Source organism: Lygodium microphyllum, chromosome 3 (assembly GCF_053477565.2).
Source record: "Lygodium microphyllum isolate KBCC chromosome 3, Lygodium_microphyllum_v1.1.10, whole genome shotgun sequence".
In the NCBI taxonomy this organism is placed as follows: domain Eukaryota; kingdom Viridiplantae; phylum Streptophyta; class Polypodiopsida; order Schizaeales; family Lygodiaceae; genus Lygodium; species Lygodium microphyllum.
Genome location: NC_141137.1, coordinates 94,131,514 through 94,203,602, shown reverse-complemented (window position 1 = coordinate 94,203,602; position 72,089 = coordinate 94,131,514). Strand labels below are relative to the sequence as shown.

At 38.9% G+C, this 72,089-nt stretch overlaps 1 protein-coding gene across 5 annotated transcripts; it reads right to left on the bottom strand.

Moving 5' to 3' along the window:
- Positions 1 to 34,834: 34,834 nt before the first annotated feature.
- On the bottom strand, positions 34,835 to 59,473 carry LOC148038626 (zinc finger protein CONSTANS-LIKE 10-like). 5 transcript variants are annotated; one of them, XR_015689877.1, is made up of 7 exons: positions 58,360 to 59,473; positions 53,879 to 53,953; positions 47,379 to 47,741; positions 46,974 to 47,207; positions 45,896 to 46,221; positions 45,587 to 45,814; positions 34,835 to 35,250 (listed from the first exon to the last, which is right to left on the bottom strand). XR_015689877.1 is itself a non-coding variant. In XM_087673854.1 (6 exons), the coding sequence occupies exons 1-6, from the start codon at positions 58,897 to 58,899 to the stop codon at positions 45,685 to 45,687; spliced, it is 1,668 nt and encodes a 555-aa protein (XP_087529980.1). In that variant the 5' UTR covers positions 58,900 to 59,473; the 3' UTR covers positions 45,318 to 45,684. The 5 variants fall into 5 exon arrangements, 3 of the variants coding, with proteins under 3 accessions (XP_087529980.1, XP_087529981.1, XP_087529982.1); XR_015689878.1 differs by having other exon boundaries at positions 34,835 to 35,246; XM_087673854.1 differs by lacking the exon at positions 34,835 to 35,250 and having other exon boundaries at positions 45,318 to 45,814.
- Between the last annotated feature and the right edge of the window lie 12,616 nt (positions 59,474 to 72,089).

Below are 72,089 nucleotides of genomic sequence, written 5' to 3'. Positions count from 1 at the left end.
TATGTATACATGCCCTTTAAATTTTGAGATAAGATGCTGATCCGGGTTTTTTACAACCCGGATTACTACCACAAAATTTTGGCCAAAGCCCCTATCAAGAGCCTACCATATCACTCTGGGTTTACTCTTCAAGCACTAGGTATGCTACATTGCTTCTCGATTATGATAACTCTAGCAAATGGGAGGAACAAGTTCTTAGAAGGCATGTCAATGTAAAGGGTCAAAGGGATGGTTATCTTAGTGAAGATGAAAATGGATTACACCTAGGAGTTGAGTGAATGCATAGATTTTTTCAAAGGACTAGCCTCCAACTACACATGGGCCCCGTCTGCATCACTAAGATTTGGAATCTATCACCATCATTAGAGGACACCTCACCCTTGCACACAAGTCAATATCCACATCATGGTGTCATTTGGATCTTGCACAAAAGCTTACAAGCATGGACCCCTTTTGTCACATGCTTATATGTATTTATATACATATGGGATACTAAAGTCAAAGCAGCTTTTGGAAGCCTTTTTTATAATCTCAATAACTCCCAAGAAAAAGCTAATTTCAAGAAAATTCCTGCGAAGGCCGATCGGTTTCGACCTGGTCTACAAAGTTGCAGAAGAAACTCTTTTCAAATTCCTCACGGATTTGAAGTTACGAAGGCGCAGACTGCTGGCTACATGCAATTTTCTTCTCTCTTTCACCACACCAACTTTCCACTCTATCCTTCTTGTAAATATATTATAATAATGTGCTTTGGCCACCCACCTCTTGTAATCTAGCTCCATTTATCTATTTTGTCTACCACCACCCTTGGCTTCTTGCATGATGACCAAGGTGGGGACTTGTCCCATCCACTATGCTCCATATTTTCAAAGATGCCATACATCATCTAGGATTATGTTAATCAAGAAGATTAGCTTAATCTAATCCCTCATGGAGGCTATATAAAGAGCCCATGGAGGGAGGGGAAGGGGGAGAATGACAAGTCCATGAGAGCATTCTAGAATACCCTCATCTCTTTGAGGGAAGCTATGAGTGAGTTCTTTTATTATGTAGCATAATGGTAAGCTTCTTCTACCTCTTCTCCTATTATCTCCATCTCTTCTCATCTTCTCATTCCATGTAGCATAATGGCAAGCTTCCTCTACCTCTTCTCCTATTATCTCCCTCTCTTCTCATCTTCTCATTCCATGTAGCATAATGACGAGCTTCTTCTACCTCTTCTCCTCTTGTCTCCCTCTCCTCTCATCTCTCTCTCTTATATTCCAATATGGTGTCTAGTACATGTATTCTCTCTTGTAAATTTGTGTCTTGGTTCTCTTGATTCTCTTTCAGAAAAGAGAAGAAGGGGAGAATGACAAGTCCATGAGAGCATTTTAGAATACCCTCATCTCTTTGAGGGAAGCTATGAGTGAGTTCTTTTATTATGTAGCATAATGGTAAGCTTCTTCTACCTCTTCTCCTATTATCTCCCTCTCTTCTCATCTTCTCATTCCATGTAGCATAATGGAAAGCTTCTTCTACCTCTTCTCCTCGTGTCTCCCTCTCCTCTCATCTCTCTCTCTTATATTTCAATATGGTGTCTAGTACATATATTCTCTCTTGTAAATTTGTGTCTTGGTTCTCTTGATTCTCTTTGAGAAAATGGATGTCCTAGCCCATCCTCCCTTTGGCTAGGTGGTGCCCCTCTTTAGTTCTCTTAGTGAGGATTGGAGGTTGGATGGGTAAGAGGCAACCCGTTCATCATTTCAGCCCTCATTTTTTTGGTGCCCCCGCTGAGGATTTCTCAAGCTATGCTCTACAACTTCCATGAAGAAAGAAACATCTAAGGAGTTGTCCTCTTCTTCAACGAGTGTTTGTCAAGAAATCACTAAGGATGAATCTTTATCAAACCCTATTCAAGGGATTCGCCGCTCAAGAGTACCGCAATGGTCTCCAAAAGAAGCTCATGAGAAGAAGGATCTTTATCGACAAACGGCACGTATGCGGGTAAAGCAAGTTAATTACACCCATCCTTCTTTGCTTCATGAGAAATCTTGCTCTCATCAAGTCTCTACGTCAAGGCATTGTATTGAGTGCTTGGTGTCTAGTGTAAAGACACTCCCTACGGAGCTTCGTCTTCAAGTGGTGAAGGCGCTTTCAAATTCGGGGATTAACAAGTTTTTGGAGGGTGAGTTACACATCAATGGTGTGCGGTATTGGCGAGAGGCTACATATGGTGATGCGCTTCAACTACTACTAGCAAGAAGACTCAAAGTAATTGAAAAGATAGCTATCGAAGCCTATGAACTTTACAAGGCTGATGATGGTCACACAAAAGCTACGCTAATTAGTGGTAAGCAAGTCCTTCGCATCTCTCGAATGGTGGGATCTAAGAGGCCATAGCTTCAACGACACGCTTCATAAAAGTTTGTAGTGTAAATTTGTAGTTAATGCATAAATGACTACTCCTACTTTCTACAACTTTCAATCGGTTCAAAACATTCGGGTGGATGTGTGCATTAGTAGAAAGATACATTTTCAGCAAAGGTTGGTCTTCTATTTTGGAGCTGAGAGGTTGAGAGAGATCTTGTTGTCACCTGATCCCATAATACTCCCTATTTTGGATTATAACATCTCCTTTAATGTGCACATATTCATTCTACTCTAAGTGTATCCCATGAACCATAGGGACTTGTATGGACCTATCCGTCCACTTACTAGGCAAACCGTGCATATAATCGTTAGCACAAAGCTCAGGTTTCAAAATGTTATAAGGTCTTATTGGGCCCTCGTCGTCTTGCTGAGATTAATGCATCTGTAAATCCATTTATTCTACCCTTAATAAGATATGACTTGGGCCTAGACGTGTTCATCTTTATTTTGTATTGAGCTAGATCAACATCTTCCTATCATGGCTTTTCCAAGTTTTTTTGGGCACAAAGGGGAGAAATCTCTGGACTTTTTGGATGACTTAGAAATGGCCTTTCTAGTCACAGGCCGGGATGATGAAGCAACCAAAGTACGGGCCTTCCCTTTAGTTCTAAAGGGTGATGCTCGAGTGTGGTATCAAGCTCTCCCAGAGGCTACAAGGGGTAATTGGGAGAATCTCAAGACCGCATTCATGCACAAGTACCAAGATACAGAGCCACCTGAAGATATTTGGAGACAACTCTTAGATCTTCGCCAAACCATAGCAGGGGAGTACCAAACCTATGAAGGCATGTTTATAAAATTGTGGGATAAATGGACAACATCTTTAGCCGAGGGAGAAAGAGTACCTGATTGCCTTAAGAAAGATTGTTTTCTAGCCGGACTCCATCCTCTACTAAGGGAGAAAGTCAAAGGAAAGTTTCCCACATCATATGAAGAATCAGTCACTTATGCGAGAGAGAAAGATAGAAAATTGAAGTATCAAGCCCAAGTGAAGGGGGGAGTTGAGCCCATACAGGTTTTACCAACCATGCAAAGGCCTAGAGAAATAGCAGAGGCCCCACCTGAACCAGAGATACCACAGCAAGAGCTCCTACAACGCATTACTAATCAACTCGAAAGCCTTTCATTAAATTTGGTGCAAGGAGTGCGGCCCCCTCCCCTCATAAATGAAGGCAATCGAGGTCCAAGAAGACAAGAAAGAGAGTATGTTTGCTATAATTGTGGGGAGACTGGCCATGGTATGTACTTTTGCCCTCATCCTAGGCGTTTTCCAGGAAATGGGTTCCAACCAAGAAGGAGGGGACAACAAGTGACACCACCTAGGGAAAGGTTTGTTCCACCGAATCCAAGGCCTCCACCACCGGTTCAAGTTCTCCAGCATCCTCGACCACTTGCAGAGGTGCCGCCCTTGCCTGTCCAACTGCCAGAGAATCATGATGTTAGGATAATTAGTTTAGATGAGAGTGATGTCAAAGGGAAGGCCAAAGTAGTAGAGGTTGAAGCAATGCCGGTGAAGAAAGCCCGGAGAATTGAGAAGATGGAGCCTACACCACCAAAGGAGGTTGAAACTATGGAAGAGGAGGCAGAGTCATCAGTGGCTGCAAAGACACGCAACAGTAAAAAGAGGAGGGCTCGCTCACGCCGACACATTGAGCCAGATGATTTTCCCTTGGGTAAAGATACTAGAGCTTATGATTTGCTTGCTGATGTGAGGAATCAAGGGCCAAAAATTTCATGGCCACAATTACTACATCTATCTCCAACAGTGCGGCAACAATGGTCAAAGATGGTAAGCATTAGACCCATGAAGAATAGACATGTGAATGCAATCCAGGCTAGAAAGATGAAAGATATTGTACCTCTAGTGGAAGCCGAAATCAATGGGCAGAGAGTGTCAAAAACATATGTGGATGGAGGTGCAGAGATTTGTGTCATGACGGAAAAGTTGATGCATCGTTTGGGATTAGAGGTAAATGAAACTACTAAATTTGGGGCCAAAATGGCTAACAATGTGGTAGTAAATTGTTTGGGAGTTATAAAGAAAGTCAAGGTAAAGGTGTGTGGAGTGCAACTGGAGCTTGACATGTATGTGATGCCAGTGAAGGGGGATGGCTATCCGCTCATTCTTGGGCGACCATGGCTAATGGGAATGAAAGCCAGACAAGATTGGGAGACAGGGGCTTTAGAGCTCAGGCCACAAAAGGGGCTGCATAAAAAATGGAAGAGCACTATCTACAACATGAAGGAGGGCCGACAGGAGGATCTTGTGTTAGAAACCACCGCTGATGAATGGAGTTCCAGCGAGGGTTGGTCATCTATGACAGAGGGAGAGTCTTCTAATGAGGAGGAAGAAAGCTCTCTAGAAGTGATGGGGATTACATTAAAAGGGCCTTCTAGTAGTGAAATTCCGCAGCAGCTTCCAAAGGTCGAGAAGGAGGGGTTAGAAAAAATGTTGGCTAAGGATCTATCAGTTGAGGAGAAGGCAGCCTACATGGAAGTGGTGATAAAACATTCTGCACTTTTTATTTCTGATTATGAACACATCACAGGTGTGACAGCAGTACAACATCACATTAATCTAAAAGAGGGAGCACGGCCAGTGGTGCAGCGACTACGACGATTGGGAGTAGTTCAACAAAACGCTCTACTCACTGAGGTGCAACGACTTTTAAAGGCAGGCTTTATCTATCCAATAGGGGATTCAGAGTGGGTTTCACCTGTGGTGGTGATACCCAAGAAGAATGGAAAATGGAGGATTTGTGTGGATTACAAGCCGCTAAATGCCGCAACTAAGAGATATCACTTTCCTCTTCCCTTTCAGGATGAAATACTCAACGAGGTGGCCAGGCATGAGAGATACACTGTTTGTGATGGGTATTCAGGTTATTTCCAGATTCGAATAGCTGAGGAGGATCAACAGAAGACCACCTTCATTACACCTTGGGGTTGTTTTGCTTACAAAGTAATGCCATTTGGATTAACAAATGCCCCAGCTACCTTCCAGCGATTCATGAATTATGTCTTCCAGCCATATTTTGGGAAATCCATCAGGGTCTTTATTGATGATTTTTGTATTTATAGTTCTAAGGCTCTACATCTAGGGAAGGTGGATGAAGCTTTCAACCGACTCGCACAAATGGGGGGGCAGTTAAACCATGAGAAGTGTCGCATTGGCGAAAGCAGTGTAACTTTGTTAGGGCATGTCGTAAGTGAGAGGGGCATTGAAGCTGATCCAAACAAAGTTAAGGCCCTATTGGCGGTGCCATCACCATCTTCTGTGAAGCAACTAACCTCTTTCATTCAGAAGGTGCGATATATGGGGCGGTTCATTCATCTCCTCTCCCAATTAATATTTCCACTGCAACAGTTAACCCACTCTGAGGAGCTCCTGTGGAGTGACGAAAGCGAAAGGTGCTTTCACGAGGTGAAGAAGGCTCTTAGCACCCTTCCTATAATTTTACAGCCTTGTTGGGATCAAGAGTTTTTTGTCAACCCGAGTTTTGGGGACAATGCTCTAGGGGCAGCACTAATACAAAAGGATGCTAAAACTGGACTAATGAGACCGGTTTACTTTTCTAGTAGAGTAATGACAGCATCAGAACGAGGGTACAAGATGGTCGAGGTAATGGTTTTGTCTCTAATGTTTGCTATAAGAAAGTTTCGTCATTATCTTCTCCCTAGGCCATCCACAGTGATCACGACAGAAGAGCATTTTCCCTATGCCTTACAGCACATGGATGTTTCAGCTAGAATCGCTAAGTGGGTGATACAACTCCAAGAGTTTGACTACACCTTCAAGGTGGAGGATTCTACTCGAGCTTGCCTAGCTGATTTGTTGACCCATAGATGCCATCAAAAGAAGGAAAATGAGAAGGGAAAGGTAAAAGAGGAGACACCTCCTCTTGAGGAGCCGCCACGGGTGGAGAATGCCCATGCCCTCTACTTTGATGGAGTCTACAAGCGTATTAAAGACAGAGCGGCAGCAGGAATAGTGGTGTTCAGTCCCATAGGTGACAAACTTTATGGAGAAGGTATCAGCTTGGAGGATGTCCATTCTAACAATGAGGCAGAATATCAAGCCTTGCTTTTAGGTTTGAAGTGGTGTCTCTCACATGGTATCACTCGGCTTAATGTTTTTGGGGATTCTATGCTCATTGTTAAGCAAATGAAAGGAATCTGGGCTTGTAAAAATGATAACTTAGCAGTGAAAATGAGGGAAGCTAAAACTCTCATGAGAAAGCTACAGAAAGCCCAAATCTATTTTGTGCCAAGGCGCACAAATGGCGACGCAGATGCTCTAGCAGCTGAAAAATTGAAAGAGGCAATGGTGGGCATCATTGCCGTAAAGCTTCCCTTGTTTCAAGGAAAGTTTCAACTACAAGATGTGCTTTATTTTCTCGAGCAAGGTGAGGCACCTACACATATGAGTAAAAGTGAGAAAAGGTGGCTAGCTACTAAGGCCACTAAATACCGCTTGATAAATGATGTGTTGTATTGCAAAGGAAAGGATGCAGTGCTTAGAAGGGTGCCAACAGCAAAGGAGATTATAGATGTGATTAAGAGCTGCCATGAAGGGGTTTGTGGCGGACATTTTGCTCAAGAAATAACCAGCAGAAAGATTCTCCAAGCCGGTTTTGTGTGGCCTAGTCTACATCGAGATGTGCAACATTGGTGCCGCACTTGTGACGATTGCCAAAAGGCCGGACCAAGGAAGCTAGTGCATGAGGAACAAAATCCCATAACTACATATGGCCCATTTGAGAAATGGGGGATTGATGCAATAGGGCCACTCCCACGAACTCAATCTGGCAAGGAATACATCATAATGGGAGTGGACTACATGACGAGGTGGGCAGAGGCTTCAGCAACTAGTAGGATCACAGCCCAAGAAGTGGGAAAATTTGTGTTTGAAAATATTTGTTGCAGGTTTGGCACACCTTTGGAAATTATCTCTGATCGGGGTCCTGGTTTTAGGGCGAACCTAGTAGGGGAGCTAATGGAAAGGCTAAAAATCAAGCACAGGCATTCTACTCCCTACTATCCACAGTGTAATGGTTTGGTCGAAAAAGTAAATGGACTAATTTGTAAGATAATTACCAAGCAGGTACACATGCACCCCAAGCACTGGGATAAAAAATTGAGTGCAGCTCTTTGGGCCTACAGGACTTCATTTAGAACCTCGCTTAGCTATACTCCATTTCACCTCGTCTATGGCCAAGAAGCTTTGCTTCCTATAGAGGTGGAACTGGCCAGTTGGCGTGTTTTAGTAGCCAGTCAAGAGAAGAATCAAGATAAGAAGTTAGAGGAAAGGATATTGGATCTAGAGAGGCTGGAGTTAGATAGAGAAGCAGCAGTCCAACACTATTCCATGCAGGCTGAAGAGAGGAGGAAGACCTTTAATAAGAAGCTGGCTAGCAAACACATAAGGGAAGGATCACTTGTGCTACGCTATGATAACCGCTTCGATAACAGAAAGGATGCTAAACTTGTGTTCAAGTGGGAAGGGCCATTCATGGTCATAAGGAGATATCCAAATGGCAGTTATAAGCTAGGTGACATGGATGGGAAGGTTCACAAGACAAGGGTAAATGGATGGCGACTGAAGCCTTATTTTCAAAGAAATATGAACACTGTGGAGCAGTCATTCAATGAAGAGCCACCAATGAGGGGGTGCAGTCCTCCTTGCTCTATTGGACCATCATTATCAAGCTAGAGGCATGAATACCTCTAGCCTAAGGGGAGGGCTAATGATCCGGGTTTTTTACAACCCGGATTACTACCACAAAATTTTGGCCAAAGCCCCTATCAAGAGCCTACCATATCACTCTGGGTTTACTCTTCAAGCACTAGGTATGCTACATTGCTTCTCGATTATGATAACTCTAGCAAATGGGAGGAACAAGTTCTTAGAAGGCATGTCAATGTAAAGGGTCAAAGGGATGGTTATCTTAGTGAAGATGAAAATGGATTACACCTAGGAGTTGAGTGAATGCATAGATTTTTTCAAAGGACTAGCCTCCAACTACACATGGGCCCCGTCTGCATCACTAAGATTTGGAATCTATCACCATCATTAGAGGACACCTCACCCTTGCACACAAGTCAATATCCACATCATGGTGTCATTTGGATCTTGCACAAAAGCTTACAAGCATGGACCCCTTTTGTCACATGCTTATATGTATTTATATACATATGGGATACTAAAGTCAAAGCAGCTTTTGGAAGCCTTTTTTATAATCTCAATAACTCCCAAGAAAAAGCTAATTTCAAGAAAATTCCCGCGAAGGCCGATCGGTTTCGACCTGGTCTACAAAGTTGCAGAAGAAACTCTTTTCAAATTCCTCACGGATTTGAAGTTACGAAGGCGCAGACTGCTGGCTACATGCAATTTTCTTCTCTCTTTCACCACACCAACTTTCCACTCTATCCTTCTTGTAAATATATTATAATAATGTGCTTTGGCCACCCACCTCTTGTAATCTAGCTCCATTTATCTATTTTGTCTACCACCACCCTTGGCTTCTTGCATGATGACCAAGGTGGGGACTTGTCCCATCCACTATGCTCCATATTTTCAAAGATACCATACATCATCTAGGATTATGTTAATCAAGAAGATTAGCTTAATCTAATCCCTCATGGAGGCTATATAAAGAGCCCATGGAGGGAGGGGAAGGGGGAGAATGACAAGTCCATGAGAGCATTCTAGAATACCCTCATCTCTTTGAGGGAAGCTATGAGTGAGTTCTTTTATTATGTAGCATAATGGTAAGCTTCTTCTACCTCTTCTCCTATTATCTCCATCTCTTCTCATCTTCTCATTCCATGTAGCATAATGGCAAGCTTCCTCTACCTCTTCTCCTATTATCTCCCTCTCTTCTCATCTTCTCATTCCATGTAGCATAATGACGAGCTTCTTCTACCTCTTCTCCTCTTGTCTCCCTCTCCTCTCATCTCTCTCTCTTATATTCCAATATGGTGTCTAGTACATGTATTCTCTCTTGTAAATTTGTGTCTTGGTTCTCTTGATTCTCTTTCAGAAAAGAGAAGAAGGGGAGAATGACAAGTCCATGAGAGCATTTTAGAATACCCTCATCTCTTTGAGGGAAGCTATGAGTGAGTTCTTTTATTATGTAGCATAATGGTAAGCTTCTTCTACCTCTTCTCCTATTATCTCCCTCTCTTCTCATCTTCTCATTCCATGTAGCATAATGGAAAGCTTCTTCTACCTCTTCTCCTCGTGTCTCCCTCTCCTCTCATCTCTCTCTCTTATATTTCAATATGGTGTCTAGTACATATATTCTCTCTTGTAAATTTGTGTCTTGGTTCTCTTGATTCTCTTTGAGAAAATGGATGTCCTAGCCCATCCTCCCTTTGGCTAGGTGGTGCCCCTCTTTAGTTCTCTTAGTGAGGATTGGAGGTTGGATGGGTAAGAGGCAACCCGTTCATCATTTCAGCCCTCAATGCATACGCCTAGTTGCACACTAGGAGAGAGAAACACTACCCTAATCTTAATTGTTTTGAACACTTACATACATTATTTTAATCAAGATAAGACACATATATCCAAGTATCCACTCAAGAATGGAAAGAAGGCGCCTCCCTTTCCATGTTAATTGATAGATTGCGTGTGTATTCTTGCAATTCATAATGAAATTTTTGAACATATATAACATCCTTTTATTTTCACATCTGACATACACACAAACATATATGTAATGAGGGGGGAGAGGGGGGCACCTTCTAGATCATAATTGATAGAACATGTAATTATCACATCAACAAATTCACATATGCATGTAAACTTTACAAATACATTAAGTAAAGCCATAACTAAACATCATATATATGAACAATCTAATGGACTCCGAAGAGCTCAATGCACCCTATAGTCAAGTTTCATTACATTCCCATAACTCTAGGTCAATTACTAATCATGTTGTTTAATTTGATCATGTCATTCACGATATATTGTATATAGATAAGTTTGCATCGAGGCAAGGAGGCATGTGGATTGACCAAAGGATTCAACTCTAAAAGAAGTACATTAGCAACCATCTTAGTGACTTGGTGGTCTTCCATAAGAAGTTCTCGCTATGAGGAGAGAAAACAATCATGAAAATTCAGTCCCTGACCAAGTTTTGACCTTTTTGAGTGATACCTCTAATATCTAGCTTGGAGAAAGTGGTGCTAGTAAAATAATCAAAGCTTCTCTACCTATTTGACTAAGCGTGTAGGGGAGTAATATATGTACTTGCTACATTAAGTGAGCTTGAAAAAGTGTTAGATCCACTTTTCTTAGAGGAAGAGTTGAAGGAAAAGAGTATCATTTTTTAAGCAAAGAAGGAGCTTCTATTTTTATTGGAAGCTAACCCCTCCTCTTCATCAATGAAAAAGTCAAGAAACGAATGAGTTCATGTTGCCTAACGGCTCTTTGTATTTGTCATCATTATCAACCATTGCATATAGTTTTCTTGATGAATTTAAGGCACTTTGCTTTGTCCCTATAAAAAAAACATTGATTGAATAAATGTATGGTTTGTGTAAGTGTGACAATAATGTGTGGTACCTTAATGACACATTCTTATACGTATAATGTAATTTAACTACATCAATACATAGTACATATATTCACAATCATACATAGGCGATAACGTAACTCATATTCATACCTATTACTAATTTTGATGTGTACATGCGTTAAACAAAAAATAAGCATCGTGCATTTCAAGAAACAAGACAAGACAACTTTACTTGAACGAATTAAATTGAGTACACATTGCATGAGATAAATAAATATATATATATATATATAATGTTACGTAGTATACAAAATGTTTTGGCTTTCTAAGATATGATGGTGTTGCAACACTCATGGAAAAACCTACAGAGGAGTCCCCTTGTCATGTCAAAGCCAAATGATAGTGTATATTTTTATCTATGATTATGGCATGCTTTGCATGGATAGCCACTAGTTATGTATTATCAAATAGGTCAATGAGAAACCCTTCTACAACTATTTGCAAGCCTTCTATGGTTGTACCAGTCCATTTGCATGGAAATAGGCCATCAACCACTAGTGTACAAAACCTTCCTAGCCCTTTCAACTACTTATCCTGCAATATTTCTCAAATAACCTTTTGGAAGAATCTTTTTGGGATGAGAAGTTCACATCCACCTTGGATTCTCCTTATCTCTCAAAAGGTAACAATCACTTCTCTCCATAGTCTTTGTGATTGAGACGGAGCACCTGCGCTGCTACAATAGAGGAGGATCCACCTTGTACTCTATGTGGGCCATGGTATTTTCTTGTCTTTAATGGGACAAAATGGGTGAGTGACTTGTGTGGTGTGTGCCATACAAGCTCAAGGAGAACTAGATGGAGAAGAGATAGAGGTTGGGGGATATGACAATGGAGAAAGTAATGAAAGTAAAATATAAAAATGAGAAGAAGAATGAAAATTTAAACAATTTAAACCTGAAAATTGACTTAATGTAGCTTCATACACATTGTCCATCATGTGATCATGAATCCATAACCTTTAATTAGAATGCAATGGAACTTCACATGGGCATCTGTCAGGTGGCCAAGAGCCCTTTGTTTTACCAAAAAAATACAAGGAGACCCCTTGTCCAAAGTCTAGCATCTAAAGCCACTTTTCTTGTATCTGGCATCTGGAGAAACTTTTCAGGTAGAAAAGTGGCTTTGGATGTCAAACTTGAGACAAGGAATCTCTTGGCTTTTTTTTTTCAAAAAAAATATTGGAATCTTAGCCACCTAATGGGTGCAGATATTAAGTTTCGTTGCATTCCAATATAGTTTGGTATTTTGCAAATTATACTACACCAAAATTATAGATTGATCAATAATCAAAAAATGAATATTGCTATTATAGGCCCATAGAAACTTTGCACTACATGGACTATACAAAGGCATTAAGAGCCTAACAAGTGTGCATGTGAATTTTCGTCGGATTTTGATATAGTTTGGTATTTTTAAAATTATCCTACACTAAAAGTATAGATGGATCGATAATCAAGAAATTGTTGAGATGGCAAGCTCAACACGTGCAGACATTGATGATGGACCACCTGGCTAGATGGGTCCGCACGTCTACACTTAGCACATTGGTGGTCATTATGATACTCATATAGCCACTAACTTATCACTTATTATATTTAGTTTGTTACACCTACCTACAACTAGCAAAGATATAGCACCAATCAATTAGTGTAGTCTGTTATGCACTGTTTAACTTAGTAGGCCACTTTCCTTTATGTTGTATCTTATATATACTTTGTGTACATTGTATAGTGTGTGGAAGAAGAAGAAGAAATCAGAAGAAAACGTTTTGGCCTCCATCTCTCTTCTTGTATTCTTAAGTGAGCTTCCTCTTGTGTATACAGTGTGTGCATTAGGGCCAAAAACGCTTCAAAAATGGCACTTGTAAGAAAGTGATTAAGTTGCTAATTAGTTGAGGTTTAGGAAGAATAAAACCTCTAAATTTGATTGTCCAGATGTGATTAATGAGAGAATATTTGGTTCATTGAAGAGGTCGGCCATTAATTCCCCTCATCTTTTAATCCAAGTCAGGGGTCACCTTTTCGATCATTTTTGTCTTGGAACTCGAGAGATTTTGTATTTTCGAGATTTTGGTACGAACTTCGCATTTATTTGCTCCCGCGTTTTCTTTCTACACACTATTCTCTTTTGCCATTCTTTTTGTTACACTTGCTTCCTATCACTGTGAGATTCTTGCTCGGTTCATTTGCTAGAATGTCTAGCAATACTACTTCAAATAACACAGGCGCAAGCACATGTAAATACAAGCTAACTATTCAGCTAGATCCGATTTACACATCTTGGAGAAGTATACATCATCGAGTATTGATAGATGAGATTGAAGCCAACAGGTTGCGAACACAAGGAATGAAGCATATAGATTTGTGGGTGGACAAAAATATTTATCCCAGGGATCCTTCTACAGGTAAACCACCTCATTTTTTCAATGTCCATGACTATATAAAATATGCTGGAGAAGGTTACAATGGAATGCTTGGCTACTGTATGAGGTTATACTCTGCATCTTACACATATATAGCTCAAATGCACGAAATGAAAAAAGCACTAGAAACTACACAAACAAATATTTTAGAGTTGACAAGTCAGATTGATATTTTGAAAAATGTTAACAAGTCATTGCAGGATAAGCTAACACGCTTGAGAGAAACTCCAGTAGGATTTAGAGAGAGGAAGAGACCATTAAAAAATATAACCAACTTGTGTGAGAGAGCAAAGAAAAGGAGACTAAATCTTACAAAGAAATATGTCTCTAACATATTAGGCACCAATATCCGAGAGAATGAGGAAAGAATCAAACTTTTGAAGGAAACCATGAATAAGAAAGATATTTTGAGGATTCTTAAGTCACCCGAAAATGCGGATTTGAGAGGTCCAACTCTCAAAGAGTTAGTGAAGGACTTAAAAGGCACGGTGAAAGCAAATGAAATTGTAGAGACATGTGATACTGTGGGTATAAGTCGAAAAGGTTATCGTGCTATCTCTGGATTATGGTTTAAAAATCTTAAACGCAATAGGGTAACTATATTTGGATTGCCCCGAGCCCTTGCAGTTTCAACTGCAAGAATTGCCATGAATCGCAAGATTCCACATGTTTTTGGAGATTACATTCACATCGAAAGGTCTATGTCTTATGAAAAACAAAAAAAATGTAATTTTTTATTACAATGTGTTTAATAATATATGGGTTGATCTAAAAAAGGTGCAAATTGCAATGGTTCACATGTATAAAATCACAGTAGAAGAAAGTTATGGTATTCTAAAGTTTGCCTTGAAGTTGGATGAAGCACAGATTGAAAAGGGACAGAAGATGGAAAGAATTAGCATTTGCCTCATGAACATGGCATTGGACCATAGCAATGGTGAGGGCCAAGCTCCATTGTATAAGATCCAATCCGAGATGGAGATTTAGTGGATTGGTGCAGCCCAGGTACCAATTGAAAATCATCAAACATTAAAATGGTTGTTCAACCATACATGTATTCCAAATATCATTAAGTCTCAAAGTGAAGGCGAAATGTTGGTAGTTGATGGGGTTGGTAATTTTAATGTGGAATGGCATATGAGTGCTGATTTAAAAACTATCAAATGTATACTTGGAATATGTAATGGTGCAAATGCAAAATATCCTTGCATTTATTGCATAGAAAGTGTTGGATCCAAAGATTAGAGTAGTTTGCGACCAGTAATAAGAGCCCCAAATAGAGACTCTATAGATTTGAGTAAATTTAAAAACATAGAAGACATCTGGGATCCCATTCTTTCAATCTCTCTTAAGAATGTTCATATTTGTACTTTGCATGCAGAGATTAGAATAATCGATAAGCTCCTCAGGTTGCATCTTGACTACGCATATTCCATTAAGCCATTATCTTTATCAGATGAGTGTATTGATAAATGCGAGGCATTACTATCGAAAATGGGATTTCATGGGGGCCAAGTTCACTTGAGAAAGGATCCAATACTTTCAGGAAAAACAAGAGATATCTTGGCCGATGTCTCTATGGGAGGCTCAAAAGCTAGACGATTCTTAGGAAATCATTCAGGAAAGTAGGTGAATGCAGCTTGGGAGTGTTGGAGAGAGCTATGTGAGATCACAACAAATGTTGCAAGCACGCCGAAGCTTGCGTTTCTTAGAATGGAGGTCTGGATACACCTTGATGTTTTTCTGAAACTCCTCAGGCAACATAAGACAACATATACATATGCGGAAGAGTTCAAAAGATCAATCACAAAGCTTGTTCAGGCAATAAAAGAGGCATGGGGAGAAAAAGATATCACTTTTTATCTGGTAAAGTAACAATTATTTAATATGGGCTTATTTTGACAGGTTTTTCAATTGGTATAAAATTAGTGTTACTTTGTATTGTAGCATATTCTTCATATTCATGGACCTTACTTTTGGAGAAGCATGGCCCCTTAGCAACTTATAGTAACCAAGGCATGGAAAAATCCCACTATCAAGCACGCACGAGTTATTTTCGAAGCACAAGGCATGGGGGAGGAGTTACAAAAAGCAATGCTTTGGAGGAGCTATTCAATTGGTTTTTTCGACGACAACTTCAAAGAATACAGATAAAAGACGGCAATGACACATGAGCAATCGCACTTTTATATATAAGAAAGAATATATACAAAGCTAGTTTTCCAAAACTCTCACATTCTCTTCCTCCTCAGGAATCTTTCCTCTATAACGTAGAAATTTTTTTCTCTTGTAGCCAGCTATAGATTTTACACTAGTTCGGTTTGTAGCCAAGGCGTAGGATGTGAACGCTAAAAAGTATCTTGCTCTAGAAGCAAAGTAACCTGGACCGTAGCCAAAAATCCTAATTGCTGCAGTCTTTTCCAAAAACATTACTTTGTGGGCATTATATTGTAATCCTGAGAAACCTAGAAGCCTTGTAAGATCTTTAATACAAAGTATGGGCCATGCTGCATCCTCTGAGAAACTACTATGAAGTACTAAAAAGAAATCAGGGTCAATCCTAGCCAAGTAGTGGCCGAGTGCAATGTCTTTCAATGTACTACCACCAGCTCTCGATCCTTTGCCATGTCCCAAGAAGTTATCTGTATCAGCAATCTCCAACTGCAAATAAAACCCATACTGAATGAGCGTGAAATGCAAACCTACCAATGTGTAAAAGCAAATTCAAAATTATCTTACCACTTGATTTTCATCGTACTCCAATTTAACTGGATTCCATAAATTTATTGATGATGATGTCTCATTGGTGTTAATCAATTCTTTAACATATTCAGACTCCTCTCTTTCAAAATTGGAAATCCCAAGTTGGCTTTGAATGCGATCGAAGTCCTCATCAGTAATACTCAACTCTTTCTCAGCTTCTTTGGCCTTTTCAAAACAAAGAGAGAGGGCCTCACCAGCATCAATAAACTTATCGTCTAGAGTTTCTTTATCAAGTTTGAGTATCTCTTCCTTTGATTCATTCTCTGTGTCAATTATCCCATTTGTAGCATCAAAAGCCTCTGCAATAATTGCTAAACAATAATCTTCCCTAAGATTGAAAAGTTTTTGAATATCTGATAGTAAAATGTACTCCTTGTCCTTGAAAGGTATAGATGCTAGAGAAGGAACAGTATGGTGAGAACTCTCATCAGTTGGAGGGTTTGTATCTCCTTGGCTCTCCTCAATGATAGTCTCAGCTTTAAAGTGAGCAACATCCAAATTCTCAGCAATAGAAGCCTCAAAATCTGCATCTACAACCTCCTCTGTTTCCTTTTCATCTGCCAGATCATCTAACATGCAAAAGCTGGCAGACTTTGCTCCTTCCAACTATTGCTCATCAGCTTTCACAGGATATTTGACAAGGGTGAAAACAATAAAAGCAGCAGATTTTCTCATCATCTTGCAGTTTTTGGAATGAGTGGAGCACAATATGTCTCTTGCATAAAACCTGTCCAGAGAGTGGGCACCACACTTCTTAGTAAACATTGACTTTTCATTTCCTGTTGACCCAATGGGAACATGGACATATTCATTTGTGCCAACTTCAATAGAAGGACCTGCAAGATTTTCAAACTCCAAAAAGTCCTCCAAAATATATTTTTTACAAGATTTCAAAACACTGTCAAGGTCCCAATCAGGATTAAAGACATTCTTCACAACTCCATAGAATGAGAGATTCATTCCATTCTGAAGGATAAAATCAAGAAGCCTCTCTGATGGAGTGATATCAGTAAGCTCTGATACTCCTTGACCTCTCATTACCGACTTTCGCTTTCCTGGAGATGTGCTTGGCATTCTCACACTAGTGGCAGAGCATGGAGAAGAAACAGAATGCACAGGCTCATCACATGTTGATGCCCTTGAGCCTTTTGAAAGCCTTCTTCTTTTACCAATTCCTGGCAAAACCTTGGAGCCTAGAAATTCTGTGGGTTCAGACATGTTTCCAACTTGTGTTGATACGGCACGATAAGACTGAAACGCTTGACATGGATGTTCCTCCTCGCACCATATCAGTGATTCCAACAAGCAACTTAACAAAAGAGCCGCAACCGTAAGGACGAGAGAAGAGAGAGCCAGAATCAGTGATCACGCGACCTCACGCACTATGAGCTTAGGAGGCACGCTGAAGGAAGACTCTGCAGAACACCCAAAATGACGCGAACAGACGAAAGCACGGAAGACAAACACTCGCTCTTGCGTCGTATTAGGAGAAGAGATAGGTCCACAAAGAAACCGAAAAAAGCCATACGGATTAGGGACACCCCCTTATGTAGGCGCCCAATAATGCCACTTGGCACTATCCGTTGGGCTTTGACACATGGCAGTAGCCGTTGGCCAACACGTGGCCGACAAACACGTGGCAAACACGTGGACCGATCGTTAGTCGACACGTAGCATATGCATGATATGCGCGGACACGTGGCACAATCAGCGTCAGACACGTGTCTGACACATATCATGATTGACGTGGGTATATAAGGGGTTATTTTGCCTACGTGTACACTTTCCATTTCTCCAGCTCTTCCACCTTACTTGCCAATATAGTGCGATCCAAGTCTTGCATCTGCTACGTTTCTATTCTCTCGCGTCGTATTGGTCATCGTCCTTACTTCCGAACGAGCGTGTCTCTTTGCTGATTTCTTCGCGTCGGTGGTCTTAAGTAGGTGTGCCGATACGGAGCGAGGGCGTGTTTCTGTAGTCTTCGTATTCTTCATATGGCGCCATATCGGCTTTTCTCCTCTCGTCTCTGATACGACGCGATTGTCCTCTCCAATACGGAGCAAGGGTGTGATTTCATAGTCTTCGTATTTCCTCCTATCGCGCCATTTCGGCATTTCTCTTCTTTTTCTCTCCAATACGGAGCGAGGACGCTCTTCCATACTCTTCGTATTCTTCATATCGCGCCATATCGGCATTTCTCTTCTCGTCCCTTCTTGCGCCGTATAAGGCCTGTTGCATTTTTAAAAACTTGCTATATCGCTTTTTTTCCTTCTGGTTCTTCTATTTGCTTCTCTGTATGGCAAGGACAAAGCAAACTGCAAGAAGAGTGTATCTGGATAGGAAGGACTGTGGGGATAGAAGAAAGTTACAATTTGATCAATCTGAGGAGGAGCCCTCTTCAAATTTTGCTAAAGCTGGGCCATCACAGGCCCCAGAGCTTTTTGCCACAAAAATCCCCCCTACACCAGGTGTTGGCCTAACATCTTCCATGGAGTTAAAGAATTTCAGTGCAGTGAATGTTTCTTCTCCTGAAGTTGAAGAAGCAAAGCGTGAGACTTGCCCTGTGAAAGATTCATCCCCTGCAATTGCACCTGAGCCTACATCTGCTAAAGCCACTGAACCTCCCAAGCCACAAAAGAGAAAGAGGAAGTCCCGGTTCTTCTATATGCAGAGGTGTTTCAGTGAGATTAGGAAAGCCCAGAGAGCTACACAGCATGTCATTCCAAAGGCTGCTTTTATAAGAGTCGTTAAAGAGATCTCTGATAGATTGTCTCAAGTGGCAACTGTATCTAGTCTAAATAAGAAGTGGCAACTCTCAGCCATTCTTACTCTACAAGAGGCCACAGAGGATTTTGTTATTAATTTCATGAACGATGCTTACATTGCTGCTGCCCATGCTCATAGAATTACCCTTATGAATAAGGATTTCAGCATCATCAGCAGAAGTAGGTATAGGTTCGATAAAGTGCTGAGGCCCTTGCCTTCCAACGATCAAAAAGCCCTTGAAATCCTTAATATTCCCCCGAAATTGTCCAGGAAAGGGAAAAAGCTAAAGGTTGAGGATGTAACTCACCTTTACTCTACAAGGGGTGCCACCTAGCATGAGTCTTTCTTGAGTGAAAAAAATCAGGAGGTGTTGAAAACTGAAGACGAAGTTTACAAGAGGAAAGCCGCATCACTTGCTCCCGTCAACAACGAGAGGATGGGCAAAGTGTATGGGCAGATACTTGTGAATGTTTCTGCGGAACCTGAGGAGGAATATCTTAGTATATCTCCCGAGGACAAGCCCATGTTGGAAAAAAGAGATGTCCAACTATCTGACTCCGTTGTTTTTTGTTGCATAAGGTAAGGCTTATATTTATTTTATTTTATTGCGTAAGGTAAGTCTTATAGGTTCAAGTATATTTTAGATGTAATTTGTATTGAATAGCTTTTGCTATTGACTGTAGGGCATTGGTCTCCTCTCTCACTCTTGATATCCATAGAACCATTTATATTGTTGATCCACTTCTCTCTGTGGAACTATTTGCAAAATCTGGGTCTAATATTTCACCATTTTTTCGTACCTTCGATAGTGTGACAAATAACCACATCTTTTTTCCTTATGTAGAAATGTATTTTTTTTTCTGTAGAGGAAAATTTATATTCATTTGCTTTCACCCTTCTACTCACCTCTATTTTGAATTTGCAGAGAGCATTGGAGTCTCATCTATATTAATTGTCTTACTAGAGAAATTATATTTATGAACTCTCTCAGCGGTGTTCATGGCCAAGCACGAATGTATGTTGAAAGAAAATTACTTACTTTGATTTTATTTACAAAAAATATTTTAAACTTACAAAGCTTCCTTTTGCAGTGTTGGTAGACTTATTTCTACATTTTTGGATACTACATATGAGGATCTTGCTGATCCTCAAAGGCCTTATACGTTTCTTCTACAAGAAGTTCCATTGCAAAGCGATGCGCATTCTTGTGGATGGAGATTTATCTCAAATATTTACAGAACAGTGGATTCAAAGTTGTTACAAATAGAAGGAGTGAATGTAAGTTAATTTCATTTGATGTTTGTGTATCCCTTATCATGATTTCTTTTCACTAACTTATAACATTTTTTCTTACAGTGTACAGACTATCCTAATTCATATGTTTGGTGGATAAGGGAGAGATGCATTGAGCTGATTCTGGACAAGACAATCACATCATATGATCCTAACTCCCCTCTTCCTCCCAAAACTTCAATGGCCAAGGGCACAAGCAAGGGAAAGGGCAAGGAAAAGGGTAAGGGCAATGGCAATGGCAATAGCAAGGGCAAGGGCAAATGCAATGGGATCACTGCTGCAGAGTCTAAAAAAAAAGAAATGACAATGCTTTCTCCTCTGAAATTTGATCCATCCCCTCTTAAGCCCCAAGAAAATAGACTACCTGTAAAGGTGAAATTCTTTCAACAATCAAAGAAAGGCCTTGTGAGAAAAAACATATTTGAAGAAATCGATAAAGAAGCCACAAAGCCAACAAATGAAAAGGCAGCAGATAAAGAATCAAAAGAGCAAACATAAGCATACACAAGCCTTATTATTTTGGCTTTGTACATTTATATGAAATTTTTGTACCTCATGGTGTAATGAAATTTTTCACTTATAAATCGAATGTAATGTACATTTTATTTATATACATTCGAAAGGCAACTTGCTTCATGATAGCTTATGAGTTCCCACTAAAAAATATCTTAAGGACAGTCTATTAAGATAAATTCCTGCAAAGTTTTCATTCTCAAGGCTCAAAAGTCACAATTGTGGGAGACAAACAACTCATACAAGAGAAAGAGCGCTCGGCTCTTTTACCAATGGTTACGCCATTCACTTTGGACTTATATCTAGGGGATGTATTGTCTAGCAATTCCAAGGTATCCCTCACATCTTTCAGACTCCAATTGGAACTAACTTTCACCTTCTTTACTTCTTCATGCGGCAAAACGAGCACCGCAAGTTTATATGGTGTGCAATCTGTATCGGAATCCAAGGGAACCCAAATACCCAATCTTAGTTTGTATCTCCTGTAATCAAAGCCCAAAGCAAGAGTTTGGCGAGGGATACTGTAAGCCAAAGCCAAGGATTGAGGGCATGCACTGCACCTCAAGATATCACCCTTATGGTTGCACTCTCTAGATTTCCAAAGCGTCCCTACAGGAGGTTGATGGGCGTGGGATGAGATGACGTCTTTCCTCATCCTGTTGTATATGTGTACATGTTGTACTGTCTTTTTTCTTTTTCTTTTCACTCCTCACTGGGGCAGATTTGCCTTTAAGTGGGAGGTTGTTGGGGATAAAGGCGCCTCTGCCTAGTCGCCCGTGTATTACTATACTAATAATCACCGCCACTACACACTGCAGGTGGCGAGCGTCCATCACCATCACTTTATTCTTTATTCTTTTAGTGACAGTTTGAATAAAGTAAGGCCCGGTCAAACATTGTGACTGTTGGAGTTCTTATTTCTAGTCTCTCCCTTTCTTGCTCTTGCTCTCCCGCCATAGCTCTTGAGTCCAACCTTCGATCCGTCGCTCCCTTTCATACCAAAGAGATCAATATGTAGGGTGACTCATCTGAAAGAAATGGTGAACAGGTCCAAGCATTTTACTCAAGTTCAGAAAGGGAAGGTGGTAGATTCTCTTCGAGAGGTTGTGGTATGGGATATGTTGGTGATAACCAACAAAATAGATTCAATCACCAATTTGGTGAAATGCAGGTTTCAGGAGGCCGAGGAAACTTTAGAGGCAGGGGGAGCTCTAGAGGAAGAGGTAGATGGCAAAATAGAGGCTCTAGAAATTCTCCTATTGTTTGCCATTATTGTGGCAAGACAAGTCATATTGCAACCCATTGTTATGCTAAGAAGGATGATATTCACAATGGTAAATTGCAGCAAGGAAACTATGCATCGTCTTCATAACAGAATGAAGACAAAAATGAGTGCTTGTTTGTTATGTACCATATGATGAATGTAGTTACAAGAAAGGGAACACATGATGATGTATGGTATGTTGATTCAGGTGTATCTAATCATATGACCAATCATATTGAATGGTTTGGAGAGATGCAGGACTTACAAAATCCAGGTTATGTGTAGATGGGTGATGATTCATGCCACCCAATTTCACACATGGAAAAGGTTCCCTTGTCCTTGCATGATGGCCAGACAAAGAGTCTAACAGATGTATTACATGTGCCATCAATCACAAAGAATCTAGTGTTTGTTGACCAAATGGTAGAGCAGGGGTTGCAAGTCCGATTCAATGCAAAAGGTTATTTTGTAGAAGTCTTTAATGATAAGTGTAGATTGGTCACAAAAGAAAGTAGAGGTTGTCGCATATTCACTTTAGGTGTTGGAATTCTTGCAATGGATGCTATTATGTATGCTAAAGGAAAAGGATTAATTGCAAATATTGAAATATGGCATAAACATATTGGACATGCAAATGTGCAAAGGCTGAAATTAATGCAGTCCCCAGAGGATTGGTTATAGGGTTGCCTTCTTTTAGAGTTGCAAAATTGCATAAAGTCTGTGAAACATGCCAGTTTGGTAAGCATGTAAGATAACCTTTCTTGCATGACAGATAAGTGAGCAAAAATATACTTGATGTAGTGCATACAAATGTTTGAGAGCCTACGTAGAATGTATCTCTTGGTGGTAGCAAATACTTTGTCACATTTATTGGTGACTGTTCAAGAAAGCTATGGGTATATTTCATGAAGAAAAAGAGTGATGTATTTGAGCACTTCCAATCTTTCAAGGCAGCTATTGAAATAAAAACATGCTTAAAAGTGAAGTGCTTGAGATTAGATAGAGGGGGAGAATACCTCTCTAATAAGTTTAGTGGCTTCTTGAGGACTCATGGGATAAAAAGGAAATTTACTTGCAGGTATACCCCACAGCAAAATGGAGTTGCAGAAAGAAAAAATAGGCATATTGCAGAAGTTGCGCAAGCATTAATGGTTGAAAATAATATGCCAAATCATTTTTGGTTTGAAGCTATTCATATTGTTATCTATATTATGAACAGAATCCCCACAACTGCAGTTCATGGGATGACTCCTTAAGAATTCTTTACTGGCAAGAAGCCTGACGTATCACACTTAAAGGTATTTGGGTGTGTTGCATATGTTCATGTGCCAAATGAGCTACGAAAGAAGCTTGATCCAAAGGCTGAAAAATGTATTTTTATTGGATACTCTTTAGAGTAGAAAGGGTATCATTATTATAACCCTGTCACAGCTGAGTTCAGAGTGAGCAGGGATGTTATTTTTTATGAGATGAACAGTTGGTATGCACCTGCTAGTGATGTATTAGATGATGATAATGATCATGATAGCTATGTGCAGAAAGAAAAGCAAGAATCATGGAGTCTAAGTGGACCAGAAACATCATCTGGTACTACACCTACAGTGAGCCCTTGGTCTAGGAGACTAAGGAGTAGCCCCACATCTTCAAGTGTATCTATAGGTGTTGTAGGCAGACAAAGAAAAGAAGAAAGTGTTGGATGGTAATGATGCATCTACTAGTCATTTGGGATTTGATGGATATTGTAGTGGTTCAGAGAGTTTGGATGATGAGCTTGGTATTCTTTTAGTCAGGACACTAGGTGTACAAAGAGCTCATAGTAATATAAAGGGTCCATTGAGTGATCCAATGGTATGCAGGTCTAGCAGGGTTAGATATCCTGTTAAAAGATTTGGCTTTGAAGGTTATGTAGCTCACCATTACACTTATATGGTGAAACTAGTTGAGGATGTTGAGCCCACTTGTTTTGAGGATGTTGTTGGTCATACTCATTGGAATGCAGCAATGGATGAGAAAATGGCTGCATTAGAAACCAATAAGACTTGGGATTTGGTACCCTTGCCTAAGGGTAAGAAAGCTATTGGCTGTAAGTGGGTTTACAAAGTCAAGCATAATGCAAATGGTTCAATTAGCACGTATAAGGCCAGGCTGGTTGCAAAAGGCTATGCTCAAACATATGGCATAGATTATAAAGAGACATTCAATCCAGTTACTAGGATGGCAATTGTTAGGTGTGTGATTGCCTTGGCAATAGCCAAAGGTTGGAGTTTGCAACAAATGGATGTTAAGAATGCCTTCTTGCATGGTCAATTGCAAGAAGAAGTGCATATAGAGCAGTCAGAAGGTTATGAGGATTTAGAGCATCCCACATATGTGTGCAAGTTAAAGAAGGTGCTCTGAAGCAAGCATCTAGAGCATGGTGTGACAAGATTGGAGAGTATCTTGTCAATATTAGATTTTGTATTTCTAATGCGGATCACTCACTTTATGTGAGAAAGAAAGATGTAAGTTTGGTCATCATAGTCATCTATGTGGATGACTTGATTATTACATGTGTGACAGTGACACTAGGATTGTTAAAGTTAATGACTTCTAGAAGAAGAAGTTTGAGATGAAGGATTTGGGTGAGCTGAGATACTTTCTTGGTATTGAGGTGATCAGATGTAATGATTGTATATGGCTATTACAAAGGCAATATGGCTTGGATATGTTATCCAAGTATGGTATGACAGCATGTAAGCCTCTTTCAATACCATTGGAGCAAAATGTGAAGTTGAATGCCGACGTTGGGAATGAGATAGAAGACCCTACTATGTTCAGGAGGATGGTAGGGAGTTTAATTTACATGACTATCACAAGGCCAGACTTGAGCTATGTTGTTGGCATTGTCAATCAATTTATGTAGATGCCTAGAAAGCCTCATTTGGATGCAATTAGACGTATATTGAGATATGTGAAGCCCACTTTACATTATGGACTTTTTTATGAGGTAGGTAAGGATGTACAGGTCTTTGGATACACAGATGCAGATTGGGCTGATAGCATGTCAGACAAAAGATCTACTAGTGCATTCATGTTTTCCCTTGGCAGTGTAGCAGTTACATGGAGTAGCAAAAAGCAACCTATAGTTGCTTTATCGAGTACAGAGGCTGAGTATAGAGGTGCTGCTATGGCAACATGTGAGGTGGTATGGCTGCAAAAGTTATTAGGTGATTTGGATGTGCATGGAGATGGTCCAATTGTCATTCATTGTGACAACATGAGCAACATACAGTTAGCTAGGAATCCAGTGTTCCATGCTAGGATAAAACACATTGAGGTGCACTACCACTTTGTTGAGAGAGAATGTACTTGCAAGAGATATTGACTTAGTATATGTCAGCACACAAGATCAGATAGCTGACATTTTTACAAAGGCATTGGGTGCAGAGAAGCTTTGAAAATTCCAAAGCTTACTTGGAGTTGCAGAGACAGAGTTGAGCTTGAGGGGGAGTGTTGAGATGGCAAGCTCAACACGTGCGGACATTAATGATGGACCGACTGGCTAGATGGGTCCGCAGGTCTACACTTAGCACGTTGGTGGTCATTATGATACTCACGTAGCCACTGACTTATCACTTATTATATTTAGTTTGTTACACCTACCTACAACTGGCAAAGATATAGCACCAATCAATTAGTGTAGTCTGTTATGTACTATTTGACTTAGTAGGCCACTTTTCTTTATGTTGTATCTTATCTATACTTTTTTTACATTTTATAATGTGTGAAAGAAGAAGAAGAAATCAACAAGAAAACATTTTGGCCCCTCCATCTCTCTTCTTGTATTCTTAAGTGAGCTCCCTCTTGTGTATACAGTGTGTGTTTGGCGCAACAGCTCAAGTAAGTCCTCCCACCACACGATTCTTGATATAAATGAGTGCATGAGGAGAACATTATTCCAAAAAAATAACATTATAAACTATATTCATTCCATTGGAACGAATGCATCCTTTTATAAATTGAAAATTTCTTGCAAGTTAAAAGTTGTTGTCAGCTATAGTGATGCACTTTGTATGTATTACACAATGTTGAGCATCACTCATCATGTCTACTGAAAATGTCTCTCGGTATGAAGACATTACTTCATGAAGTGATTGGGTTTATCCTAACCTTGTGCAAAAAACCACCTCTTGCTTTCTATGACATAGAGGTCTTGCACAATCTCCCGAACAAGTCTGGAGAGCTCATCTTCGAAATGATGAGATCAAAAGAGTACTGATACTTCTTGATTTCTCTCATAGCCACTATACCTGGCTTCCACTTGTGTTTCTTCTGGTGGGAATGATGAGGAGGACCCCTCTCAGGATGGCTTGAGAAAGTTGGGTCAAGTTGAGAGGGGGATGGTCCGTTAATAGGCTGTAAAGTATCGTTTTCCAAGCTTGCATCTGAGCAAGTACATTACTCCATGGAGATGAACACGATATGGGGCTCTAAGGGGAAGCTTCTTTGTGACTACCTTTGACCTAGCCATCTTTTGTACACAACAAGAGATATAAAATCTCAATGAATAAGATAGAAAGTGAAACCCTCTTATATAGTAAACTTTAAGACTCATTCACATAGATATAGTCTCTCTTTCTCTCTTAAACAATGAATTACATTTACATTATCCTCACACACATACTTCAAAAAACTTGTAATTCTTGAGAAATTTTGAGATTTATTAGTTAGGGGATCAATTTGGTAGATTCCCCATCAACCCACAAGTCCATGTACTTCAATCCCATGTGTCTATAACTTTGTAGATCTTAAGGGTTGTTGTTGGTATGTTGGATCCTTTTAAACAATGGGACATATTTGACCTCTACCTCAATATGTAGCTCCTTCTTTCCTGTATTCATTATACTTGTTGCTTGTGCCCCAGTTGTAGGTATATGAATTGCATACATAGAGATGCTAATCAGAATATGAGGTTTAGTATCTAGAGAGTTAGACTAGAGAGAAGGCAAATGACACACTTGCATATTAATTGGAATAGGGCTATTGAACTTAGAATGATAAACTAGAGAGGCACAAGTAGAGACAATAAGATAGACACATAAAGAGGTTAATGGAAATAGTTGGTTCAATGTCTATAGTGGAAATAGTTGGTTCGATGTCTATATAGAGATAGCTTAGAGAGGATGCACACAAATATTAATAGAAATGGGGAGTCTACTTGGTTGTCTCAAAAGAGATAGAGTAGATAGGCATACAAAGACACACAAGGGTATCAAGAGAAAGGAGGTAGCTTAGTACAATGAGGAAGGATAGATAGATAGACATAAATAGATTACATACAGTTGTTATGGATGAATAGTTCTCTGTGTTAATGAAGGTTGCATAATCACACAAAAGAGGTCACAGTAAATGGGAGAAAATGGCCCAAAGAGTAAGGGTATCCAAGAGTTCTTATATTTTAGAAATTTCAAGTTTATCTCCAAAAATTGAAAAAATTGACCAACACATTTTTTTTAACCAAAAGCTAGAATATAAAAAATCCCCACAATATCTTTTAAAAAACTTTCAAATTTTTAATTTTCTCATTTTTTATTAAAATATCAATTATTTCATATCCACTAATCTTTTTGCATTGAAAACCAAGCACCACACTCTCGTAACTAACTTCTCTTTGAATATAAAATTTGGTTGAAAATTGAGAGAAAAAGAATTTGAGAAAATCCTTTAATTAAATAATAATAATTTGAGATATCGAGCTCCACATGAGCTAGCATCCACTACATGTCTTAGTAATGTGGGGGGACTTTTACTTACTAAGACATTAGGTGACCGGCGTGGAGAATATGCCAGTGATTCTATAGCTGGACTATACCCATGTAGTTCACTCTTTGTTATGGTACATTCATTATGCCACCTCATCTATTCTTAGCGAGTTCACACCTAGTGACTGTTTTATACATATATGCTAGTACTTTTATATTAGTATTTTATCATGTTTGTGGAGTAAATTCTCTTGTGTGGAAGAAGAAGAAGAAAGAAGAAGAAAGAAGAAGAAGAAGAACTCAGTCCTACTTCTCTGTATGCTCGTCTCCATTATATATGTGTGCTCTTGGTTGATTCATCTCTCTCCCCTCTTGTATATTTACATGGTATCAAAATAGTCCCACAGCTAGGCGAAGCTCAATTGAAGGCTAAGATAAATGCCAGAAAGTATAAAAGCAAACAAGCAACTAGCAAGTAAGAAACTCTTCCATCTTATTCAATTGACCTTAGAACATATCCGCAAGAGCTTCTAAGGCTAATAGGGCTATAGTCTCTTATTGTGATGAAACTTGGTGAGCTTTAAGAGCAATGTATTTTTGCCATTTAAGGTTATTTTGACATCCATTATGGTCCTACAAGTTGGTTGGAAGCACTTTCTAGGTATAGTGAAAATTCAATTGTGCTTGCTTTACAGGTGCAAAAGTTACTGACTGTGGATCTCTAAGGTCTAAGGTATTTGTAAGGTTCTAAACACAGAGTATTTGCATATACTATGCAGCTTTTAGCTATTGTTGTGTAGTCAGTTAAAAAATTTGTGTGTTTTGGTTATAGTGCACCTGGTATTGACTTGCTTGCAAATTGCAAGATTTGCAAGGTTACTTTTCTTATCAAAATGTCTAACAATTTTAACTAGATTATTAGTGAGAAGCTTAATAAGAAAAATTATTCTACATGGAAGTTCAAGATGAAAAATTTCTTGAAGGGAAAACTAAATTGAAGGAGACATGGGAGTGGTACTTGAAGTCCCTCAATGAAATGCTACTGTAGAACAAATAAAAGCTAAGAAGACTTGCAAGCAAACATAGAGTAAAGTGATGTATTGACTATTTGTGTGAGTGCTATAGATAGTGGCTATTTATGAGTGTCACATATAGTATGATGTATTGGCTATCTATGAGTATCACAGTTAGTATGATAGCCTATTTGCAGGAATCTAAAATCCCCTCTATTTGTAGGTAAACACAAAATCTAGAAAGCTATAGCTCAAGTTAAAGCTGAATCAAATTAAAGAGAAAATCTACCCATAAATGACTATGCATTAAAGATCAAGAGTATTATGGAAGCCCTTGGATCTATCAGTGTAGTAGTTCATGATGATGATGTTGTGCGAGCATATTTAGATAGAATTGGAGATGAGTATAAGAACATCAAGTCATCCATGAATACCATGGATGATATCCCTAGCTTTGTAGATTTGATCTCTATGGTGATACTTGAGGAGAAGAATCTTTACTTGGATTCCTCTTCTTCTCAAAGTAAGAGAAAGTTTGAATATGTGTTTTATTCTATTAGTAGAAGTAAAGGTTATGATCAAGGCCAAGGTGGTGGTCATGGGCAAAGTTATGGTGCATAGCACAATAGGAGGACAATCTCAAGAAAGGGCGAGTCAAAGAGGGCAAGTCACAAATTTTAGCTAAGACAATAGAGCAAACATCTAATGATAATAGGGAATGCTAGCATTGTGGTGAAAGAGTTCAAATTTTTAGCAATTGTTTAAAAAAGAAAGCTAAAATCTGAAATAGAAAAAAGTAGCAAGGAATTATGCTTCCATTAACAAAAATAATGATGAAGTGAGTATCTTTTTATCATGCAAGATTTTATGAATGCTATTGACTACTAATGGTTTTTCTAAGAATGACATATGGTATGTAGACTCATGTGTCTCTAACCACACAACTTTGCATGGAGATTGGTTTAGAGAGATGCATAGTCTAGAGTGTATAGACTATGTAGAGACATGAGGATGATACAACCCATCCCATTACTCACATTGAAAATACTCCCTTGAGTATACAAGATAGTACAACAAAGGACTTGATTGATATATTGCATATACCAAACATAACTAAGAATCCGGTTTTTGTTGGTCAGATGGTGAAACAAGGATTGTAGGTTCAATTCACATTTGATGGTTCTTATGTAGGAAACCCTGTAAATGATTACAGGTTGATTGCAAAAGGTAAGCATACTGGTGGATTGTTTTCTCTTGATGCAGGTCTACCTAGAATGGATGCAACTATGTTTGCGTAAGGTTTAGGAGTTGCGACTAACATTAACATTTGGCATAAGCTAATTGGTCATGTAAATGTGGGTCATCTGAAAAATATGCAGTCAAGACAAATTGTAGGGATGGCTTACCAAAGTTCAGAGTTGATGGGATGCATAAAGTATCTATGGCATGTCAATTTGGAAAGCACTCAAGCCATGCATTTCATGTATGTAAGAAGCATCTTATGTTGATACATTCTAATGTCTGGGGTCATACAAAGACTACAACTATGATGTGTGGGATCCTCGAAGACTAAAATTGTGTTGATACATTCTCATGTGTGGGGTTTTTACAAAGACTACAACTATGAGTGATTGCAAGTATTATGTCTATTTCATTGATGATCATACTCGAAAAGTATGGATTTATTTTATGTGTGAGAAAAGTGAGGTGTTTACTCACTTTAAAGCTTTAAAGCTTTGGTTGAGAAGGAGACAAGGTTACATAGTAAATACTTGAGGTCAAATAGAGAAGGAGTACTTCTCTAATGAGTTTTCTAATTTCTTATAGAAAAATAGTATTCAAAGGCAATTTCCATGTAAGTACACTCCATCGTGGAATAGAGTTGTTGAGGAAAAAAATATGCATATTACTACAGAGGTGGCTCAAGCAATAATATCTAAAAGAAACTTATCTCACTACTATTGGGCTAAAGCAGTTGCTACAACTGTACACATTATTAATAGTGCACCTATTGATGTGTACGTGGTATGATAACTAAGGAGAAGTAAGCAAGTAAAAAGCCAAATTTGTCTCAATTGAAATTATTTGGATATACTGATTGTGTGCATATTCCTAATGAGTTGTGTAATAAACTCGATCCCAATGCAAAAAAATATTTATTTGTGGCATATTCTCTTGATCAAAAGGGATATCGATGTTATAACCTTGTTACATGTGAGTTCAGAGTTAGCATGGATATTGTCTTTGATTAAATGAGCAGCTAGTATACTAATGTGCAGGATACAATGGGATTAATATGCATGAGTGTGGTTGTGCAAAAAACATGTTAACTATCACAGACTTTGAGTGGGCCACAAGAGTCTTCTAGTCATGGGTTTGTGGATAGACCTTGGAGTGGTAGACTACGATCAAGTCACTCCACCAAGTACATCACATGTCAAGAAATGGCTAGGAGAAGTTTGGGGACTCACCTATTATGACTAATGTATCATCAAGGTTTTCTCATGTTGATGTGGATTCAAATGGTTTTGAGCAAAGCTTGGATGAAGAGTTTGGGATTCCATCTATTAAGACACTTGTGTGAGGAAGACACAAGAGGATGCTCAGGCACTTGCTGGTGATCTAGGTCCACACAGGTTAATAAGAGTAAGAAAGCCCATACATTGATTAACATATGATAGCTATGTAGCTCATCACTTTTCATACATGGCTAAGGTTGTGTTGGATATAGAGCCTACTAGTTTTGAGAATGCAATCAATAATGAATATTGGGATAATGCTATTGATGAAGAAATGGCTACACTTTAAGAAATGGCACATGCAGTTTGGTACCTTTACAACCATAAGGCAAGAAAGCTATTGATTACAAATGGGTTTACGAAGTGAAGGATGTCTGATGGATTGGTTGAGTGCTACAAGGCAAGGCTAATTGCCAAAGGTTATGCACAGTCTCATGGTATTGAGTATGCGAAGACCTTTGCTTCGATAGCTAAAATGGCTACTATGAGGGTTGTCATCATAGCAGTGGTTGCATCAAAGGATTGAATCATGCATCATATGGATATTAAAAGTGTCTTCTTACATGGAAAGTTGCAAAAAGAAGCTTATGTTGAGTAGCCACATGGTTATGTGGATGACAGTTATCCTAATCATGTATGCAGGCTTTGAAAGGCCTTATATGGGCTAAAGCAAGCACCCAGGGCGTGGCGTGACAAGATTATGGTCATCACTATATATGTATACAACTTGATTATTATGGGTGATATTGAAACAAAGATTGAATGTATAAATAGTCTTTTCAAGGCTGAGATTCAAATGAAGGATTTGGGAGAGCTACACTATTTTCTTAGCATAGAGATAATTAAGACTCCATAGGGTATATTGTTGTCATAGAGACGATATGCTTTGGATATGCTAAGAAAGCATGGTATGGTTGATTGCCAATCTGAATACCTTTGAATGTTAATGCTAAGCTTAGTGTACATGAGGGTGATGTGATTAAGGATGTCATTATGTATCGAAAGATTGTGAATAGCCTTATTTATTTGACAATCATTGGGCTATATCTAAACTACATAATTGGTTTAGAGACTCAGTTCATGTAGCTTCCATGAAAGCCACATTTGTATACAATGCGGTGCACATTGCACTATGTCAAATCTACACCGAGTTCTATATAGTAGGTGTATCATTGGACTTGCATTGTTACACAAATGTAAATTGGGCTAGGCTACTAGTATTTCTTATAGGAGGTCTGCCAATGGATTTGTGTTTTTCTTTGGGAGTGGTGTTGTTACTTTTAGCAAGAAATGGCCTAAAGTTCCACTATCTAGTATTGAGATAAAGTACAAGGGTGATGTGATTGCAGCATGTGAGTAAGCTGCTTGATGATTTGGGGTTATAGATGGACAAGAAGGTTATAATCTACCATGATAACCTTAGTAGCACTCAACTAGCCAAGAACCCAGTGTATCATGCACATACTAAACACATAAAGGTCCATTACCATTTCATGCAAGAGTGGGTTCTAGCAAGTGATATTGACTTAGTTTATGTCAATACATAAGATTAGACTACAAATATTTTTACCAAGGCATTGGGAGTTGAGAAGCTCTGTTGCTTCAAATTTATGATTGAAGTACATGAGCTCATGTTGAGCTCAAGGGGGAGTGTTGAGATGTCAAACTCCACATGAGCTAGCATCCACTACATGCCTTAGTGATGTGATAGGGCTTTACTCAGTGGCACATTAGGTAACCAATATGGAGGACATACTATTAATTCTATAGTTGGACTACATCCACGTAGTCCACTCTTGGTTGTGGCACATTTACTATGCCTCCTCATTTATCATTAGTTGGTTTACACTTAGTAACCATTTTTTATATATGTTCTAGTACTAATATATTAATATTTTATCATGTTGTAGGCTAAGTTTTGTTGTGTGGAAGAAGAACAAGAAAGAAGAAGAAGAATATTTCAACTCTACTTCTCTCTGTACTCTTGGTTGCTTCACTTTCTCTCCTCTTGTCTATTTACATTAAATGTGTCTATTATCTCTTTTACCTATAGCCATGGTATTCCATATCTATTTTAATCCTCCTTAACTATGAATAAGTAATGCTTGTTGCACACTATGATTAGTCTCAATGTTGGGTTAGGATATCACACAATCCTCGAATGATTCCTTTTTCTAGTCCGAAAAAGTTCTATAATTTAATTCTCTCAATCCTCATATCATATATTATTATTTTAGTTCATCTCAATATTTTTTTTGTGGTATGCTCTCTAACTAATGCACTTGAAGTTCATAAAGTACTTACATAATTAAAGTTTTCTAATTTGTACTTATTTTCATCAACTCAGAAAACATAATATACAAGTCTAGATCATAATTTATCTAGAATATTGACTTGCCTAGCCAGTACAAAACAACCCATATATATACAAAGATTTTTCTCAAATGAGCAAGTGATTGAGTATAATGCAATAGAGCTAGTAAAAAGCCGACAACAAAAAGTATTATATTGTATCCAAATATTTCATGAAGATTGGAGAACTTAGCTAATATGTGTTGAGAGGTCTATTTTCTCTAAACCTTGAAACCATTTCTACCAACATATCGATGAAAAACTTGATGAGCACTCACTTGAGCAAATATTTCCTTCAAAAAAGTAGCAATGCTTGAGTATGCACTAATATGATATGTGCATGTAAAAATCACACACTTCCATGAAAGAGAAAATGGTGATTACTCACAAACCTATGATCAAAACTTACCCATAAAAGCAATAGGATATGGGGTTTCTAGTCTCCCTATATCTACCCTTACAATTAGAATAAATTGCAAGTTTAGTGCAACATTCAAATGATAGTTTTTATAGGACAAGACATCAAAACATAAAGGAAAATTAGCAGAGAAAATGACATGAGGAGAGGAGTATGCTCCTAAATTTTCACATTTCGAGATAGAAGAAAAGTTAAAAGTGAAAATCAACCAAAGAAGGAGAAGAGTGGAGGATAAAATTTCTCAAAATCTATGTAGGATCTCAATCATTATAATTTTAGTCCCAAAAAGCTTATTACCTCTTCAATTAAAAAATCAAGGTTTGGATAGAAAAGATGCACTCAAGTTTTGAACTGAGAAGATACACTTGACATAAATGTCAATATCCTTTCTTCCTATTGGACAATCCAAAGGGACCACTTCTAAAAATATCACTTGTAGGGGCCATTTTAAGAGTCCATTTTTCGCCTAATTTTTCTTTTGTGATCTAGTGCATTATGTATTTGGAGTACTTCCATTAGTGTTTGTTTTACACTTTTTAAAGCATTTTTACAATCACGGATGATGATCCACACACTTTCGCGTAATTGAACTTATATGCACAATCATACAAGCACTATGCACTTGAGAATTACAAGTCCTCCATTTCTTCATGGAAACTTATGCATAATAACTATGTAAGTGATTTTATCAACAAGCAATTGTTGTCAATGCAAATGGCTAGAAAAATTTCACATTTTATGATTTCAAAAGTGTAATGATAGACAAATTAAGTATATTGAGAGATTATTGTATGTTCAAACCTGAGAACCACAAACCTAATGCAACACCTATGGAGAAAGGCTTACATCTTAACATTCATGATAGTAGAGCTTACTTTGATATTGTTCTCAAAAGCAACAAGATGTGGGGTGCCTTATCTATGTATGAGATGATGACAAGCATTTAGTGTGAACCCTTGGAGATGAGTAGATTTATGTACATTTTAAGCGCAAAGCATTGGCAAGTAATCAAGCACATTTTTTGTTACCTGAGTAACACCAAGCACCTTAGGTCGTTGTTTCATCTCAAGGAGAATCATTGATGCTAGTCTTGCGTGCTTCTTCAATTTCAACTTGGTCTATTTGCTATGCTACTTGAGTGTCCACTAGCATGTTGCTCCCATCTAGTTGTTTCATGTATCTCCTGCCTTATCAACAAGAAGCAACCCATTATGGCTACATCTAGTTGTGAATATAAGCACGAGATAGCATGCACAACTACTATTGAGTATGTTTGTCTTAGACAACTTATTGCTACTAGCATGATTAGGATACTAGATAGAGTCCACTACCATTTTTATTGACAATTACAACATATTAGTAATCATGTTGGGACAAAGTCCATTGAGGTACATTTTCTTCATCATGTGAGCAATCCAATGTTTCATGCTTACATAAAGCACATTAGATGCACTATTCTTATACTAGGGAGCAACTCTTTGTATGTAAAAGTTGGCTTATGTGTTAACTCAAGAAAACATTGCAAATCTTTCACAACGGCTTTGCCACATGAGGTACTTGAAGTTTTACAATGCTTTAGGCTTACTCCCCTTTATTACTTAATCATAGTCCATAGAGCTAGACACTTATTCTATACATGATGCGTGCCTATTCACATATCTCATTTGTCAAGGAAATTTATTACACCATGAAATGGTAGTAATGTATGTGAACAGACTAAAAATCACTTGAACTCTTTGTCCCTCGTTAGGAGGTTTCTTCCTCTTGCATGTATATATACATTAGGTAGACTACTTTTTGGCATAGAGCTACTTTTGCACTCTGAGCAATACTCATCTTCTTAGTAATGTGCTCTTGATCTTCTTGCTCTTGGATACATATATGTGTGCATTTCTACAACCCTAACCCTAAATCCAACAATCTTGCGAAACAAAATAGATGTTATTTATTACTAGATCATGATAGGATGTCATATCTTCATTTCATGGTAATGCACTTCTATAAACATGATTCAAATGTGGAGTTAAGGATGTTTTTAGTTCAAAATTAAGCATTCTCTTGGGTATCATCTAGATCCAAGTGTTTCATATACCATGTTATCAAGACATGCATCCAAGGATTGCGTAAACTATTTAACCTTATACAAACAATATATGCTCTACTGAATGCTTTATTATTTCCACATAATAAGAATGGTTAGCATCTAAACATGTAACATAGGGATACTATCATGAGAAATTCATGTATAACACATAGAGAATTTGTATGTCCCTTTGGGAATGATACAAATACATGTGTTCAAAGAGGTGGTGTTTACAACAATTCTATATGGTGGAGGCATATTGTGTTATCAAGGAGTCTACATTGTGGAGATATGCCGCAAAACGCTTTGTGTTGAGATGTTCATTAATAGATCATGTGAATATACTCTTGGGATTTATAGGCATAAAGTGCTTTTGCCATCTTTACAAATAGGACCACAAATAATGCACCAATTGCATACACATGGAATGGATTCAATCAAAAGGAAATATTGATTCGTTTATCACAAGAACAAGTCCTAGGTAGGCTAAGATTTTTGAATGTTGAATATAGTGGTTCTAAGTAAAGACAATTAATAAACTTGACTTGACTCCTTGGGTGTTTTTACATGAAGCATGAAGATGTGTTGCATTTCCTATCCATTGGGATTATATACAATGATTTTATATGTAGTACCCTTGAACAAACTTCAACGAATATGCCGCCTTTTAAGTGTGCAAGAACATTGTGGATAGTTTTGTGCATAATGAGGTCTGTCGTGCACCTTTGTGCTCGTTTACTCATGGTTTGATTTTGTGTTTCTATCGGTTTTGCAAGAAAATACAAGTGTAAATGAAAGTCCACAGTTGGATCCGCATATGCGTTCTATCCACGAGAAAATGAGTTTGGCCAACAAGAAGTACCCAGGACTTTGAAAGAAAGAAAGAAAGGCAATTGTTTCAATAGGAAAGTGATCTGCAGGAGTGATGCCTCGCTTCTCCATCCAATATGGATACAAGCTGAGGCCTTTGAGCATGGACACTGCAGACCTTCAACCAGTATGAATACAAGCTGAGGCCTTTGAGGATGGACACCGCCCTGCAGATCACCAGGAGCGGCGGTCTAAGACTCAGAGAATAGCCACAAAAGGATTGCTGGGTGGCAAGACATCCAGGACGGAGTCGGTCAAAACCGGAAGACGGCCGGAAATTCAGCGAGGATCTCCAGTTCTGGACCACACACAGGCTGGCGTCAGGCTTTATAAGGCACGCAGGGTCAGAGGCTTTGCTACAAGGTATAGTTTGCATCTGATCCAGCTACAACAGGGATAGGCTAAGAAGTGCCCCAACGACCCCATTGCAGTCTGGGAAAGGAGGACTAGGTGGGTTTGTTTCTCTTAAACTTGGTTCCATGCAGGCTTCTCTTCCAGGAATCCCCTACGAAGAAAAAGACTAGGAAATTCAAGGCAGTGAACCCAATGTGCCCTCTATGCAACAGAAAGAAGGAAGATATAACCCACCTTCTGGGACTGCTCGCCTGTTGGAAAAATCTGGCGCAGGTTTGAGAAAACTATGGTTGAGTCAGGTGTTTTTCGCTCCTGCGAGTGTTATGGCTCTAACAAAGGCTTCACACAAGGGCCAACTTTACTATTTGTCAGATATTGCAACACCACCTTGTTTGGAGAATGTTTGTTATGTGTACCCACTGCCCCGACTAATTGTATAGAGGAGAACGAATCCAAAGGCTATGTTTGCATGCAAACAGCTACTAATCACTAGGAAGGTAAGGGATTCAGCAAAAGGTCGCATTTCAGCTCTATAGCAAGAGTTGAATGTCTCCACTGCTTTACTCTGGGATCTGAAGCTGTAATAGAGGTAGAGAAAATAGTAGAAAATCAATTGTACTCTGTTGACAAACACTTCGTTCGAGATATGGATAAGGTCCATGAATGCTTGGAAAAGCATTAAGAACCAGCCTGAGAATGAAGCAGAGGTCAAAAAGCATTAGAATCTAACATAAAAGGGATTGCAGGTATCCCTCTTGTCATTGTACATTTCCCTTTGTAGGGTAGATATGCAGGAGGGAAAGAGAGAGGTGATGGTTTCCACTTGAGAACACCACATTGAGTGTGTTCCAATTAAAAATTCATAAGAAACTGAAACTTGAACACAACCCACATTTGCTTCCACTAGCGTTGAGATCTTTTGGGCAAGTTTAGGTAAGCCTTTATTGTGTTATAGAAACAGAATCTTTACTGCGAGTTCTGATCTGACTTTTGAGCCTAGCTAACCATACAAACCATGGCGCTTGGTTGCCCACCACACATCTGCCTCTTATAGTTCACATAAATCTGGACTCAATTTCACCAATAGAAGGCATGTGTGTGCAGAACACTTAAGAGTGATGCTCAATTTTATGTTCCAACTAAACATGGCGACCATACAGTCCTTGACAACCATGTTCTCCATGGTCACTGTGGGGAACACTTTCTTGAGTGTTTACGCTTTTCTAGGTATGGTCCTTTCTTCCACATGACTGCATGCCTTAATCTTCGATCTCTAAAACCAATTACTCCTAGTCGATGTAGTTAAGTAGGAGGCTTCATATAATCAACCTAAGATTCAGCATTAATGAAATGTTCATTGACATTGACAGTTTTCTGCAGTCTACATTCATGACAAACGAGATGCACTTCTGAAGTTTCAAGCAACTTCATTGAGTATTGAGAATAGACCATGTTGTTTGGGGAGTTTGACCCTTGCACTTCTTTCAAGATTTAGAGTTTTGTATTAAGATTTAACCATATCGTTCATCCCTTGCAAAAATTCCTCAATGTCTTTTCCTTCTTGAGGCCGATGGCTGTAAGAGCTGTGCGTTTGAAAGCCAGACATTGATATTTACAGACTAAAGCTTATACTAGAATGCTTCGAGCTATTATAAGAAAATTCCGACCACAGTAAATGCTCTTCCCAATTAGCTTCCCTTTTGCTTAGATCAGCTCTCAACATACTTCTAGAATCTGATTGACCCACTTCATTTGTGACGATTGCTTAATGGACGATCAATGGTACTTATGCTCGATATAGTTTGCAACTTTTTAAGGACAGTTCTCTATAGATGACTATTAAAGTTTCCAGCTCTTTCGCCAACTATATTGGCCAGCAGTAATAGCCAATAGATATTCTATGCAAAGAGCCTAGCCAACTTTAGCGTCTTCATGAGTCTTAGTAGGAAACCATGAACAAATCTTAATCAATTGATCCACAAATACCCAAATTAAATTATGGATGCCATTGATTCTAGGTAACTCTACTATGAGGTTCATAGAAGTTACCTCCCACTTTTCATGTGGAATATCCAAAGGTTGGAGCTGATAGCCTATTTTCAGTCACTCAACTTTATTGACCCGGCACTGTGGCACTAGATTTAAGTACATACTCTTGGGATGGTCCTTACTCAAATTTCGACAAGAAACTCCCTTACTATCCTTTTGCCCTTTCATATCCTGAGATGGTCAATAGTAGCATATCATGGCACTAGGCATCAATAGTAACATCCCTGGGCACACATCATACCATTATAAACAAAATACCTACTATTACAGGAATTCTTTTCCAATGATTCTTTTTGTCTTACTTGGCATGTCTCCTCAAGATTCTACTCTTCTATGGCAACTATTTGAATCCCTTGTCTTGTATGTGCCAGTCATACATAAGATGCATCAAATGTGTTTTTTTTAAATAATTCTAGAAAAGCACTACTAAATCTAGTGAAAATCAGCTCAATAACTTTTAGCACATTCTACTAAAGGTATCAAATACAACATTATAGTGACCCTTTTTCTATAAAAGATGAAAATCAAACTCTTGAACCATCTCAACCATTGAGCTTTTCTTTCTTTTAGTTCATTTTGGCTGTATAGGCATTTGCTATTCCCTTGGTCAAGCGTTACATAAACAGCATCAAGTGTGGTTGTTTGACATGGTTGTTTAAAATATTGGGTACACTTACAAAAATCCAAGATTTGGTCTTAGGGTAAGGTTTAATTTAGGAGTTTTATCAGAGGTTTGGCACAAAAGACACAAAAGCCAACATTGTAAACGACTACCAATTGAGCATGGCTCTCAAGAACATACCAACCAGAAGCGTTAGAAATGAAATGTCAAAAACATGTTTTGTAAGTCTCTTTCAAGAGGGATTGAGATAAGAAATGTGGGTTGTTTTATATTGATTTAAGTAGGAAAAGAGATTTTAAACCTCTATGGAACTCTCTCTTAAACAAAAAAAGGCCAATCAAGCTTGAGTGATAATACATGAGAGTCAATTGAGAATAATATGTTACATATTCATGATCCATTATTGACTTATGTCAAAGTTAGTCCTTGGACAAGTTATACTATGATTTAGATCCAAAACATTATGATTCATACATGTATGATATCACACAAAGAAAATCAAAATAAACATGTAGATAGTCCATGTACAATATGAACTGAGTCAAGTTGCAATATTATGATTCTCGGTCCAAAACAAACTAACAAAATGTCAAAATCTAGAATGAATCATAATATATCATAAATAACTCATAAATGAGAATAAAGTTTTATAATAATTAACTCTAAAAATAAAAATAGATACTAGATTGACAAAGTCCAATAACTAAACAAATCCCAAAAAACTAGGTTTCTCATCCAAAATATTGAGCCCTTACGAATTACTAGTCATCATTATCATCATGTTTAACATTGCCCAAGAGTTTTTGTCAAAGGAACCATGTTTTTGGGTCCCCCATCTCCCCCTCCCACCCCCTTGCCTTTTTTAAAAAACCACATTTATACTCTCAAAAATGTTTCTTACTTCAAAAAATGTTTCGTAAGTTTCGAACTCAAAGAAATGAATTTCTTTGTTGCTATGCTCGAGAAGATTGCCTTGTGCTAACATACTATTACCACCACATCCTCGTTTGTTCCATCTCGTGTTTGACACGTCTTGCATACTAGAAATTTGTCTCTCAAATGCCTCATCATATTAATGTCCTTGGAGGCTTATTACACAATGCATTGATTATATTAGGGTGGTGGTTATTCTTGATGTAGTTGCTCCATGGCTTCACGTGATTCAGACAGATTCTAGTGATGTTCACACAGCTTCTATTGATTATATTAGGGTGGTGGTTATTCTTGATGTAGTTGCTCCATGGCTTCACATGACTCCCACAACTTCTATCGATGTTTACACAAAGGCGACCGAGGTGATTTGCACAACTTTTGCCCATGTTCAAGTTTGAGGTGCACAATGCTTTCAATGTTCATGATGGGGCTTTAAGAAGTTTCCTTTTCTCTACTCGTATCATGTGGCTTTTTATCTTGTTTTGGTTCTTTTTGTGTGCATGTGTGCATGCATGCGTATGAGTGACACAAGTTTGATCAAAAATATTTGGATGGAATGATCAAGGAGCAAGGCAACATCAAACCAAAAATATGGAGGTTGAAGAGAATTGGCTGGCTCCTCTAGAAGAGGGTTGTTTGTACAAACTATTAAACAATGATCGTGGAGGGTGGCCTCCCAAGGCTTTTGAATGTGGTGAATGCAACGTGTCATGTGTACATAGGTAATGTGGCATATATTAAGGAGGCCTTCATTTTTAGAGGTCATCCAAGTGCTACTATTAAGCTACCTCAAATGTAACCCTAAAGTTGATCTTGTACTATGGGCTTATTTCTCGAGGCTCTCAGGCAGCCCCAAAACATTCTCTAAATCAAACGTATTGAATGAAATGATGAACTCCAAAGTTTTTGGTGGGACACCTAGCTCAAGAAGTTCTGTAGAGGGGAATCATCACAATCATCCTGAATCCCTCATTCTCACATCTTCACTGGCTGCCATGATCCATCCCCCTCATCATGATCATCATCTCTTCATCACCAATGTCATCAGCACTCAACCAGAGCATTCTGGAAGTGAGATACTGCTGTCCAGCCATTTGGCATCATCATCTACAGCCATGTCAGCCCTCTCTAGGTTCTACAGCTGCATTTTTCTATCCACACCTTCACTTCTGCCTACCATGCCTGCTTTGCAGGTCCTGTACCTGTGTTTTCTCACTCAATGGCTGTGTTTTACCCTGCTGCCTGCTGCACCAGCATCTGGAGTCACCATTACAGCCATCTGCCTTCAGCATTTTGTTGCCTGCTGTTGAGAAATCACTTCGAGTTTTTAACTTCAGTTAGGGTTTCGTACTGACAGCCCCAAAAAGGGCTGGTGTCCTCATTTTGGTCATTTTGTTAGTGGGCGCCCACACAGTGGTGCGCCACCCTAGACAGCTTAGGCCTATAAATAGGTCATCACTTCATTCATTCTATACCTCTACAGTCATTTGCCACCCCTCTTCTTTCGTCACTTTGACACTCTTCCTTTTTCACATTACTGCTACCCATACCCCTATTGGAGGACATTGCAGTTCGTGGCCGCCCCTCTCTCTTCTCCTTTAGGTGCTATGTTCCCTTCACTCTTTAGGCTGCGTTTGGAGGCTCCATCTCTATTGGCGTCATCATCTAACATCTGGCAGTTACCTCCTGCAAGACAGCTTCAGGGATATGGGCGAAGCTTTAGATGTTGTATGAGGATCCTTTGACAATGCATGTAGTTACCCTTTACAGACAGCTCCACTAGATGAAGTTTGAGCTAAAGGATACTAATCAGTCATTCTTGCTTCTTGTTACACAAATACAGGATCAGCTTCAACACATGTAATCTGCCCTTCCAGAGGCTCATCTTGTAGGGACTGTGCTCTACAATCTCCTTCCGAAGTTTGATGTGTAACCAATGCTTTGTGAGCCCAAACATCATCGACACCGGTGAGTTCTATGCATATGTCCTCGATGTTGGTTGAGCATGAGGCATCTTTGCGGTATAGGGGCGGCTTCCATCTCAATATGGTGGCTCCAATGAGGCCTTTGCAGCTTCAAAGAGGGGTGACGGGAAGCAAACAGCCATCTGCCTTCAATGCTTTGCTGCCTAGACCCTTCTAACTGCAATCTTCAGCTTCAGCAACATCCACACCGTCAAGAACTTCTAGGTTTGGGTGTCCTTTTTGCCATTCTAGCTGCTGGACTTCCCACATCAGATTTTTAACATCAATCTTGGTGTTTTGCTGCATTCAGTTCTGTTTCGGCGTGATACTCTCAGAATCCCTCAGCCCACTCTCACAAGTGAGTGGCTGCTGGACAGCCCTTCACCCCTTGAGTGTCCATTATAACACGTCTAGCATATTTGGCTTGTTGATTGAGTTCATTTTCGACATTCATTCTCTCTTTCTCAATTTGCATATTTCTGTGTTCATTTGTTGTGTTCACAGATTGTGTTTTCTATGAAGGCTCTCCTCAGCTCTGTTGCTTCCATTCTCCCCTCGTCCTCAGCATCCAGCCCTTGTCTTCCCAACTGGAGTCTGGTGGGTTGTGTTCTACAAATACTTTTGGACCTTGATCGCTAATATGTGCTTCTCCATGCACACTACTTTTTTGGTGGCTTCACTCCATCCTTGCAAAATGCTCTTTCATATTGGGAAAGATTAAAATGCTCTTCATATTGGGACAGATCTACAACTAGGAGTGTCAGTCAGTCTCCTAGGTGTCCAATTTAAATACATATGGAGGTTTGAGAGTTTTAGGTAGCCTTCTGTGGACCTTGGTTTGATGTTTACATATATTCTGTGTTTGTGATCAATCACAAGTACAACATGCCCAACTACAATCGGCATTTTGAACATGGTACCAATAGCCATCTCTTGTGCAACTCTATATTGAAGCCTAACTTCTATCACCATGAATAAAATTCACATGAAAATGTAGTATTTCTTTAGCTCTTTGAATGGAATTTTCTATGACCTTTAAAACATTAAAGTACTTCTTAAATTTAGGGGCTAATACCTTTGGAATTTGGTCCTCGAATCCTCGACAAATTGTAGATCATGAGTGGGGCTACAACGGGATTTGGGAAGGTAGCTTATATAGCATTTAGGGTAAACTCCACCTTTAAGTAAGATAAAAAGGTTCATGTGTCCGATTTCATCAGCCTTTCCATCACATCCCTGAGCTACAATGTACATCTCTTCTAGTTGATCCACACATCAGATGTTTGGGAATAATGTATTGTCTTCATACATATACTTGTCTTCACACACTGTTGGAGTCTCTGTGGCTAACCCCAAATCTACTTGCCCAAGGAGCTTCCAGTCAATGGGACTTGCTGATTGCAATAGTCTCCTAGTCACTTGTGCAAAAGGGGGCCATCATGAATTCAATCATGGTGGGTATGGATGCTTTTCAAAGAGTTACATGGCATTTATACTTGTCAGACCTCCTTTGATCTACACTTCATCCAGTGCAATGAACTCAGCATATATCTAGGTTCATTATATTACAAAGGAGATCCTAATGCATATTTTTGTATGAAGTGTCAAGAGGAGGCCTTGTAACTTATCCTCTTAAGGATTCAAGATTAGCAATGGTTCAGCCTGTTTGTTGGATTGCCTATTTGGGTGCTAGCTTTTCACAAGCATCATGTTGAGTTGATTGATCTCTCTCCTTCATGGTTTCAAGATGCTACCCAATGTACACTTGAATTTTCAGGACTGCCATGATTGAATTCAGAGCTATTGATCAAAGCTCCACGCTGATCAAGGGAGATGATCATCTCTTCTCTATCCTAAGATATCTCCTTGTGGATTTTTATGTCAAAGCATTGGGATCCCTCAATAACTGCTAGTTGGGTAAAAGTGTCTGTTGGAGCCTTCTTAGGTTGAATCATAGCTTACAACAATTGCAACTTATGAGACTTCTACAGCGGTGGCATTGCTTACACTGTGATTTCACAGTTTTCTCAATTTCAACTCCAGTTTTGGTCCTTGTGCCACATCCAAGACCTGTGAGAGCATTTTAGCAGTTTGGTTATTTACATGAGCCTCGTCACCTCAATTAGTCAGGGACATTGAGAGCAGCATTCTATTTAGTCTTTTTGATCTTTAAACCACCTTGCCATTTTAAGGTTTCTAACTAGTTTATTGGCTGAAGAGTCACATTAGTGACTGGTCACTTGGGTTACCAAATTTGCCTGTTTATATGTCTCTCTGCCCTAAGTGAGTTCGAGGCTTTGAGTCAGCCTATCCAACCACTGCTTTTTTCCAAACGTTAAACATTATTTAAGCAGGCATAAAAGCTGTCCTAAAAGAATGTTTGACAATGATAGCCTTGTTCAATAAGGCCTAAATACATTTTCAGGTAACTTGTATTTTACTACAGATATTCAAAAGATGAACATAATTGCAAGTTTATATACAGTGTACTCCTGAGACACCAATAGTTCTATATACACAAATCATAGTTGTGGCAAGTTTGCCAAGATCATTAGCAAATCCAAGGAAAAGCGTTGCTTCAATTTGATTACTTAACTACCAAAATTAGCAGGATCTGTAAAGCCCCACAAAAAATGAAGCCAGCTCACCTCTAAGATATCTCCACAAGGATGAACCTGTTATATGCGTACTTGAGAAGTGCTCTTTGATGTCAGTAATTGTGACATATTCACACAAGGCTTTGCATTCATGCACTCTTGGACACAGCAAGCGGATCATAATCATATGCTTCTCCTGATTTTACAAATCTTCCTTTAACTCGTTTGCGAATATCTGCCCGAGTTTTACGAGAAAGATATCGAATTCTCTTATCATATCTGCACAATACCAAGACATGGATCCACGTATATTAGGTGGGACACTGTCTTCCCAAGCTCATGTTGAAATTCGGAGCATACCTGCGGGTTTTTTTCTTCTCTTTGTAGCGAAGCATAGCATTGTCTCTTGCTTGAGCAGCAGCTTCAATGTCACCCATGCTGGAAGGTCCCCAAGAAGGCTCACTATTTGGAACAAAAGAAGATGCACTGCAATCGAGATAATCTGCAGCATTGCTATCCGCACTGACTCCTGACAAAGACAAGGAAAAGGCAGTGCAGGTTGGCAATACCGTCACCGATGTGATGTGGCTAGTGGAGCCTTCAAATCCATCCTTGGCAGAACATCTGGACACAGCACTGAAATGCTTGTTCATGTGTCTGGAATCTGAAACTAATAGTTGAGAACCCTGCAGCACAAGGATAAGAGATTTAATGACTTGGCTGCAAGTGGTTAAGAAATAATGAAAGCAGAAAGGTCAAGCACAAAATAATGAAAGTAAAAATCCACGCATTTCAACAAGCTAATCAATGTGTAAAGACCACACTTGACACTCTTAACAAAATGTATTGTGTTATATTGCATGTCTGTGTCTCTATATTTCTTTATCCACTGGGTGGCAGTTACAGTGGAGAGAGACAAATGACAACACAAGCCAAAACATTCAGTCTGCATTTGTTGGCAACAGTTTTAACTGAGAGCTTGACTAATCCATCTATATTTCATCTATACAGGTTAAAAGATCATGTTGTTTGTCATTTCTTAGAGCATTCCGAGATGGGTCCATTCTACTTTGAGGCAGTTTGGTTAACCACCTTCCACAGATAATTTTAAACATTTGATCATTGGCATGCATCACACAGTTTTATCAGCTAGTTGAACCATGAAGAGTATGGAGAATGAGACCACTAATGCTACTTGACCTGAGTTCATGATGACAACAGTTTCATTTCATGTACATTCCTAACATGTACTTGCCCTTCAGGATTACATGGATCTCATTCACCCTCCTCAACACATTGTTGTCACATTTACCAGAGCACAAACAAACACATGGACACATTTCACCTTTTCTAATTGAACATCATGTCAATAATGAGAACAATGCAGCACTAAAGTGCAAAAAAGTGAAGGCCAGTAGGTGGAGTCTAAGAAACACACGAGTTGTGAGTCCAGAAGATTCCCTTCAGGTATACTTTCCATGCGTGTACTTGATTCAGAGATAGATGTACTTTGTGTGGAAGCTGTAACCAGATCTTCAAACAAGTGATCATTGGAGCCACCAAAAATGTCCTCATACCCCGAAAACTTGAGATCATCCTCAGACATCATAAAATCATCACACAAGTTGTTTGCGTCACTGTTGCTTGTCACTTGAATATCTGTGCACCAAAGCTGCATTAGCCAGAAAAAGGTCAAACTGCATGCATCCAAAACTTTTCCATCAGTAATAAAAGGAAATGGTGATTAGATGTATGAAAGGCTGAGGAGAGGAAGGTGGTTGGAACAGAGTTTCCATGCTTCTACTTTAGTTTCTGAACAGACTTTGACTCTTAAGGAACTTACCTGATCAACATGATTTCCTGTTTCATAAGGCTCTGGAAGTAAAACTTGATCCATGAATGACTGCTGGTGCTGTTGTTTTTGTTGCTGCTGCAGATGATCTAGTTTACTCCGTTGCATCTCCCTTCCCTTTGAATAATGTTTCTCTAGAAAACCAGATCGACATTTTTTCACAGGATCTACAACCAAGCTACCTGATGTTTGCCCACAAACTTGAGAGGGCACAAATTGTTGCTCAAATGACACTTCAGGATGGAGCCTTTGTAGTTGTAGCAATTGTTTAACAACTATTTCCTTCTGCTCCCCAGCTTGTTCAGAGGTATGAAATGGAGCTTCGAGGTCCCTAGTGTCAGTGGGAATGTTGTCCTGAAGGTTCATGTGAAAAAAAATTAGCTTAGTTCAGTAGATATTTATCTCTTGCTAAGATATAGCATACCTTACTTCCTCACTTCTCTACCCATATGTGTGCATGTATACACGTGTGTGTGCCCGTGCATGTGCGTGTGTATGGGTGGACTGCATCCTGAGGGGATCCCTGCTACTGCCATCAACCCTTTGGGGTTTCTTACTGTTGCTGCACCACCTTTGCCCCCCGCTGTTCTCCCCTTGGGGGTGGTGCCTCTCCTCCATGAAGTCTCCACCTGCATCTCCACCACCTATCTCTTCCTCATGTCCAGCTGTTCCCATCTTCCCTGCCTTGGCATCCTTGGCTCCAGCAACTTTGCTAGGCTTTATGTTTGCGGCACCTGCTTCTCTTGAGCCTTCTTCATCTGCGATTTTGGGAGAAAAAAGCGGGCTGTGCCCCCAACCTCTCATCCTTGAATGGGACTTTCATTCTTCCTCTCAGTAGCTCAGTGTTTGTTATTTTATTTTGTTTTGTTTTATGGTTCATACCATGACTGATGCAATGTTGCACTCATGGGCTACAGCTGCAGTGGGCAACACTCCTATTTCCTATTTTGTTTCTTTAGGCAAGGGACTTTACTATGCTTACCGCTCTTCTGAGGATTTTGTGGATAAGTTGGTAAGTCAGGTAGGGGTTCTGCAGGCTGGCTCTTTGATGTATGTAATTCTTTGGGACCTGCTATTTGATCCTGCCAGGAACCTCTTTAGTCACTATCCAATTTGGGTGACTCTGCAGGCTTTGCCTTATCAATGCTGCAACGCACCTATGGAACCAGTCCCTCACATTTTGCAGTTTTTCCTTTCAGCCTGTGGCTTTCTAAATAGATGTTTGGCATATTTGAGGGCTTAATTCACTTCCCACGGATTCTTTTAAAAAAGATTTGGGATCTTACCTCCAGTTTTGAGGAGCTCTTTTTAATTCTCTGCTTGGGTCAAGTTCTGGGCTCTAGACCATTTGAAATCTCAAAACCATATGGGCTTTGGTAAATCCTTTGTGGAGCGTTTGATTGCCTTAGACTCCATGATATTGATCAGAATCAGTAGACTCTCTTTATGTTCACATTGAACATCACCTTCTTGTACAATAATATAGCATAATTCAGTCATTTCACCAAAACACACACAGAGATCATGTGCATGTGCATGTGTGTGTAAACAGTCCCTCATATATTGTAGTTCTGCAATTCAAGTTATCTTTTTGATAGATTATTTGCAATTTGAGAAAAGCTTTTGTAGATGTTTGGGATTCTACCTATGGCTCTCGGAGGATTTTTGCAATTTTTGGCCTGGGTCTTAGAGGTTGGGCACTTTGGACTATTTGGAAGAATCACAATGATATAATCTGCAGTGACTCTTCAACTGATATTTTTATTTTCTTCAGGACTCTGTATGATTGCTCAAAACTTCGTGATATGAGGACTCTCTGTATGAGGCCTCTTCAACACTCTCTGTATAATTGCTCAAAACTTCATGATATTGATCAGGATTAAATTTCTATTTTTGGAGCATTTTGTAATCTATCTTTGTAGTTCATATAGACTCTCATCGATTGTGTGCTTTCCCAATGTTTCTAATACATTATTAGTGATGCTTACCTTCTTGGTAGCACTTTCTATATTTAAACTTAATCAGAACATTGGTTTCACAAAAAGTGTTGTGCACACATGCACATGTCTGTAGCCATGTAGTGTATCACTTCCTATTCGGCATTCTCTAGGTCTCTATTGGCCAGGGGAAGCATCTCATCAAGATTCTTATCTGGTCAGGAGGAGAAGAGGACCTGTTCAGGGTAAATGTGGCTTGGGATGTTATTATTCAACTTAGGTCAAGAGATGGTTTGGCGATCATAGACCCACATAGCCAAAGCAAAGCCTTTCTTGATTAAGCTCATTGCTAGGGGTCTTCTTCCAAGCGAGGAACCTTAATCTCTAGAAGAGTACCATGGCAGCCTAGCATTCATTGGATTATTCTAGAGATCAGGACTAGAGACCTAGGAAGGAGTCTTGAGGCCAAAGTTGCAGCTGTCATATCAGATCGAGAGAGGACTTGGATTAGGCAAAGTTCACAAGCTGCTCTAGATAGAGGATCAAATTAGTGACACATTGTGAGAGGAGATGATACATTGACCCAAACCAAGTCACTTGATTGATGGATAGAGATGTTGGGCTTATTAGAGGAGACCCCTATAGATACTCAATGGGATTCAAGAGAGTGGGTTTGGAGAGACCGACCATGCAACATAGCTTTCTTTAGCTACACCACCAAGCTAGGGAGAAGGATATAGACAAGCAAGATCAAAGCACAACCAAAAATCACTCATTACTAGCACAAACATGGTATCTTAGATCTCTTCTTGGTAGAGTTTTGGAGGAGGCCAAATGGTATATTCAAGTGAGGAAAATTACTCCTCCTATGGCTAGTAGTTTATATGAGTTTGACAGCTAGTACATGGCTTGATTATGGTAGGACCTGCTAGCACGTGCAAGATATGAAGACTCAAAGGTGCTCTCTATGGGATTGTCGCAAAGCTTAATTGTGTAGAAGAGCCCTTAAGATGGAGTTTCAAGTAGCGACTTGGGGGACAGTGTAGCCTGGTTCAGAATAAAGAGGCCCAACATGTTGGATATGAGGATTTTCAAGGAAGCTACTCTTTTCATCATTGACTAGCATTTGAGCATGATCCCCACTCCAAATTACTTGCAAGCACTGTGGACTCATGGGCACTATTATAGATGGGAGCTGATAACTAGTATCATTGCTTGGTTCATTTGGACTACAAGGTATAGCCATGCCAAAGAACCTTAGAATAGTTCCACTACAGAGACTCTTTCTAGCATTTGGACGTTAAAAATGTCGGATCTAAGCTAGTTGGCTATGGTGGACGCAAATCATAGAACCGATACATGATAGAGAGAAGAGATTGTAACTCAAGTGAATTAGGTTCCAAGATAGATTAGCTTGGACTCATAAACACAATCTTGAGTGACTCAAATTGAAAGTACCATTCTCCTTGAAATGAGTGTCAACAAGTACATGCCTTTATAGCTTTTGGATAGTATCACTAGCTAATCTCCTCTCTTCCACACTTATTCACACCTACACTTGTCCAAAATCCATTACCATGTCAAGCCTTTTCAACAATTATCTATCCATTGAGCCAAATAAAATCCAAAAATTTATGTATCCATCTTGTATGCACAAGCCATTGCACTACTCATAAAATCTTAAAATGTATGTATCTAAAGATCTATGCCATGTATGTCAAAGAGAAATTGTCGAGACAAGGACATGTACCCATCAGTAAAAGCATGTACCACACATCAACAAAAGGAATAAAGGGCACAATAGAAAAAAAAAAAGAGAGCATAAAGACAAAGAAGACCAAGAAGATCGAGCAAAGGATCGAAGGATGCCAAAGAAGCATTAAGAAAATGAAGAATATTTTTTCCACTGCCAACAAACAAAATATATTCCCATAGTGGATGTAAAAACCCTACCAAAGATGTAAAGTCTCAAGCTTTAACTTGACTAGGCTTCCTATGAGTTAGTCTTCCAGGCCATGTTATCATGTAGGGGGGGCAAAAGCCAGCAAGGGTAGAGATTCATCATTTGAGGGGGGTTGTCGAGAATAGCAAATGATGATTGGCCATAGAGGCGAGATGAATGCCCATAGAGGCTGAATGAACGCCCTGAAGAGGCTAGGAGATATGACAAAGATGTATGCTCTAGAAGCTCTAGGAAGAGATGTCCAAAATCCCATATGCACAATGAGTGGCTTTAATCTTACTATTAGCCTTTACACAAAAAAATAGACTTTAAAAAAAACAAAAGGAGGATATTGTCAACAAGTTTTAGGCGGTGCATTTGAGCTATGACGAGGAGAGGGAGCACGAGCTGGTGCTAGGCAGGATGTTCTGGCAGAGGCAGGTCACGGTGGCAGGCTTGATGGAGCGCACCACACTGCAGCAATTGCAGTCCGGGTGCGTATTGCCAGTCACAAACTCGGCGCACACCAATGCTAGTGCATTGATGGTGCCCTGGCATGCTGGAGCTGCCTTGGCCTTCTCACTAGACAACAGTAGCGCCTGCAGGAGAACTAGCACAAGCTTGGCCAGCATGATGATATTCTTGCTCATCGGTATCGGATTCTTCTACAGATCTGGGCCATCTCCCTTTGTCTCGGCTTCTCTCTCTATTGACAACCTCCTCCCACACAGTAGCGGACTTTCTTGGTCATGCCTCCACCTATCAAAGCAGTGCGTTGCCTGCCTCCTGGCCTCTTGTGCCCCAAGCCAGAAGTTCTTCTGTAGCTTTGCTACGTCCTTGTTGCGTGCAGAGTATTCTACAGAGGAGCTAGTCAAGGGGTCCGATTCCATGCTTTCTTTCCCTTCTGGTTCTTTTCTTTTGATGCCTGAAATAGGCTCCTTTTTCTTGAGCTAATCGTTGAGCCGCGGTCGGCTTTTGGCGGTCAGCTTTTGGGCCTTTGCAGGGGTTCCTTTCTTACCCTATTGTTGAAAGGACTTTTGAATAGGCTTTGGTCTGTTTTTGCCCTTTGGAGCAAGTCTGAAATCCTCCTTGGACTCCCTTGATGACAACGACGAAAGGTTATAGATTTTTTCCTGGGCTGTTGGGTAGATTCTTCAAGTGGACAATGGGAAACTAAACCAAAATCTATTCGTTCATCAAGCCCAACAGAGAGAAGGATTTCTAAGCCTCTTTCTTAGCCGTAGGTGGCCTAAGATATGGATATGGCAGAGGGCCTTAAAGTAGGTTCAACTCCTACTATCCATTTACATTAGAATGTGGCTAACTAATGATGCTAGAACTAGCTTGCCATGGCTCTGATACCATGTTAAAAATGTCGGATCTAAGCTAGTTGGCTATGGTGGATGCAAATCATAGAACCGATACATGATAGAGAGAAGAGATTGTAACTCAAGTAAATTAGGTTCCAAGATAGATTAGCTTGGACTCATAAACACAATCTTGAGTGACTCAAATTGAAAGTACCATTCTCCTTGAAATGAGTGTCAACAAGTACATGTCTTTATAGCTTTTGGATAGTACCATTGTACTCACTGTGCATATGGGATTTTGGACATCTCTTCCTAGAGCTTCTAGAGCATATATCTTTGTCATATCTCCTAGCCTCTTCAGGGCATTCATTCAGCCTCTATGGGCATTCATCTGGCCTCTATGGCCAATCATCATTTGCTATTCTCAACAAGATTATCCATACTCTCCACAAGAGATGAGAGAGGCTACATAGTGGTTTTGAGTGGAAGAGGAGGGGCGCTTTCATGCAGACATGGGGTTCCAACACCTTTTTTCACTGAGCTCGTCATATGGTTTGGCAGTATAGTCCACCAAATTGGTTCTTCACATGAACATTGTACTCATGATATATTTAGTTGCTCTTTCTATTGAGATAGCAAGCTCAACATGTGCAGACATTGTTGATGGACCACCTCGCTAGATGGGTCTGCACCTCTATAGCTAGCATGTCAATGATCATTATGATTCTCACATGGCCATTGCCTCATCACTTATATCATATTTGGTTAGTTACATCTACCTACAACTAGTATAGTTATAGCACCAACCAATTACTATAGTTAGTTATGCACTCTTGACTAGTCGACCACTTTCATTTATATTGTACCTTATCTATACTTTGTGTACATTATATAGTGTGAGAAAGAAAAAATAAAACCAAGAAAATGTTTTGACCTCCATCTCTCTTTGTGTTCTTGAGTGAGCTTCTCCTTGCACATGTTGGTTGTGTTTGGCACAATACCTCAAGTAAATCTCCCCTCCAAGCGATTCGTGACACTTTCCAAAACCTTCTTTGTACTAGAACTTTTTGTCTGACGTGTCATTAATAGAATATTCTTTCTTTTTTTAAAAAAATTTGAGAGTACTTTTTTATGGAAGATATCTTGTGGTAAACAAGGATTGAGCTCAAACACTAGAATAACCTTTGTTAGCTAATAGCTAGGGCACAGTGATGTCTCTCTCCAAATCCATCTATGGCTGTCATCATGTACCAAGAGAGCAAAAAAAGGGTTTGAGATTGTTACCATAGACACATCTACTACCTGCTTCATATGTCTCTTTGTAACTAATTCCTTTGAGCTCCTTCTCCATGCCTTTTTAGGCTTAAGGATAGGTACCTAAGAGACAAGTGGTGAGTCCATTTACAGTAAGGCTTTTTTCTCCTCTTGCAAATTTCTTGCGTGGACTTGCAGTCCCGTTGTGCACACACACCTTTTTTTTGTGAAACTACAATTCATCATCTCATTAATATGCAGGGAGAGTAGACTTCATAGCAAAGTCTTTTCAACAAAATAAAAAACAACGGTAAAACACATATATGAGAAGTGTGTTAAGTGTGTAAATCACCAACATGGGAGCTATCATATAAAGATTTCTGCAGCAACATTGAAAGTAGCAGTAGGAAACTGCCAACCAAAACAGTCCATCCTAATGCTAACAATCTGACCATATGCGTAATGACCACCCATCCACAATCAAAGCAGCTCTACTTATCAGCATATATAGCTTTAAACCATAATTCAGCACATAGAACTTTAAACCATAATTAGAACCCACACGTGTTCACACATTCATCTTTGCAACACTTTAAATTAGTAGCGAGAAACTCCAAAAGGGATAAAAACCTATAGGCTATGTATTAGTAACCAGGGAGCCATCATCAAAAAGCAACTAGTCATTCTCTTTTGGTAGAGGAGAAGCAGGATCAAAAACTTCTATCATGCACAAAGAAAGCATAATCAAACAAAGGTCTGATAAGTGCAAGGTCCACTTTATAACAATCAAGATAATGTGTCTAATGAGTGCAAGATACACTTTACAATGATAGTAAAAATGTGCACATTTTTCAAAAAATGTTCAATCTGAATTCAGATGATCGCCCTCCTTTACTATGGAATCTTTTGTGATCACAAAATCTATATAATCATCTATTGATTGTGGGTCATTGTCATCCTATGCTCCAAGCTTAGAAACATCTCTTGGATGAGAATCAGGCACATCCTTCTTTATATCCATTTGTGGCTTCAGCCTTCACTACGATCTCAACATTTGTATATTGTACACCTTACTGATGCATCAAAGTCGACGCTTGAGCCTTTCCCAAATCTGACTAATGTTGTCCTTCATACAAAGTTAGAGCAGCACATAGGTTTGTCACTATAACCATGTGTACATCTGATTGCTGCTCCACATGCTATTCGGTGACTGTTTACTTGAAACTCTCAGCATCCAACAAATGTTGTTCTTCACACTGTCTCCTTTTGTCCTCCCAAAGAAGCCCAATTGGAATGCCTAAAAAGGTCCAACTTGCTTGCATTTGCACTTGTAGCATGCATCGAGGAAGGAGGAGAAACGTACTTGTATGCAATAAGGGCTTGATATCTCAAGCCCAATGTCCAACAATTAGCCATCGGAATACTCATTTATAATTTACAAATAGACACCAAAATCCTTAAATATCTCCCTAGGGTGAGTCACTCTACATATGGATATCCCAGATGAATCAGAAATGCTTTTAAGGGTAAGCAGCAAGCTATATTGGGAAATACAACATAACATCCTCTAGCTTGATCACAACAGGGATCCATAGCATTACATCAGCCAATATTCTAATGCCCCTTTACACCTCCTTTGTGGACCAAACCATAGACCACCACCACCTCAATGAAGGGGCATTGTGCATACTGTAGCAACATTGACTTAACATTGATATTTTAACTTTGGCTGACCGAGAACTTGAGTAGACTATCCAATTCTCTTTAGTAGCAAGGTACTATTTTGGGAAATACTTTCAATTCCATCTTTCCTCTTAAGTACTATTTTGGGAAATACTTTCAATTCCATCTTTCCTCTAAGTAGTATTTTAATGTGCTCACAATCTCTTTCTAGCTGAGCTTCACTATAAGGGACTCCCAAAATGAATTACATCTGTTTCCAAGTCATCTACTATGGAATTTCAAAAACCACTCCTTTCCTTACTAGAATCCTAAAATGAAATCTTCGCAAGTTTAAGGACACAACCACATCTCTTTTGTACAGATTGCTTATGTCCAATCTCTTCTTAAAAGTTAAACATAACAATTTCCTTTTGGGGGAATTCTTTCTATTGTGATGTTTAAGCTCATCCTTTTTCACATGAGATAGTATGGCTTGATCTTTACCTTAACACAGCTCCATTATGCTGAGAGAGAGACTTCTAAGCCCATTCTATTAGCCTACCAAGATCTTTATTGAGACAGCAGTTTCTAAGCACAGCCCAAAAAAAAATTCAACGAGGTTTCTGCACTAGATCTAAACAGCTTCTCTACTTCTAGAACACATTCTTAATTCAGTATTTCCCTGGGATGGTTTAGGCAACTTTGTTTTGATGGGAAGTCTCAGGGTACTCAATAGTCTAGCTACTTCTATTAGAGCTACAATACTTGTAGATGTTCCCAGATTACAATGTTTCTTATTATTAAATCCTTACAGAGTTACCTACTTTTTAAACGATTTGGGATAGTCTTTCAAGTGCTTGAAGTTGGCCTTTCTTAGATTAGCAAATGCTAGCTTTTCTAGATTCTTAATAAGGAAGATGAAAACTCCATATGGCTTTGTCATCAGCTGCTTCTTTGGCCCAAGCTTCCCATAGTGGCTTTGAGTATTACAGCCTTGGGCATCCCCGTGATGAGGCCCTCTCAATTTGTGCCCTGGGATAGGCCTGACTTGCTCAAATCTCAAAAAGGGAAAGCCTCACTTCATTCTAACTTATATAATTTACCCAATCTGTCACAGTGTTATATTTCCTCACATCTTTTTTCCTCCAGACTCTCCAATGCAATTTCTGCAACTTCAGTGGGCTTGTTCACCAACTACCTTTCTCATTTGGGAAGTGAATAGAAGTCATAGTAAGTTCCTTTATCCCTTTCCTTCTACAGAAATTTTCCCTTGATTCATCAGAAAGGTGATCTGAGCTTATTTTTTCTGGAAAATTAGCTGGCATCCTTTCACAATGGCCATGAGGCAGCTGCCACCCCCTTCATTTCTGTTGTCTATGGATCTATCACCTGGTGGATTCTTCTAAAACGACTAGTTACACTGGTGCCTCAGCCTTCAACATGTCTTCAGCTCATTCATCAGCCTTGCAGCCATTGCATTAATGGACACATGCCTACTCAGATATGTTGGGGCTCAAAGTTCAAACTAATTATTAGACCAAGATCAGCCACACACAGCAGACTAATACTTCCCTCCTGCTCTAGTAACATGCATGTGATTTCTAATAATAACCACCTTCAATGAGAATCTTTGCTGGTGGACCTGGCAAAGCAGCTTGATCCTCAATTGGCCTACCACTAGATTGAGTCAAAATGTCTCCTTATCAACACACCAACAAGAACCTCATCACATCTCAAAGAGTGCCACTTACAACCATCATACACTCATACTGAACAAGGGACCAAGCTGCAAATAGCAAAGAGTGCTTCCCTTCCCATCTCCCCACAATCCACCTTCCAAATGGTGACCTCCCAGAGTATTGAGGTAAAGCTAAGACAAAGAACACTTACCTAAGCAAACTTGAGGCCTATGCAAACAATATGCAACCATAGAACTCAAAATGATCTTACAGATCCAGATAGTGAGAAAAGAATGAAGACCTGCATCCAAGGGAAGCTCAGCCAAAGAACTCTCACATAAGAAAACGTGAGACCTGTGCCAAACAATGCTAAACTGTAGAAAATGATCAAAATGGTGGGAGAACTATGAGGACCTGCATGGCTTTGCCAGTTCAATCCAAGCAGTGACACTGCACAATATCCCAGTGTTGTGGGAAGAACTACTAAGTGTATCAACTTCAAGGGATGAGGCTGGAAACTTGCTATCAAAGGAGCTGACTATATTATTAAAGAAGAGGCAAAACGGAGCCAAGTCAGATAAGATTAAATTGAAGTTATTTTTATGCTATGTTAAGCAATTAGTGTCTTTTTGCCATAGAAATCAAATTCCAGCTAGGATCTTTCTGTTCTTATTATTGCCTGGTTCAAAGTCTCACAAACAATTATCCGTTCATGCCTCTCTACGTGCCTTCCTCCCCATCTGAATGTACATGTGTACACGCATGCACCTGCAGACACACACAGCATGCACTTTTATTTGCAGGTGCTTAATTGTGCATTACACTGCTGTTAGAATAAATGAACCAAAGAATCGCTCTGGCTCATTCACATGGTAGGCAATTTAAACCTACCAGTGAGAAGTAACGCCACTGGTGGATGCAATGTAAGGAGCCTAATCATTCTATAGTCTGCAAATAGTTTCAACTTCAACCTGAGGGGGCCATAGCATCTTTCTTTTCAACGTTCTATGATCTCTTAAAGGTATCCAAATTTTACACCCTTTCTCTACAGGTTAGAACTTCAGTAAGTTAAAACACAGGAGCTCTTATGCACCCTGAACCACACATATACCAATGCCGAACACACACCAGACATGCGCACTTGCACAAAGTTGTTACCTTTAGACATTGGCTAGAACGTGTACTTACACCAGCAGCTTCATCAATGATAGGTCTCTTTCTTGAAGACTTGTTCGCGACAGGAGCATTTGTAGTTCTTGTGATCTCTGAATTTGTGAAGTTATTGAGGATAGGTGCTTCCATATCAGTACTAGTCATACAAGCTGCTTTCCACCAATTTTCAGTCTCTTCATTACCATTGTCGGCATGCGATGCAGATACTGATGTAATTATGGAATCAGTCAGGTCACAACTCCATAATCGAGCAAGCTCTGCTGCTGATGGGCAACCTGTGAAATGCTCAATTTTACAGCGATTGTGTCGGCATGCAACAGAACTGCCATGCCTATCCCAGTCACAAGATTGACAAAGAGAGAGATTTTCAGTGAGGCAACGTAGAGAGGCTGGTCTAATGTTACAGCCATCACAGAGAAGGGTTCTAGCGTGCCGTTTGGACACTGCGTTTGCACTGTGGACATGCCTGTCACATGACAAGCATAAGCGCGCAGCATCAGCTGCACAATAAACCGTTGATCGAACTTCTCCACAGAAATCACATGGACGGTCCATAATCAAGGTAGGGCATGCTTTAGTGACAATCAATAGCTGCTTGAATGAGCGAATCAGACTTTCAATATCACTGCTACACTATCAGAAGCTTTGGAAAGGATGAAAACCTTAACAACCACTTTTATATCAGCGTGAAATGCCGAAGTAAGCTCGAGCGTTAGTGTTGGATTGTCAGAAGGTTGAACATGCGATATGCATCCGTTGGATTCAGCCTGATAGGCCAAAGTAAAGCTGCAAATGATAATGCTGCGGAGATAAGGTAGTCCAATAACTCGGAATGGCACAGGCCGCCAGCTTTGTCGGAAATACATGCAGAAGTCCGCGTACCGAAGGGAAACCCTAATTTTGGTGTATCAGTTCAGGAGAGCTGTTTAGGAAAGAGCACGGCAAGCGAAGTCGAGGAGGCTCGCTGCCATTGTTGCTTCGGATACTAAATGCATGAAGATGCGAGCGTGCCGGAAGATCTGCTCTTCAAGTCTGATAGAGCGATGGCGGAATCACAGAGAAGCTTTCTTCTTTCGTTCGTGAGACATGGTGATGATGAAGCGGATGACGGGCTGCTTCCATAGACGAGCGGATAAACACTCAGGAATACATAATAATATTAAAGTCACAAAAAGTTGCCCAAATATTTTAATGCCCCTGTATCGGAAACTTTAATGCTTATTATTAAAATAATATCATTGGTGGAATTGATAAAGTGCAGGCAGCAGCAGTGAGAGACCACGACCTTTCTAATTCACTTTGTCCTTTCACTTTTGGCGCCGCCAACGATCTTTTTGTATGTGTCGTCTCCACACTCCTTGCCACTTGGTTAGGGAGGAGCCAGTTCACCCCTGAACTTTGAAGGGTTCCCCCAACTTTTCATTATCGCCTTCTAGGGACACAAACTCCATGAAAACCAGACGTGCATGGTTGTGGCCTCTGGTAGGCATCCTGTGAGAGTCAATAGTTTGTGTATGCATGATGAACAATAAAGTTTTTCACAATGCAATTGGTATCATATTAACCAAATAGTAAGAAAAATTACAACATTGTAATCACATCCATGGAAGCATTAGCCAAGTAGCCTATCTTGGTTACCTTTTTATAAAGCACTCTAAATATCCAAACTTTAGGTCTTAGTTTCCTAGTACTTGCTAGGCAATTGTGATAATTGCTAAAGATGTCACCCATAAGCGCTTTTTGCATCCAAAATGCTACTACATTCTTCCACATGAACTTAAGGGTGAGAGCCTAGAGAATGTTGATCAACTTCCCACTTTTTTCATCCAACCAACCCTTATCTCCAAAAAGGATAGTTCTCAAACCAAATGTCTCTTGTAGGTTTGCAACTACAAGCCACTTCCATCCATTTAGTTCGTGATTCACAACACTTCCATCCATTTGGTCCATGATTTGCAACACTTGTGGATTCACAACTCTAAGCCAATTCCATAACTTGGCATATACGTTGTAGGTAGAGGTGAGACATGTTACAAGTCTCCAATTAGCAAGGCCATCTTTTTCATCCCTTTTGTGCATTAACATAACCACTCTGTTGTTTATGTTTACAAGAAGTTTGGCAAACCTCATAGCTTGTTTTTTCAAGACAAGGACCAAATGTTTGATAGAGAAACCTTTGAATTCTCTATAAAACTCATTTGTGATTCCATCAAGGCCTTGGCTTTTGGATTTGAGCATAAAATCAATGGCATCACTAATTTCCAATTTAGTAAGGTCTCCATCTAAGATGGCTACAAAGAGACTTTGGCACTACTTTTATGCTAACCTTAGCAATATGAGCTCTAGCTTGAGTCCTCTTAGGGTTACGATGGATAAAGGACTTGAATATATTGGCAAAGCACTCCTTGGCCACAATAAGATTCCTAACATTATCCTTAATTGTAGAGCCATCTATCCTAAGGAGGGGAGCAATGATGTCTTTCTCCTTCTTCTTCTAATTGGAGCAAACATCTCTTTAATAGGTGTATCTACACTTCTTGGCACCCATATTCGAAAAAACAGGTAATTTTAGTTCTAACATGGCTTGTCTGAGATCATCATGTCACTGGGTTTCCTCTTGCTCTATCTTACTCTTAAGTAAGAGACATATAGCATTAGCATTCCTATCACTACTTCGTTTTGCAGTGTTTTCATCTTTAGCTTTCCCTAAACCAAATTATTGTTTATTCCTAATAGCCTATGGCTAGACTTAGGTGGCTTGGTGATTTCCTAGAAAAGCTTCGTACCAAATACCTTGAATCTCATTTCTCACAATTCAAATTAAACAAATAGGGGTCATTGTGGAACTAGCCTATTTTAACCATCTTGTCATTGTTAGACAAAGAAACAATTTAAAGAAAGTAGTTTGATAGCACTACCTCCATGTTAACTTTAGATTGGATATTAATAAGGGTTAAGAGCAAACTTGTGTGTGTGTGTGTGTGTGTGTGTGTGTGTGTGTGTGTGTGTGTGTGTGTGTGTGTGTGTGTGTGTGTGTGTGTGTGTGTGTGTGTGTGTGTGTGCGCGCGCGCGCGCGTGTGCGTGTGCGTGTGCGCGTGCGCGTGCGCGTGCGCGCGCGCGTGCGTGCGTGCGTGTGTGCGTGCATGCGCACTCTATTAAGCTTTGCCTTCATCTAATTTTGTCCATATTGATTGTTGGCACATGTAAGCCCACTATTATTGCTTATATTAGTAAGGCAAATATTCAACATGTGTATTCTACAAAGGATCTTCACCTATCCCTTCTATGCAAAAGTATGCCTCACCTAATTATAAGGCAATGGAAACTACTTTTTATTGAAGTCTAAGACTAATTGTGTCTTTTATTTACATTATTATGGTTCTAGTGAGATTTAATACTACTTTGACCTTTGTCTTCATTTTTCTTTTGATTTTTCTTGTTAACATTTTTATTTGTACTCTTCTTGAGAGAGAGAAAGATACAAGAGATTTCAGTAGGTACAAATGAATGGTATCTCTATTCTTTGTTACCTTCTTTTACATATGACTATATAGTGTGTCCTTATACAAGGAGTATTCGTGTGGCTATTGGCCATTGGCCTTTACTATTTACCCCAACAACCTCTCACTTAAAGGCCAATGTGCCTTTATGGAAGTATAAGAAGAAAGTGTAAATATTATCACCTGCCCATTAGCACTTTGCAATGTGCAAAGCTCTCAAAAGGGTAAATTGTTCATGAGAAAATCTATAGGGTTATCATTTGTATGGACCTTGACAAGTTCAATATGTTTGTCCTCAAGCACCTCCTTGATGAAGTGATACTTTATGTAAATGTGCTTTGTCTTTCCATGAAAGATATGGGTCCATGCCAACTAAATGGTAGTGTAACTATCACATTGCAATGTAGGCACCTTTCTTGTAATGCCCAAGTCTCTAACTAAACAAGTAAGCCATATGGTTTCCTTGCAATCCTCAGTGGCTACAATGTAGGCACCTTCATTAGGGGAGTTTTGAGGTCTCAAAAATGCCCTGTAAATTATCCTAGAGGGAGAAAATATTTTTAAAAATACAAATTATTTTTAAAATTTTTACAATTTTTAAACACCTTTATATTTTAGTAAGTAAATATATCAAGAATTGTTAATAAGTCATTGTTGTGATATTCTCATGATCACATGATCAAACCTAGAAATCTAGGCTGCCATAAAGGTGACAAAGATTATCATAATGAAGATCTTACTCATCTTCATTAAAGTGAAAACTAATATTCAATTTGAATTGTATTCGACGTTTGATTACGATGAAAGCATGGCCTTTGATTTTCTTATCGTAGCATTAGAAAAGAAGTCAATAAATATATTAATAGTCATGAAAAAAGTAACTTTGCTTAGCCTACTTGAGATTATTAGGTTTAAATGCTCTTTGTATCTCAAAAAATATTTTATATCTATAGCCCTCATTCACTAGTAGTAGCTAGACTTCGCAAAGGCCACTCAAAGCTTGAAAAATCAGGCAAAGGAAGGGGAGATCTTGTTGTGTTGCATGGGGACAATATAGTCATAAAAGAATATTCCATTCTCTACAAGCTCTATCTTCTTTCTACCTTTGTATATTTCTTCTCTAATCAAACTATGGATAATATTAATAACATCAACAATAGACTTGACTGGTTGCCATTCCTCAAGATTAGAGGAGTAAACATCTACAAGACAAAAAAAAAAGTTATAATGTAAAACCTTAAACCAAGTTTAAGAAAAGAAATACTTTAAGAATCAAATTCTTACAATTTGGTCTATATATTGGAAGATTTGAAGTACCAGGTTCTAAATATAGCTCTCTATGCATAGACACATGCTACACCAGTACCTCTTTTATACTATTCTTATTTACTCCAAGCTTGAAATCTTGGATTCTACCCTTTCAAGCATAGATAAATGAGCTCTCATATCTTCATCTTTTTCCATGTTTTACTTGCTACATGGTAATCCAATTGCCTTTGCTAATGATTGTAGGAATCCATCTTCCATCTTTTTGGGATGAGTTAAACATTGATATGGATGTGATTTGGGAGCTTGGACATTTTATTGAAGGTCAAATTTTTGTATCCATGAGAGAGAGAGAGAGAGAGAGAGAAGACTAGGCTTCCATAAAGGAGGGAAAAACATGAGAGGGATAAAAGAAAGGAGGGAAAAAAATAAGTACCAAGCTTTGTACTAATTTGAATTTAGATTAAATTGGTCATTATCACTAATCCAAACATATCATTAAATAAAAGTATTAATACAAAGAATGTCATAATCATGAATATAAGAGGCTAAAAATAGATATTGATAATACAAATTCAAATGAAAGTTATGTTACGGAAGCTTTGCTCATATTGGTCTACAGTACTCTCTCTGTATCTCCTAAAAGGCATTTTTGAGACCTCAAAACTCCCCTACTGTCTTGCAATGCCCAAGACTCCAATCAAACAAGTAGGCCATACAACTTTCTTGCAAGCCTCAATGTCTACAACATGCTTAACCTCAATGGTAGATAAAGCCACACATGGTTACAATTGAGAGACCCAAGAGATTGCACCACCTATGAAAGTGAAGACAAGAGTAGGAGTAGACATCCAAGAGTCTACACTCATTGTTGCAAAATTAGCACCTATATCCAAGAGCAGATGCATCATTCCTTTGAAAGCATATACATGTAGATTAGTACTATCCAAGTATCTCATGATGCTCTTTATTGAGTATAATTTTTAGCGAGATTCCTTAGATGAGCTTTTCTAACTATGTGCCTAGTTAGGTGAGCTTTTGCACTACAATAGATCACATGTATACTAATAAAAGTTAAAACGAGAATACACATGAAATTGTTTGAAAATTTTAGGCTCTGCCATTGCAATAAGTGTCAGTAAAAGTTTTGGTGTGAATATGTTGGTATACATGTTGGAATGAGCGATGAAATAGTCATTGAAAAAAGGCCGTATTTTGACTATATTGGTGCTTATTCCAATGACCATACCAATGCTCATTCCAATGATTGAAATAAATACTTATTAATGCATATGCCTATGGTTACAAAGATGGGAAAAAAAAGTTGGTAAAAGGAGCTAGCCCTTTAGAGGAGAACCAAATCCCTACTATCCAAGTCTCCTATCCGGTTAGATATATACTAGTGTATTAGTCCATTGTTACATAAGCCTATATTAATGTAAAAATGTCAAGTCTAGAGCATGGCTATGGAGGTTGAAAGAGGAATAGTGAGCTCATGAGGTAAAAGACATTAAGACCAAATGTCACACAAGTGAATTAGGCTCCAAGATGGAAGCTTGGACTCATAAACACAATCTTGTGTGTTGACAATGACATAGACACTTTGTTGGAAGTACAAAAGTACTATGACATTGTATTCAAAATGAGAGCAAGTACAATGCTTTATAGGAATAGACTAGAATGCACTTTCCACCACTGTGCATATGGGATTCTACATATCCTGAGCCCACACTGCTCTATACAAAGACACTAAGCTAGGTGTGATTGCTAATATCTCAACACCCCTCCTCAATCACAACTAGAGAAGTACAAAGTATGTAGAGGCTTTAGTGAGAAACCACCTGCAAAGTGTGGGCACATCACAAACATGGTAAACGCCAAAGGGTGTCGCAGGAAAGGCTAAGTGTGGGTACCAAAGATGTGGAGGAGATCCAGAGTCTATAATAGGGTCTCACAAAGTGTACAGAGACTATAGTACAAGGTTATATGAGGAGTTTACAAGCTTATGTTAGAAGCATTAGGGCTAGGCAATACAAGGCTAAAAAAGTCTATCAGAATAGAAGGACGATAAGGCTTGTCCTTCTCTTGGTGGTCTTCTTCTTCTTCTTTTACTCCATGGTCCTCTTCTTCTCTAACAGTAACTAGATAGGCCTTTTGGGACCTCTTTCTAACACGTCACCATGTGCCCGATCTTGTTGCAAAAGTCATATACCAGTTGATCTTTCTTGCCCTTGTACTTGGTATCTACACATAACATTTGTTCATCTTTAGAGATGCTTGGTTCTTCTTTGGATTTTACCTTCTTTTCTTCTTCTAGCAGGGAGGCCTTAAGGTCAACCAGTTTAGGACTAGGCATGTTGATCAATGTAGTTGATATACTATTATAGTCAGGAGGCATGCTTTTTAACAACACACCAGTACAAATATCTTCATCCATCTTGAGATCAATCCTTGCAAGCTGAGTTAAGAGACTTTCCATGTAGTTTAAGTAAGTTGCAAGAGATGCGTTTGATTTCATATCTAGCCTGAAAAATTCAATTAGTAATCCATACTTAGATGACTTTGATTGTGCACCAAACAAAGTATCTAATCTCTTCCATGTATCATTAGAGGTTTCATAGGTATCCACATGGTGGATGTAGATGTCATCCAATTCCAGCTTAATGATGGCCTATGCTTTGTCATCATTCTTTTGCTAAATAACTACAAGGTCCGCATCCCAAGGCTTCTTCTCCTTGTCATTTTGGTCATGGCCCAAAGACCCTTCTTCATCATCCGAATGAGCTTGATGCAAATTTTCCAGGTGTGAAACCCGACCCCTTTGAACCAAACAATTGGAGAGTCTTTGCCCATGCCAGAGCAACAAATCAGCACCAAAATTCTCATATTTGAGCAGTAGAAGATTTAATTGTGTCAAGAGACACAAGGAATGTAGTGTCAAATAACACTTGATAAGTATCAATAGGTACTATGCTTTTAGGCACTTAAGGTTGATGCTTTGATGCTTGGATTTCTCCCCTCCTTGTGCTGATTTGATGGGAAATGCTTGTTGAAAACTTCAATTTTCAGTGGATTAGAGTGGCAGAGGTTTGGTTTGAGTCCCAGGAGAGATAAAATGAAGGAAATATGAAGTTTCAAGTGAGTTGGCATGGAGTTTTAGGGTTTTCAAGACAGGGGCCTGATTTTTCTCTCTATGTGGCTCACATATTGAACCATTTTGGACAATATTTGAGTTAGGGGTGCCTTAAGTGATGGGCTTTCATTGCTTTATGATCGTGGCCAACATCACAGCGTGCAAGAGGAGAATTGTCAGTACGACTTGGCACATGCACAAATAGGGCAACGATCTCAAATTTCTACAATGCTGGGCATATACTCCACCAATGTCAGCAATTGAAGTTCCATAGAGAAGCTTTTTTGAAGTAGGGGAAAAATTTTGCAGAAGGAACCTCAGTGAGATATGGCCTAGTTTGAGAGATATGAAAGCTCCAAGTAGGGTAGATAGAGGCTAACTGTGGCTGCGACAAGGTGGAAGTTGAAGATGAAGTTATGAGCTGCCACTAAGTTGAACTGAGGTTGAGAGAGATTGAGAGAGTAAAGAGAGGAGTTGAGTTGAGCTTACTGGGCTCCAATACCATGTAAAAATGTCGGATCTAGAGCATGGCTATGGAGGTTGAAAGAGGAAGAGTGAGCTCATGAGGTAACAAACATCAAGACCAAATGTCACACAAGTGTATTAGGTTCCAAGATGGAAGCTTGGACTCATTAAACAAAATCTTGTGTGTTGACAATGACACAGACACTTTGTTGGAAGTACAAAAGTACTATGGCATTGTATTCAAAATGAGAGTAAGTACAATGCTTTATAGGAATAGACTAGATTGCACTTTCCACCACTCTGCATATGGGATGGCATATCCTGAGCCCACACTGCTCCATACGAAGAGGCTAAGTTGGGCGTGATTGCCAATATCTCAACATAAAACCTAATGAGCACATACAAATAAAAATGATCATAACTAATGAAGTAAAAAAGCAAGATACTAAGATCCAATTGAATGCATTTAAAAAGGAATATTACAAAGTGAATACATCTATATATAAATAAAAATGTATAAGAAAAATGAGTATAACATGATCTCCACATTCATGCATATAGAAAAATACATAAGGAAATCAAGTACAACATGATGAGATCTCTGATTAGAGATCTCATCCTCCCTCAGCCACTCAACATAGCAATCCTACAATAAGAAATAAATATATAATTAAGGTTAATTGGATCAAATATTATCTATAAACACATACAAAACTAAAGATTCTTGGAGTAAATATTACTACCTTTCCTCCACAATGGAATAGCTTGTTCACAAGATGCTTCATGCCATGCCACTTTCCATCCTCTCCCTCATGCCATGCCACTTCACAGATGTGGTCAGGGGTAGTGGAGTAGAAGGTGGATCCACTCTCTGCTCCTGTCAACATCAAGGCTTTGCAAGAATGTGAATATCCCATTATCTAGCATTTGTGACCCTCACTCATGATGTCCTCTCTCTTCTCAACTTGCAACCATAAAGTCAAGAGTATGTTTAGTGCACACACTCTCTACCTCTCTATCTCTATAATACTCTCCCTCTCTTCTTCAAACTCATTATGACAAAAGTCTCTATACTATTCTAGCAAGAGAAGAAATTGGTGACACTCTAACAATGATTTTGTATTTTTTATCCTCTCTCTCTCTTTATGCATACTCTTTAGCAAGGATTATTATCATTGTAACTAGCCTAGACAAGTATGCAAGTTCAAGTTCACCCATCCTAAACCCCTAAAGTAGGAGTTTATCCCCAACAAAGCAATAAACATGTCACCTTGTCACATATGTAAAGAGCACCTCCTAGTGGATAGTCACTATGGTTCCTATATACAAGTGTTCTTGTTGCAAGTTTTGGAATTAGATACTAGCCATCCCTATCTTGCACAAATAACATTACAAACATTAACTCCTCTCTCTCTTACCAAAGCCTGAGAAAGGATCTAACATAGCTATCTATGACTCAAGCTATTAAAAAGCAATCAAGTGCTATGCATTGATGTATGAATATGAAACATATAATACAACAAGTGCTATGCATCATGCACAACCAAATGTTTATCAATCAAATTGTGTGTAAGTGCATGATCTTGTTTTTTATTTTCATGCATGCATCTAACTCATAATGCAATGTTGAAACACAAAGCTACAACATTGAGAGAATTGGTCTCATGATACCATAGCTTTTAAAAAGCACACATACAAGCATCCTACTCATATAAGAAAATTAATAAATGAAACGATAATTCTTGCTTCAAAGAGATATATAAGAATTTTTTTTAAAAAATGATAATACTCTCTTCCTCTCTCTCTCTCTCTCTATTTTCTCATTTTTCTCTCCCCTCTCCCTCTCCCTCTCTCCCTCTCCCCCTCTCTCTTTCCTATCTCCTACTATCTTCTCTTCTCTCTCTTTCTCTCTCCACTTCTCTCTCCTCACACTTCTTTCTACTCTCTACTCACTTCTTTTCTCTCCTATTACTCTCTACTAGGCTTTGTTTCTCTCCTCTCCTCTATCTTTTTTCTCTCTTCTCTATTCATTTTTTTCTATCCTCTCTCTAGTCATACTCTCTCTAACTCCTTCTCTCTAGTCCTTCTCTCTTCTGTCTCTAAATTTTCTTTTTTCTCCCTTCTCTTCCTCTTTCTTCTATATTCTCTTTTCTCTCTCTCCTCTCCTCTCTTCTTTTCTATTTTTCTCTCTCCTCTCTTCTCTCTCTACTTACACTTCCTCTCTTTTCTCTCCTACTCTCTAGTCACTTCTTCCTTCCTCTCTCCTCTCTCTTTATATTCTCTTTTCTCTTTCCTCTCTCTTCTTTTTTCTCTCCTCTCTTTACTCCCTTTGCTCTTTTCCTACTCATAATTTTATTTTTTCTTATTAGACTTGTCTTCATTTTTAAAAATTAATCTCATCCTTTTTTTCCTTCAAAAAATATTTAAATAATAACACTCAATTACATTTTATAGTAAATAAATAATTTAATAACTTGTTAAAATAAATAATCAAAATTTATCAAATATTAAACTCATAATCTAAGAGTTATCGGTGTACATACTTGAATAGCCTCAAAGATATGGATGACATTGATGGGATGACAAGCCATTCGCTCCAAGTGCTCTCCTAACTAGCTTGGTCATCTTACTTCCTATATGCATTCCAAATAAATAATTTACATTTTTCTCTTCTCTTTCTCTTCCTTCTCTCTTTCTTCTAGTCTCTCTCTCTCTCTCTCTCTCTCTCTCTCTCTCTCTCTCTCTCTCTCTCTCTCTCTCTCTCTCTCTCTCTCTCTCTCTCTCTCTCTCTCTCTCTCTCTCTCTCAGGGGGTTACTCATAAATATGCATATCATGTGGGCTCAAAAGATTAAAGGTTTTTAAAAATATGATTTTTACACAATTTTTACATACAAAAGGGTGATATATAAAGGCATTATTCATAGATTGAATAGGAAAGGGTTGTGTTTTATTTAGAAAAAATTCATAGATAAGGGTTATTTTAAATAGGCATTGAATGCATCTGATGTAGAGGATTTACATGTAGTGAACCCCTCAAGCTCTCTCTCTCCCTCCTCTTTCTCTTCTTTCCCTCTCCCCCCTCCCTCCCTCTCTCTCTCTCTCTCTCTCTCTCTCTCTCTCTCTCTCTCTCTCTCTCTCTCTCTCTCTCTCTCTCTCTCTCTCTCTCTCTCTCTCTCTCTCTCTCTCTCTCTCATAATTCAAAGTAAAACCTCAACAAAACACAAATTTTATTTAAACCTACATTGCATTTTCCCCTTACAAAAATGTTTAAAACAAACACAAAAGTTTGAAAAAAAATTAGAATAGGTTCTATAGCACTCACCTTAAGATCTCGATGGAATCGAAACAAAGACAAATAGAAAAGTCTCATGAAAATTTATTTTAAATAGCATTGGTATATATATTAGAGTGCACTTTAGCAAATATCTAGATATATGCCAAAATGCACATCAGTATGAGCGGTGGTAGTTTCAGAGAACTTTTCAATGCACATATCAATGTATATATTGATGGACATCTCCTTAGAGGGACAGACACACACACACACACACACACACACACACACACACACACACACACACACACACACACACACACACACACACACACACACACACACACACACACACACACACACACACACACACACACACACACACACACACACACACACACACACACACACACACACACACACACACACACACACACACACACACACACACACATTTACAAAATGATCAAAATAAAATGTTAAATTATAAATATATGTGTGAGGGGTTTTAATTCTAATGTTTTATTAAGCTCTTGTATAATAGAATAAGGATATGGATGGGGTGGTTTAGGAAAATAGTCCAAGACCTTTTACATGCTCATTTTTAAATATTTTTATTCATGATATTTTTCAATAAGGTTTTGAATAGATGAAGCAATGATGATTGAAGATTACATGAAGAAATGCTGATCTCTATGCCTTTTATGAAGGGGTGAGGTGTGTCAGTGGAAACATTCTCTACATTGTTTTCCTTCTTGTATCTCATATGTCTAATGGTTCTTTCATCACCACCACTCTCTATTAAGTCTTCCTATTGTGAATCCTTAGTTAATATTGACTTCCTTGCTTCTTCCATCACAATCGTTTTTTGGTGAATCTTCCATTCTAGCAACTAATGTAATGAAATCAATAACTGATCTAAAATGAATGAAAATCTCTTCCTGAATATGTGTGAAGGTATGAGCCATTGATGCATCCTTTTGTTATTCTCTCTTGATAACATTATCTATCTAATCTTAGCATTTAGAGTATCTTATAACATACTCTAAAGATGTAGCATGAAGAATGTATCTCATATGCCTTGCAAGAATGCTTCTTCCATTACCATCATTCTCTATTGAGTCTTCTATCATGCATTCTCTATTGGTATCACCTTCCTTTCTTCTCCCATCACCATCATTTTCTAGTGGGTTTTCCAAATTTTTAACTAATGTAATAAAATCAACAGTTGATTCAAAACAAATGGAAATCTCATTACTATTTGTGACTGTATGAACCATCAACAAACACTTTGTGCATTCTTCTTGACAACACTACATATCTCTAATTGTAGCATTTAGAGTATCTTATAGCATAACCTTAAGATGTAGCATTATAGTTAATTATGTTACACTTTACTCTAGCTGGCACATATAAATTAACAAGATGAAACTGCTTAAGAAAACTCATTACACTATAGCCATATATTTGATACAAGTTAGAATAACTTACCTCCAAGTATTGACATGAGTGTTAATGTAATTTTGATTGGTGATCTAATAGCATACCTCTGACACAAGTTAGATCAACTTGCCTCCAAGTATTGAGAGGAGTATTAATATAATTGATTAATGATCTAGTAGCATGATCAAGGTAGTATACTAGATTGTTTGTATTAGAAGCTACCTCTAGGTAAGAGGAGTGCTAATATACTTGATTGATGATCCAATAGCTTGAGGGTTGTACCTTAGATTTTTGTTAAAAGCTTCCTTCAAGAACTAAGAGGAGAGTTAATGTGATCTATTAATCTAATATCATATCCTTAAGTTATTATAGTATTATAGTTTGCCTCTAGCTTTACTCTAACTAACAAATATATATAGACATGTAGCTTTGAATGAATTTAGAACTATAAAAGAAGACACATCAGTACAATCATACATAGATACAAGTTAGAAGTTGCCTATAAGTGAGACAAGTATTAATAGAATTAATTTATTGATTATCCAACAATATGAGAACAATACATTAGATCATTTGCATCTAGTATCATAACCTTAAGTTATCGTAGTATTATAGCTTGACTTTAGCTTTACAAAAACTAAGAAATATATATAGACATGTGGC

Coding starts and splice junctions, on each gene's coding strand:
- LOC148038626 (XM_087673854.1), bottom strand. CDS start 58,899: ATGGACCGTCCATGTGATTTCTGTGGAGAAGTTCGATCAACGGTTTAT. Junction 53,954..58,359: donor TCATTGATGAAGCTGCTGGT/GTAAGTACACGT, acceptor CTTGTCTCTTAG/GTACCTATCCTTAAGCCTAA. Junction 46,222..46,973: donor ATCTTCTGGACTCACAACTC/GTGTGTTTCTTA, acceptor CTTGTGCTGCAG/GGTTCTCAACTATTAGTTTC.